Source organism: Miscanthus floridulus, chromosome 15 (genome assembly GCF_019320115.1).
Source record: "Miscanthus floridulus cultivar M001 chromosome 15, ASM1932011v1, whole genome shotgun sequence".
Classification (NCBI taxonomy): domain Eukaryota; kingdom Viridiplantae; phylum Streptophyta; class Magnoliopsida; order Poales; family Poaceae; genus Miscanthus; species Miscanthus floridulus.
The window spans coordinates 22,761,829-22,833,917 of NC_089594.1; the positions used below are offsets into that span (position 1 = coordinate 22,761,829).

At 45.3% G+C, this 72,089-nt stretch overlaps 1 protein-coding gene, 2 non-coding genes and 2 pseudogenes across 3 annotated transcripts; 1 reads left to right on the top strand and 4 right to left on the bottom strand.

The window, feature by feature from the left end:
- The first annotated feature begins 16,462 nt into the window (after window positions 1-16,462).
- On the top strand, window positions 16,463-19,970 carry LOC136507214 (putative disease resistance protein RGA1). Its single transcript, XM_066502008.1, has 2 exons — window positions 16,463-16,740; window positions 18,917-19,970. The coding sequence occupies exons 1-2, from the start codon at window positions 16,463-16,465 to the stop codon at window positions 19,968-19,970; spliced, it is 1,332 nt and encodes a 443-aa protein (XP_066358105.1).
- Window positions 19,971-26,279: 6,309 nt separating this feature from the next.
- Window positions 26,280-26,415, bottom strand: LOC136509757 (small nucleolar RNA snoR80). Its single transcript, XR_010772497.1, has one exon. It is a non-coding gene; the product is annotated as a small nucleolar RNA snoR80 (small nucleolar RNA).
- A 74-nt stretch (window positions 26,416-26,489) lies between these two features.
- Window positions 26,490-26,584, bottom strand: LOC136509747 (small nucleolar RNA Z157/R69/R10). Its single transcript, XR_010772489.1, has one exon. It is a non-coding gene; the product is annotated as a small nucleolar RNA Z157/R69/R10 (small nucleolar RNA).
- Window positions 26,585-27,334: 750 nt separating this feature from the next.
- LOC136509755 (small nucleolar RNA snoR97) lies at window positions 27,335-27,434 on the bottom strand (annotated as a pseudogene).
- Window positions 27,435-27,544: 110 nt separating this feature from the next.
- On the bottom strand, window positions 27,545-27,645 carry LOC136509724 (small nucleolar RNA Z278; annotated as a pseudogene).
- Window positions 27,646-72,089: the final 44,444 nt, after the last annotated feature.

Here is a 72,089-nt window from a genome sequence, read left to right on the forward strand (position 1 = left end):
GAGATCCCAGAGCTGGAGCTTCCTCGCGGTTCTGCCAAGTCCAAGGAAGTCAAGGAGGTCGGCCTCAGCCTCGACGACCCCTCCAATACTGTGAAGATCGGGGCTCACCTTGACCCCAAATAGGAAAGCGCGCTCATCTCCTTCCTACGTGCCAATGCCAACGTGTTTGCTTGGAAACCTGCTGACATGCCAGGGGTACCAAGGGAGAAGATCGAGCACTCCTTGAATGTCTCGCCGACCGCCAAACCGATCAAGCAGAAACTCCACCGATTCACACCAGACAAGAAGGAGGCTATTAGGGTAGAAATAAAATGGCTCTTAGCTACTGGATTTATAAAAGAAGTGTATCATCCAGATTGGTTAGCTAATCCTATTCTCATTCGAAAAAAGAATAAAGAATGGAGAATGTGTGTTGATTATACTGATCTTAACAAACACTGCCCTAAAGACCCCTTCGGCCTGCCTCGGATAGATGAGGTTGTAGACTCCACCGCCGGCTATGAACTGCTCTCCTTTCTTGACTATTACTCCAGCTATCATCAGATCTCCCTCAAGGAAGAAGACTAGGTCAAGACGTCGTTCGTCACACCTTTCGGTGCATACTGCTACACCACTATGTCCTTCGGACTCAAAAATGCTGGGGCGACCTATCAAAGGGCTATCTAGATGTGCCTCGACCAACAGATCGGCTGCAACGTCAAAGCCTACATCGACGATGTGGTCGCCAAGACTAATACCGCCGACAATATTATCGCCAACCTTGAAGAAACTTTCTCCAACTTGAACAAATACTGATGGAAGCTGAACCATTCAAAGTGCATCTTTGGAGTTCCATCCGGTATACTGTTGGGCTACATCATTAGTGCTCGAGGCATCGAACCAAACCCTAACAAGGTCTCCGCCATCACCAACATGAAGCGGCCGACATGCGTTAAGGATATACAGAAGCTTACAGGCTGCATGGCTACGTTAAGTCGCTTCATCTCGCACCTTGGCGAAAAAGGGCTACCTTTCTTCAAGCTCCTTAAAGCCTCCAAGCGTTTTTCCTGGTCGGAGGAGGCAGACACAGCTTTCGAGCAGCTCAAGTTGTTCTTAACAAAACCTCCGATCATGACAGCGCCACGGCCAGATGAAACTCTGTTGATCTACATCGCCGCCACTTCTCACGTCGTCAGCACGGCTATTGTCGTCGAATGCGAAGAGTTCGGGCACGCCTACAAGGTGCAATGTCCGGTATACTTCATCAGCGAGGTGCTTAATGAGCCCAAAACTCGTTATCCTCAGGTACAGAAGCTGTTATACACAATTCTGATTACATCGCGAAAGCTCCGACACTACTTCGAGTATTACAAGATTGCCGTGGTTACCGAGTTCCCTTTGGGGGACATTCTCTGCAACAAAGAGGCCAACGGCCACATCATTAAGTGGGCTGTTGAGCTCGGCACTTACTCCATTGAATTCAGAAGCAGACCTACCATTAAGTCACAGGCGCTTGCTGATTTTGTCGCTGAGTGGACCGAGATCCAAGAACCCATTGCCGCCACTTGCCCTAAGCACTAGGTGATGTATTTTGATGGTGCCCTTAACATCAACGGTGCCAGCGTAGGCATTCTGTTCATTACGCCGACCAAAGATAAGCTCCGCTATGTCCTCCGGATACACTTTTCGGCCTCCAACAACGCCGCGGAATACGAATCATGTCTCCATGGTCTACGAATAGCTGTCGAGCTCGGCGTCAAACAACTTATGGTGTACGGGGACTCCACGCTGGTTATCAACCAGCTCAACAAAGACTGGTTCTGTTCCAGCGAGAAGATGGACGCATACTATGCCAAAATCAGGAAGCTTAAAGGGAAGTTCTATGGTGTCGAGTACCACCACGTGGTACGAGATCAAAATCAACCAGCCGACCAGCTCTCAAAAATAGGTTCATCTCGCGCTGCGGTTCCGCCAGGGGTCTTCGTGCAAGATCTCCTGGTGCCATCCATTAAAGAAGAAAAGGAAGTTGAGGAGGTTCCCCCTGCCGAGCAGTTGGTACTTGCGGTGCCTTAGCCGGTCACCGATTGGAGGGAGCAGTTCATCAAGTACCTCACCAACTCTGAAGTACCCGCCGATAAGACCGACACCGAACGCCTAATCTACCGAAGTAAGCACTACATGTTGGTAGATGGTAACTTGATGAGGAGTGCCAAGGAAGGGGTATTGCAGAAGTGCGTCCCTCAAGATGAAGGAGTGAAGCTGCATCACGAAATTCATTCTGGTTCCTGTGGCAATCACGCGGCCTCAAGAAACCTAGTTGGCAAAGCTTTTCGAGCTAGCTTCTACTGGCCCACGGCCATCTCCGATGCAGAAGACCTCATCCGGCGCTATGAAGGATGTCAATTCTTCGCCAAGCAAAAACATGTACCAGCACAGGAACTGCAGACCATCCCAGCTTCTTGGCCTTTCACATGCTGGGGACTGGACATGATTGGGCCTTTCAAGCCAGCGCCATGAGGTTTCTGGTATGTATACGTCGCCATTGATAAGTTCTCCAAGTGGATCGAGTACAAACCATTCGTTTCAGCTACTGCAAAGAAAGTAGTCAACCTCTTTGAAGATATCATACACAAGTTTGATCTCCCAAACAGCATCATCACCGACCTCAAAACCACATTTACTGACCATCATTTTTGGGACTTCTGTGAAGACTGGTGCATCTCCATTAAATACGTTTCCGTTGCTCATCCTAGAGCTAGTGGCCAGGTTGAGTGGGCTAATGGTATGATTCTTGATGCCCTCAAAAAGAGGCTATATCAGAAAGAAGAAAAGCATCTGGACAGATGGCTCAAAGAGCTACCGGCTGTGGTCTGGGGACTACGAACTCAAGCTAGTCACAGTACCGGTGTGTCTCCATATTTTTTGATCTACGGCTCAGAGGCCATACTACCAGCAGATGTTGCCTTCCGAGCACCTAGGGCGGAAAATTATGTTGAAGAGCAAGCCACGGCTGTTCGGATAGAGGACGTTGACCGGGCTGAGGAAGAATGCCTGATCACTTGCGTCTGCATAGCCAAGTATCTAGAAGATCTGCGAAGGTACTATAATTGCAATGTAAAAGGTCGTTCATTCACCGTCGGCGACCTCGTTCTCCGCAGAAAACAAAAGACCAAAGGGTTGCACAAGCTTTCTTCCCCTTGGGAAGGGCCCTACATCATCAAAGAGGTCACCCGACCAGGATCTTATCGCTTATGTGACTTAGATGGGATTGATGTTCCAAACTCATCGCACATCGAGCACCTTATACGTTTCTACCCTTGAAACGCTCCAGATATGTACTCTCCATTTTATGATGAATAAAGTTTTGGTCTCCATAATTTGTCTCCATTTTTCCCCTTTAACTTTCGATCTCCACATACGGTCGCTGAGCATTACGATACTCCAAAACGATCTCCAAAATCGCCGAACAGTTTTCTCCAAAATCACCGAACGGTTTTCTCCAAAATCGCCGAACGATTTCTCCAAATCGCCGACCACGATTTCGCCGAATATAGTTCTCCAAATCTCCGAATGGTTCTCTCTAAAAAACACCGAACGTTTTCTCCAAAACGCCGACACATTTTCGCCAAAAAACGCCAAATAATTTTTCTCCAAACACGTCTCCTCCAAATCGCCAACGTGTCTCGCCACATGTTTTTCTCCAAACCGCCGAATAATTCGCTGTAAACCTTTAAAGATATTTCACCGATCAGCGAGCAGCCTACTTTCTTTTCTGTTCTCTTTGGAGAAGACCCAGCCTCCGATCTCTCCCTACACGTGCCACAGGCCCCGCGCTCTGTGTTATGGTTGGTCGGCTGTGGTTCCTTGGTCATGCCTATTTTTCCTTCATGTGCACGGGCTCTGCGCTCGACGTTATAGATTATGGGCTATCCGAGGCCGAGAGCTCAGAGCAAAATTTATTGCTCGGTCGCCGTTTATGCAATCTACAGTCATTTCGATAACTGCCGAGCAGCATACGTTTCGCTCTTTTCTCTATGGAGAAGACCCAGTTTCTGATCTCTCCCTACACGTGCTACGGGCTCCGCGCTCTGCGTTATGGGTGGTCGGCTGCGGTTCCTTGGTCACGCCTATTCCCCTACATGTGCTCGGGCTCCGCGCTCGACGTCATGGACTATGGGCTAGCTGAGGCCATGGGGGTTAGTAGCAAACTAACTGCTCGGACTCCACTTATACTCTGTATAAATATCTTATGGTAATAACTACGAAGATTTTTTTCACCAAAATACAATCTAACTGCATACACATGCACTTTATAACATTTATTGTATATATAAGTGTTCTTGCGCTTTTGCGCGTTCTAATTGCATTGCACAGAAATTACAGATGATACCAGCCAAGCAGATCATTGGGCTACGTCACTGCCATCCGTCTCACCAAATGGATCTATGTCGCCAGCCAGTTTCTTCACTACGTCCTCCACCTCATCCTCTAGCTTCTAGGTCTCCGCATCGCTCAGTCCTTCGGTGAAACCACCCCCTATCGACTGAACGTTGATGGTTGGGTAGTGGGACCGAACAACCGCAAGGACATGAGTAGCAACGGTCATAATGGCATCGCGGTTGAAGATTTTGAAATTCTCCCATGCAGCCTTGCACCTCTAGATGATGGTATCTGACCCTTGCCTCCTACCGTCAAGTTGGCGTTCCGTTTCTGGGTCGACGCAGTCAAGCACTGGTTTTATTGCGGTAACTACAGCATTGAAGTTGTCTTTTTGGACCTGGGCTTCCTGCACCAGCATATCAAATTGTGCCTTGGCTTTACGATGATAACCTGCAAACGTTACAATGTTCCGTCTTACCAGAAAAATACTTCAGCAGTAATTCCGACCAGGAGGTATTCACCTTCAGCTCCTCGGCCTGTTTGTTTGCTCGCTCCGACTCTTTTGCTTTCTCTTGTTGGATTTGCTCGACGGTCTTGCGAAGCTGGCCGAGCTCCGCATCTTGCTCTGTAAGCAAAATAGATATCACCTAAAAGATGGTTGTTCAAACAAATACAAAGTATATTTGCCGATAATCATACCTGTGTTCTGATCGGTTAAGCTTTTCAGCTGCTGGTTTTTCTTTTTCAACTGGTCGGAAGCATTTTTCAGTTGTTCTGACGCAACAGACAGCTGCTCGGTTTTCTTCTACAGCTGTTTGGATGCTGCTGCCAGCTGATCGGATTTCCTCTACAGCTGTCAACTGCTCGGATAGAACCCCCTTCTGCCAACTGCCCTCTGGATGTTCTTCTCATATAGGTTCATTGCCTCCCGGAGTTTCTTGTTCTCTTTGGCAAGGGGCTCCATCCTCTTTATCAGTTGATGCCGCTGCTCGGCTGTACGCGTTATACCCTGTGGATGTGCAATGCCAGTGATGAACTTCGATCTCCAACACCATTTATTAATATTATAGTTGCAGTACTAACCTTGATTTGAGTCATTACTCTAGCTACCGTGGATCTCAGCCTCTTCATCTCCTTGGTGGTGTTTTCTTCCTCGATAACTACCACTTCTTCCCCGCATTTTTGGATAATCCAGATGGACTGGGGTTCAGGTTCGGCTCGCTCGATCTCCTCAACCTCATCCTCTTCCACCGTCGCTCGAGGCACCACTGGGGGGCTCTATGGCCGGACAGCGCCTCCGACCATTCCTGGCGTCGCTACGGGCGGTACAATTTGCTCCTCGGCCATCGTTGGAGTTGCTTCCCTAGCCTCCGGCATGTCAATATCACTGCAGCTTCTGCTCCCAAAGTACCGACGGTTTTAGTCGTAGCCTTGGTCACTGTCGCCAATGCGCCTGTTGTTTGCGTTAATGGTTCGCCATTGCTGGGACCGCCGGCAGCGGCAGCTAGCCTCTCTTCTGGTTGCCGAGCACTCGGGGACTCCGGGACGGGAGCAGTCGGTGTTGTTTCTACCGCGGGTGCGGTCCTCGATGTTGCTCTGCATAATGTCGGCTTGTCGGTATTCAAAAGAGGTCAAGGAACAACATTACAACTACAAGACAAATATACTCATGGTTTGGTCTTCCGGTTCAACTTCTTGAACCGGTAATACCTGCCTGATCCTCCAGGTGCAGCTGCGTGGTCCGCCTCAGTGCTCTGCTGGGGAGGTTCCCGCTCTTCTACAGAAGACCGCCAATCCATTTGGTGTTCTAGAGCCCTCTCCACATGCTGCTCTAAGGTTACTCTCGTCTGTTGCTCGGGGACTCCGGTCGTTTGCACCGCCGGGACTTCCATCATCGGTTGTGCAGGAATCTCTTTCGCCCTCTAAATGGGGACTTCAGCGTGGTGCGATAGCTCCTTCGTGCTCGGCGGATGCGCTATCAGGTCTTCATCATCGTCAGACGACTCCAACACTGCAGTCCTTCGCGGTCGAGTAGCCTGGTCATCACCAAGTGAGATGCCACCCGGTTTGTAGGAAGCGGTGCACGCCGTCTTTCTCCTCTTCCGAGCTGGCTCGTCTACCGCTGGCCTTTTCCCACAGATTTTCTCCAATACTGGGGATGCACTATCCGACGAGGTGCTCAGCCCCTCCTCTTCGGGCTACGGCGGTCGTCTGCTATCTACTCCCGTCGGCCATTCACTCCTGGTACACCCGAGAAGTATACGGCTCTATCCTGCGAGTGGATCTTTTTACAGGTGAATGAGTCCAGATGTTTGGAAATGACGACAGATTAAAAGCATCAGGAACATAATGCTGAGATGTTTACCTGGGGTGGCTGGTTACTGCAGTTAAAGGGTTTTGAATACCCTGGCATGTTGAACGAGACATGTGAAGTGAATAGCTCTGTAGCTCGCTCTTCGATAACCTCCTTCAATAGCATATCCGGTTTCTCTCGGGTACCGTCAGTTTTCCTTTGAATTCAAAGGCAGGATGGGCTCTCTCCTTGCAAGGTTGAACGCGGCGCGATATAAAACTCACTGCTACCAATCCGCCATTGATATTCACACCCCGGATTAAGTCAAGAAGCTCTTTCACTTGGTCCATATCAGCGTTTCTTGGCATCTCCGACTAGCTCTTTTGGTTCTCCGGTATGTGATCAGGGTCGCAGCGGATGGCTGGGTCAGTCTGCCTTATGTAGAACCACCTTGTGTTCTAGTTTTTCAATGATGTGTTCAGTGGCACAGTAAGATATTCACCTGCCATTCCATCACGCAGTTGAAGGTATACTCCGCCGACCACCTTGGAACCACCACCGCCTCTCTTCTTCAGCCAGAATAGATAACAAAAAAGGTTGAAGTGGGGAAGGATACCAAGGAATGCCTCACAGAAGTGGATAAAGATAGAGATGTGAAGAATGGTATTTGGGTGGAGATTGCATAAACTGACTACCCATAGCTCCAACAAATCCCTAAGGAATGGATGAACAGGGAATCCCAACCCATGCCAAAAGTAATCTTCAAATACCACAACTTTGTCGGTATGAGGTGTTGGATAGGGCTCACCGAGGGCCGGCCGCCATCCGGTGGTCATGCGGTCAGGAAGAACGCCTGCCTCAACCAGTCTGTTCAGCTCCACCTCTCCAGTGCGCGACGGCACCCACTCTTAATCCCTCCGAGCCTCGGTTCCCGCTTTCTTCGGGCTCGTCTTCTTTGATTTCACGGCTCCCTTCTTCGGCACCATCCTTCAGATTCCGATTAGGGTTTGGCGGCGAAGGCAGATGTGCCTGTGAATCTAGAAATGCAGGAGTTTTGGAGAAACACGAAGTGGCAAGGGTGGGAGTGGGGACTATGGCGGCGCAGTTATAAAGCACTTTCCCCACCCTTTTTTGCATCTGAGGGTTTTCGGGAAACCGTTCCCGCGATCTGCGCTGCTCTGAATTCTCCAACGCGGTTTAATGGGCTGCAAACTAGGCTTTCACGCAACCATAGCCCACGTCATTCATTTATCGCTGCCATTTGTTGTTACTCGCCGAATAACCGCCGATTTCTCCACAATTTATCGAGGCTCAGTAACCGTTACTGTACAGCCGTTACTCCGATTTTTTCGCCACGGTTTGATTGCTCCGGTATATCCGCTTGCGGCTCGGGGACTGGCTGACTGTTCGGCTGGTCGTCTGTTATTTCTTCTACTTTAGACCCTGGCACCACGTGACTATGTCACCTACTGTCAGGCTCGGGGACTAAGTGGGCACAATTCACCTTGCGGTGAATGTGTTTCGTCTTGTTTCAGAGCTACGCTCGGGGACTGGCTGATTGCTCGGCTGGTCGTCTGTTATTTCTTCTACTTTGGACCCTGGCACCACGTGACTATGTCACCTACTATCAGGCTCAGGGACTAAGTGGGCACACTTCGCCTTGCGGTGAATGTGTTTCGTCTTGTTTTGGAGCTACGCCCGGGGACTGGCTGACTGCTCAGCTGGTCGTCTGTTATTTCTTCTACTTTGGACCCTGGTACCACATGACTATGCCATCTACTGTCAGGCTCGGGGACTAAGTGGGCACACTTCACCTTGCGGTGAATGTACTTGATTTTTTTGGAAGACTCCGTTACTCTGGAAACCGAAGAAGATTATCTCCTTTCCTCGTGGTCGGACTCTAAGTGGGCACACTTGGTCTACTAAGAGGAAATTTTCAATTCTAGACTTGAGCTCCTTACACCCTTATGGCAATCCGTGCTTGGGGCATGCTGCTCGGCGATGGTCCACGCTGCTCGGCTATGATGCACGCTGCTTGCCAACTGCTCACAGCTGCTCGGTGACTCATTACGGTGGTCGGACCATGAGTTGGACTGCTCGGCTTTGGTTCGCACATGCTCGGACAAGCTCAAGACGGCGTTGCACAACGGGTACAAGGTGCTCGGGGACTAGCTGTGGGGCGTATGACCCTGGATACCCATGGCAGACCACATGGGCTACGCCCCTAGGGGTGGCCCACCCCACAAGAAGAAGCCTTGCGAGGCACGACTCTGCTCAGCGTCTTCTGCAAGACATCGGAAAGATATCCTGAAGATACTACGAGATCTATTAGGATATGTATGATCCCAAGATTCTTGTAATCAGTTATTACTTTCCGGTTATCTCTCAGATCTAACCGACTTGTAACCCTGCCTCCCGGACTATATAAGGCGGGCAGGGACCACCTCTAAAATCACGGCATATCATACGATAGCTAATACAAACCAACAGACCACAGGAGTAGGGTATTACGTCATACTGACGGCCTGAACCTGTCTAACTCGTGTGTCTCTGTTGCTTTCTTGTTCTTGATCTCGCGCTCCTCTACTGATCAATCTACCTTCGTGGGATACCCCTCGGAGGACTGTCCAACGATATTCTGTCGACAGGCGTGCTCGTGGGCTTAGGCTGGTGTTGGCCCATTGTGGAGGAAGAGGGGAAAGGAGGGCCGCGGCGCAGGCCAGAAGGAGAGGAGGAGATTGTTTGAATCGGTTTTCAATTATTCCCATAAATAAACTAGGGTTTGTTTGAATCGGTTTTCAATTTGATTTTCAAGGGATTTGAAAGGTGAATGGTTTGGGATGATTCAAGGAATTTGTCAAGGGTAATTTTCAAGGGGATTTGGAAAGGATGTGTCAAGGAAAGAATATTTGGTGCCAAATAAATTATAGGGAAGCAAACCTACAATCATTCAAACGTTCCAAACATGAATGCATATTGGTGTATTTTGATGCAAGGGTTTTTGGAAAAGGGTTTTCAAAATGGTTTCATAGAAATTAACTACTTCATGTTTCAGTTTGTTGTAAAGTTTTAAAAAGTTCAATTTTTTAGGGGTTTTTATTATGATGCAAAACACAGGGTGTTACATGAAGGTTGAGAAGAAGGGGATCCAAATTGGTGGCAACATCGGATCGAAGGGGTCGGTGAAGGATCCTAAGGTGGCGGCGAAAGTGCTAACTGAGCAGGCGGTGGGATAAGACACGATGGAAGCGGACCTAGGCCGGATTTAGCATTAAAATTTGAAAACAAGCATCGATGTACAAAAACAATATGAAATAGCAGTAATTATACTACCATTTATTACCAAAATATAGTTAGAGAATGCCACAATAAAAACAAAAGATTGTTTTACATGGCAAAATGCAATCCTCAACCTCAAGGTCCCCACAGACCTAAAAAAAGAATAAACCATTTAATTTCAATAAAAGAATCTATAGAATAATTCACCGTTGATGAAAAAGAAAAAATAGATGTTTTACCCCTCAAATCTATGTCCTTTTCAAATTATTTCAAATTATGAAATATCATATAAATAATAATTATAAACTATCAACGACCTAACCTTAGAAGCTGGACAAGGACAAACAACCCAGAACCAAAAAACTGAAACCAAATTGGATGCTTAGATTAATGGAAATTGAAAGAGTTAAGAGAACCTTTGATTTTCTTACTACTTTGTCTTGTGATCGATGATGAGAAGGGTGGACGTTTGGGCAGAGTACACTCCGTGCTACTTGGATGCCTCGGCTCCTAAGGCCTTATGCTAAGTCCCTACTTTGTCTTGGACGCTTCAAACATAGGGGTATGAAGCCCTGGATAAGAAGGTATCAACCGACGGACTCCCAACCGATCCCACAGATCACCTGGGGGCTCGGAGGCTATACCCATCGGGTGCGCTCACGTGTATCCTCTGGAAGGAGTTAGGGAGAGCCCAAGCATGCTTGCGGCCACTCCTCAGGGCTCGAGGGCTCGCCAAGGCCCCGGACTGTCGAGCGACGATAGCTCGAGCCTGACTCTAACCCAACGCAAGCCCGAACTAGCATTCGAACTTCGAACCAACGCCCTAAGCCGTGGGCAACCAACCAGGCATTTGAGGCCTGGCGGTTACAGAGATTCCACGCTGTCTGCTTATTCAATGGGTGTGAGACTCTGTCGGCCACTCCTTCGATAGAGTCACACAACTGGCGTGACACAACAGGACAAGCGACTTCTCACCAACTCAGGGGCGGGGGCTCCAGGGACCACTAGTAGCAGCTATTAGTCGTTCTTAACGAGTGCGATAGTGTAATAACTTAAATTACCAGTGCATGCTGCTACTCAACAAGTGAAAATGGAACCAGATAATTCAAGCTACAAACGCAGCACATATCACATGACCTCGGCAAGCCGCGTAGTACAGGTTACTTCAGCCATCTCAAACTAGCAATGCCAATAATATGGAGATCGTATACGACTAATAAAGCATTTTTTAACTCCCATTGTGTAAGTGTATTCCCTCCTGCGACGAGATTTTGGTTCAGAGACGAACTCATCATCATCAGATTTATCCTCGTCCACAAAGTCAGGATGGCGCCAGTGTGGCATAGGCACAGGCCACCTGTAGTTGAATTGAATAAAATAGTTGATATTTCCAGAACTTAACCCCATCTTAATATTATTTTCAACATGCATGTGAATACCTACCTGTTTAACACAACTTTCTCATCTCCAACTACTTCCCAGAAAGGTGCACCAGAGGGATGCCTATAGCCAACCTCACCAGCAGGTTTACTGTTAGACATACCAATAAAAAGATTATACTTCACTCGACCTGCTTCAGCAAGTTTCTTTAAATGTGACAGAAAAACAACATATGTGATGTGCACTTGGATACCTTTTTGTATCAAACCAACTTAGAATAGTCGAAATGTCCTCCCATGCTAGATAAGGGGTTCCTATTCTCGTATCATAGAAGTTCATGCCAACAACATCCCCATCAAGATTAACAAGTGGGCCTCCAATCCCAGCCTAGCAAGGTGACATGGGCATGTTCTGATTTCTATTCCAAGGTATTGCTAGCAGCCAACTCATTCTAATAGAACTATATACTTTCTCTGTTCAGGCGTATTTTGACTGTTCAATTTCGAGCCTTGACCAATTTCATCAATCCAATAATATTTAGGTTTTCTAAAAAAAATGATACAGTTACATGCATATTCCTAGGTACTTTCTCATGACCATAATTTTGTAGCTGCAAACAAAATAATGTCCGGGAAATTTGTTCCATATTCAAAACAAAATATATAATTGCGAAAATATATTTTTTATGTTAAAAAATAATATACTTTTAGTTTTTGTAATTATGAAAACTTTAAACCATGCACAATATTTACTCCAAATCTAAAATAGACAAACTGAACTCTGCACTTTAATCATTTTTTTGTCAGGGGTCCTCCACTTATAACACTCTTAAGTGCCTAAACTAACGGAAAGGCCATATAGGTACCTGAATTTAGTTTTCGAGCCTTATAGGTAAGTTCAAATAAAAAAAGGCCATGAAAGGAAGACAGACTTTTTGGGGGGCCTCATAGGTAATTTTCTCAACAAAATAACCTGACGGAACGTCCGCCACTTGGGCCGGAGTGTCCATCAACTATCAGCAGAAGCAAAGTTTGTTTAGAAAGCTTACCTAAGAGACCAGCAAGACTAGACTAGGCCTAGCCGTAAGCGGTGCTATAATAGAGCCTCAGGTAGATGTATCTCCCGAGTTTCTAATCAAGTTCTCAATCCTTATCTCCTTATCGATCGTGTGGTTATCCCCAATCGTTGGATCCTTCTTTCAGGTTCGATTGTCGCGTGAGGAACCGTGTGAAGGTCGTTGTCGCTTTCCCTGATCTTCGGAACGACATAATCCAGTAGGCACCCCACTACTATGAACCCTATTTTGAATACTTATTGTGTTTCATTATGAGTTATGCATTTCATGTAGATTTGGTTAATCAATCCAATGATGCTTCACTACGTTAGAACTACTCATTAATTAATTAGAGCCTTCATTTAATCAATGGGAATCGTAACGCTTAATTGCTTACTTGCTTAGAAAACGGTAGAAGTCGAGTATGAGGAAGGGAACTCATACTTACGCATGTAGGTTGCTACACCGAGATAATTAATTATTAAAATGAATGAGGGTTACAACTTGTCTACTTCCCTAATATTGACTAAGGACCCAACCTAATCTTGATATACGAACATGATGATCAATTTGGTAACTCTTGCTCAAGCATATCATCACACTATAAAAGGGCGAATAATTTGTGGGGGGCTATCCCTCTTTCATAACCGTTTGATCTTGACATCGTTTCATGTGAGCCTTACGTCATCTGAGATCTTACTCTCCCTCATTGATAACCGTTCGATCTATACGCCATGTCATATGAGTCTTCCATTATCCGAGATCTTACAGCGACTCCCTCTCGGTCATGTATCAATAAACGTACAAGTACCGGCCATTGCGTTACAAATCCTATTCCGAGACCTGGTAGTAACGTGTATGCATGCAGGTGCTTCCTCTGCGTGGACTCTAGCACGTTGGCAACCAGCAGTCAATCAATTTTATTTCCTTCAAAGCTCAGACTCTAGCACATAGCTAGCCGCAACGTACAAGGCAAGCATGAAATCCCATCGGCATGCTTCAATATATACATCATCCTTTCCTTAATCTCCTAACGTGTCCAACATGGACAGAGCAACCACTACTTACCTTTGCCTCGTCCTCCTCCTATAGTGGTGGCTGACGAATTCGTCTCCAGCTGAGGCTTTTCGTCGGTTACCAGGAAGAAGAATTGATTACTCGCGTACCTGATTTTGCAGCGTAACCCTAATATTCTCCCGCCCCACCCTCGCCTTCCCTTTGTCCATGAAGAAAGCCAGCATCTGGTGGATGAGGCACGTGAGGCACCACAGACACTACACCGGCGTCAGGTCCTGCATGCACTGCCCGAGCATGTGCATGTTGGTTGCCTCCGACGAGAACCTGGCAATGGCCATGCCGTATCTGCTGGTCGCGTTGCTGGCCATGACGGCCACCGTGTTTACGAGCCCCCGAGTAGGCTAACGAACGCGTCGACATTCCTGCCGCTCATGCTGTTCATGTTCCATGCGACCACCAGGTCTGCAGAGTTGTCATAGCTAGAGAGGAAGTCGCGATCGGAGAACCAGAACAAGCACTGATCATAGTACACCGCCGCATCTCTAGATCCGACGCAGATGGCGGACAGCGCGAGGCTGAGCCCCAACGTGAGGTACGAACGCACTAGTCGCTGTTGACGGTAGTTAACAACCAATTTAAACCGTCAATTAAACATGTATAAGGGCATAAATATAATCACCAATGAAGGTTTAGGGGTTTAAACTAATAAATTCCACGAGTTTTGGTGAATCTATTATTCTAGTATAGTTTAATCAGAAAACCACCAAGGAGGACCTAATCGTCAAAGGAAAATATGAAGTTCCACCGTGGTACCTATGTGGGAAGACTCTAGAAGGGTCTAGAAGCCACGTCACCGAAGCAGAGGGCCACCCCTTGAAGGTGGGGCCGCTCGCCCCCCTGGGCCCATCTGTCAGCCAACTTCGTATGGCGGTCTCCCACCGCCTTTGAGGATGCATCTAGGCCGTTGCTTAAGTCGGTTTGATTCAAGGGCTCACGTTAGACCCTCAGGGCTATATAATTTAGCCCCTGCCTCCCCTCAGGAATCAGGAGTCATCAAGTCATTTGAGAAGACAGAGACCCTAATCTCCTCAGAGCTCCTCCTCCTCCGTAGCATAGCTAGTTAGGATAGATCTGGAGGGAGGCAAGCAGGACTTTGCTTGGATTCCCGATCTTGTCAAGAGCGTGGTTCGGTATAAACTTTGCACCCCTCTCTTTTTTGTTTCTCTATTATTTTTATATGCTAGTTACAATTGTTATGACAATCTCAGTGTTCATCTCATTCATGTTCTTCATTATGATGTTCAACATCTATTTTGATTATATACTTAGTATAGCTAGTTTATCATTGTGTTTATGCATAAGTTCGTATAGCGCTCACTCTGATGTACATGAGGTGGGTGGTCGATATTGTGTAAGCGTGGTGCTTATATGTTGTTTACCTATGGATACACCCTATATCATGGGTCATATGGTAGATCGCGGATGTGACACTCCCGCTGAGTCCTTTGTAGTCCACTTCCCGAATATAGGTGCACGTAGGGTCCGATTACGAAGGTAGAACGAGCTCTGCCCTCAATCTTCCTTAGTAATATCCCTTAGGTGTAGATATGATGATGATCTTAGCCATGATTACTAGGTGTAATTGCACTAATCAAATGTATGCTTTGACTTGTAATTAAGAATGACTTAGGAATTATTCTTCTAATATTCTACCTGACCATGCTAATGCTACAGAAAGGAGTGCTCTGAGTGATTTATTATTCTCATTACTTATTATATACATATCTTATCCTATGACTTACTCCTGTTGTGAGTAGAATATTAGCTATGGTTTATTTCTCCTTCAATAATATAAGTTATCAATACATATCCATGTTAGACCTTCCCAGTGGTAAAAATATAAATAATGATACCTGAAATACTCTCGGATAAAATGTTACAATGGTATATTATCTGTGTACATACGGATACTTTACATTCATAGACTTATATATATATTCTCTCTAGTCACATAATTAATAAAGATCTGCTTAGTGTTATTCTAGTAGTAATACTATATAGTACCAACACATATTTCTAGCATCATTACTAGGGATGACAACCTAGTAAAGTTAGGAGATATATGTTTATAATAGGTGGTTAAGTACTCAAACAAGTGACATGTTAATAAACACCAACAGTCGCCGAGGAAGTCCCCGCAGCAGTGCGCCGTGTACTGGGTGTCTCCGAACACCCGCAACGTGAAGCCCGACGCCTTCGCGTTCCCTGCAAGCTCTTAGGAGATAATGGCGAGGTTGGCCTAGAACGTGCTGTTGGACCGCGTCGAGTTACATTAGTCGTACGTGGAGTTGCAGATGTAGGAGAATGGTCCGCCAACCCCTGTCGCCTTGCCATCGCTCGGCTCCGTCACCAACATCGTCGAGGCAGCACCGACGAGTAGGAGGATCAAGCAAGGGAATAAGCATCGCGTGCATCTACCGGAAAGTTGGGGAGGCTGGTGGTGATCTGATGCAGACGCTGTTGTTAGCTACGCGCGTGTCGCACGTGCATATTTGCTAGTCACACTATAAAAGAGCGAATGAATTGAAAATAACCTCTCATCCTGATATTTCTACCCACCTTAATTTTTATCCCTTAGATCCACATTAAAATTAGATCCAACACATCTAAAATTTCTACCGTGATCTGACAAGTGGACCCAGCCGAAAAACTTGTAAACGTTTACGCGTGTTTCTCTTGCTTATCCTCGGAGAGCTGTTTTTTTCCCCACGGGAAAACTTATCCACCGCCTATACCCAGCGTCTCCAGGACAGTAGGCTCGATCACGTCGTTCTCCCACATGATAATATGATATATATATATATGTATACCCAGCGCCTATATATATATAGGTATTCACTTACGTTTGACTGGTGTCAGATTGCCTAGCGGCTTAACAAGCAGCCCTGTTTAGTAAGTATCCTAAAATCCGGATCCTGTGTTGCCCCGTATATTTTATTATAAAACCACGCCACGCATTTTCCTCTCCTCTCTCTCCAGATTTCTCTCCTGCCTATTTGTGGATCTCACGCATGGTGGCGATGGCGGCGCCCCGTCCCCTTGTGGATTCGACCACGACGCATCCTCTCCTTCCCATTCCGGTGGTGATGGTGGCGGTGGAACCCCTCGGCGTGGCCATCCCGGCGGCGGTGGCTCCCAGTGGCGGCGGCGCACTCTACGCGCACGGCATCCCCGACGGCGGCGCGTCCTGTGCCCAGCGGCGGGCAGCGGGCTCCTCGTGGCCGGCTGCAACCGCGGCGTCTCTCGTGCCCCTCCCGGCTACAACGACGGCACCCTCGCCGCTCTCGTCTATGGCATCGTCAGAACTGCATCGGCGAAGTCACCACCACCGACGGCGGCGTCCCCACCACCAACGGCACCACATGCGCTGCCCCTGTTGTTGGGTCGCAGTGTGGCTATTTTTTCTTTCTAAATTCCGATGCTTCGTCTTCGTCTCTCTATTTTCTCAGTGCATTTTGTGGTGAAAATCGTTCCCAAGAAATGCGTTGTTGCTCACGACTGGCACAGATGTGAATCTGTGCGTACAAATCCTAGGAACACGCGGCTACTAGATTTTTTTTGATCCATTTTGTTTGTATAAAGTACAAATGAGTTTGGTTGGTTTTGGTTCAAAAATTCACGTGTGATGTACATACTCATACTTCATTGTAAAAATTAATGTACCACTGAGTATATGAATACATACTCGTTGTTTTGTATATCACGTGAATGTATGCACATATACTCCGATCCTGTGGTTTAACTGTTTAAGTATGCACTTATACTACCTTAATCTTGGCGTATGTATGCATACTCCATTCCAAAAAGTATGTATAAATACTCTATTTCTAAAAAGTATGTACATATACTCCATTCCAACAAGTATGTATAAATACTCTATTTTAAAAAGTATGTATAAATACTCTATTCTAAAAAGTAATGTAATCTCATTACTCAGGCATCGATGTACGTATATATACGTACTCCCAAATAATTAAATAATTTACTCCGTACATACTCCCGAATAATTAAATAATTATTTTGTAACAAAATATACAAAGCTATCGGCGTTGATGTATGTATGTATACGTACTCCCAACTGTGTATGTATACATACTTCCAAATAATTAAATAACTTATCTTGCAACAGAACATACGGAGGCACAACAGATGCAACGAAGCACGTCGCACGTTACTTATCGGATCCTGCTACGCACAAACCCGATTAGCTCATATAGATAGAATGGAATGCCATATCATGGAGAGGAGTAACTGCTCTCGGAGTATAAAAAATGCCACACACACACGGAGAATCTGATCCTAGAGCGGATCCATATCGTGCACATGAACTGCCCGCGGTGCAGAGAGTTTGCCCTTCACTACGGGATACTGATTAATTACCGAGTGTGATAAACACTCGGCAAATATGGATAAACACTCGGTAAATTGTTTACCGAGTGCCACACTCGGTAAACATGACTCGGTAAACAACGACTCGGTAAAGTTAGTTTACCGAGTGTCAAATAACGGGACACTCGGAGAATAAATCTTACCGAGTGCTACGCCGGCACTCGGTAAACAACTACGACGTGACGGTCATCAGTCCCCAAGCTCGCCGTTAACGGCATAGTTTACCGAGTGTTATACATAGCACTCGGTAAACAGATAACCATTTTCATGATTAAAACAATTCCGCAAATATTTTTCCCTAATATAGTTTACCGAGTGTACCAGTAACACTCGGTAAACATGTAACTCGTTAACCGAGTGTTCCACTCGGTAAAAAATGGCACATATATCCGAGTGGGTCGTGGCACTCGGTAAAAAATGGCACCACTCGGCAAAATTAACAGAATCAGAACCAATTTGGTTCTGTTCTCTGTTTTACCGAGTGTAGCACTCGGTAAACATTACCTTTACCGAGTGTAACACTCGGTAAAACTTGTCCACAGTATTTTTTTTTGTTTGTTTCAGTGCATATCCAGCCACAATTAACAACAATTATAACAGAATATCACAGTTACCAACAGATAGACAATATATATCACATATATGTCCACAAATGTCACATCCACTCATTATAACCAACATATAGCTACAACAAATGTCACAAGCACAATGCAAAGTCCACAAACACCATCAACATGTCCAAAGTCCACAAAGTTCAACCCACTTCTAAGTTCAACATACAAACAAGTGAAACATGGTCCTGTCACATGGTCGGAGCCCTACCGAGAAACGGAGACAAGTCCAAGTCTTGATCGTTGTTCGATCCAGCTGTAGAAGGTCCCTGGAATGAGGGAGCAAAAGAAAATAAACATATTTGTCAATTAATCATAAGGTAGTATGCCAAATTCAAATATTCCTTCGAAAGACCAGTTAACAGTGACATCAATATATAGGCATATAATAGATAACACATATCAAGTTAGTTGCTGTTTAGGTCTCCTCTATGTGCAAGATATCGACAAACTTAAATCGCAAAAGTTTTTTAGATTATCTCTGGAAAGCAAAGGAACAGAACAACATGATTTGGAAAGCAAAGGAACAGAACTAGGGCCGCTCTCCCAGCTAACAGATCTTCATATCTGTTTCTTGGAGAATGTAGCTTCTTCCTCATCTGCTATACTGGCCAAACTTGGTGAAAAGTACCACCTAAGATATCTGTCACTGTGTTGTACCAGTAGACTTGGCGATGATGGTGTGTTGGTAAAAGAGGAAGAAGGGATCTCTGAGAAAGATAAGTGGCAAATCGAGGAGGTTTTTGATGAGCTCTGCCCTCCACTTGGCTTAGAAAACCTTAACGTTGAAGGGTATTTTGGTCAGCGGCTCCCAAGATGGATGATGCCGACAGCAGTCGCACCACTTCGGAGCTTGAGGATTCTAATGATGGATGACTTGGCCTGCTGCATAGAGCTTCCTAGTGGCTTGAGTCAGCTCCCCTGCTTGGAGCTTCTGCAGATTGTTCGTGCCCCAGCAATCAAGCGTGTTGGGCTTGAATTCCTACAACCAAGCAATCATGTAGGGGTTGCGTTTCCCAGATTACATGATTTGATTTTTGGTAGATTTGTCGAATGGGAGGAATGGGTGTGGGAGGAACAAGTGAAAGCCATGCCTATCTTGGAGAGGCTTAAACTCAACATGTGCAAGTTGAGCCACATGCCTCCTGGCCTTGCCTTCCACGCAAAGGCATTGAAGGAATTAGGCATCTATGGTGTCAAGAACCTAAGCTCTTTGGAGAACTTCACTTCTGTTGTCCACCTCGACGTGTTTAGGAACACTGACCTGGAGAGGATCAGTAATCTACCGAAACTGCAGAAGCTCGTCATCGTCATGTGCCCAGAGATGAAGGTATTGGAGGGCATGCCTGCACTACAGAGACTCAATTTGGAGGATTATGGCATGGAAACAGTCCCAAGGTATCTGCAGGATGTAAACCCAAGGCATTTGCTGCTAGATTGTTCCTTATCCCTGCTCACTTCCATAGCAGCAGGGAAATCTGGTCCTGAGTGGCACAAGTTCAGCCACATCCAGCAAGTCAAAGCCTAACATGATGCCTTTCAAGGTCTGAACAATGGAATTGGAGCACCTATGTACTCATGTAGAACCTAACATGATGCCTTTCAAGGTCTGAACAATATTACTAATAATCTAACTTATACATGTATGTATCCTACTCTCTTCTAGGTTCTAACATGATAGTGTTGACTGTAGCACAATCTGAACTGAAAAAGCCTTTCAAGATGAAGAGTGACTCACAGGAGTGCCGTCGCGCGGAGGTGGAGGCACCAACGGTATCATCGGCGGCGGCGGAGGCGGTGGAGGTTGGCCCATGCTCTGAGAAAAGCTGGCCATGTACTCGTACCAGGCCTTCTGCGACTGCTGGAAGGCCTCAAGCTGGGCCTGCACTCGCGCCCTCTCCTGTGCCAACTCGGCCTGGTGCGATAGCTGGAGGGCCTGAAACTGGCTCTGTGAGGCCTGCTGTGACTCCTGCAGGGCTTCAATCTGGGCCTACAATTATTTATCACATAGTTAGAATGCAAATAAAGAACGGGTAGAAAATGAATGGACAACGAATGCAACAGAACTAACCTGGAGTGCTACCACCTGGGGCTGTGAGCGTGGGCGTATGGCCGGGCTCGAACTCGTGCTCCGGGCTCTAATCTGGGCGAGTGTCTGAGTGTTGGCCGTGTCTATGGTGCTGTTGCCCATATAGTACCTCCCGTGTGGCTTACCTGGTCCCAACCTCATGACGATGTCACCCTCGAGGTCAGCGGTGCTCGGATCAAATTCTGGCCCATGGATCTCTCTCGCCATCGCCGTGTACTCGCTGAGGCGACTGTGCACGCTCAGGTTACTGTATGCCTCGGGCGGGTCCTCCGGGTTGTAGACGAGGTCGGGGTCCTTTGCCTTGCCCTTGTGTGCCAAGGCATATGCCTTGAACGAGGCGCACTCCTGACCGGGGTGGAACCGCGTCTGTAGGAAGAAGCACAACAATAAGATATTATGCATTCAGAAGTTAGCGTAGCAACAACGAAATGAAATCCGCGTACATATCTGGCTGCATATTCCTTGAGGGTAGTGGGCCCTTGTTTGTGCGAGGAACCCTGCATCATCGCACGGCAACGTGAGCGTACGGCGTGATATTGCTCGTACTCCTCACTCAACCACGTGTCCACAATGGCCTCCCAGCAGTTGTCCATCCCCGCACACCAAGCAGGAGGCACCTGCACGTACACGAGCACATGACAAATCATAAATCAATTTCAGTGCAATTAATCACAGACGATGTAATCTCATGTTTACCGTCAAGTATTGCTCCTTAGTTAGGGGCAGGTGCACTGCCTGCGCTCTGGTGACTCTGTTTCCTCTGCGGGCATGGTAAATTCTTCTGCACAGGAGCTTTGTCTCGTAGAAGAGGTCCTGCACTCGGTGAACACAGACTCTGTTCACCACGTCATCCGCGTCCTCCCTACGTACTCCCTCCGCCAAGGTGTAGTAATCCTACAAGCAAATACAGTCACTAATATACAATTAATATGATGTTATTATCAGCATAGTGCGATGAACACGTACCCACAGCTCTTTCATCACCCGGTCGGCCTTGCTGTTATAACACCTACCAGCTCGATCAGTCTGATCGCTGGCGGCGTGCCAGTGGGACCACTTCATGGCGGGCTGCACAACACCATCGATCCTCACCATCCCGGGGTAGTTTGCCCTGCACAGAAGACCCAGGATCCCGTTTACTCGGCGAGAGTGACTCCCTGGGATCACCATTTCCCAATCCCTGCACAAAGTTATTGAGATTGAATATTAGTTTCTGTTATAACTTAAAAACCTGTGAATTAGTGTTAACATTCAAAAATTACTTACTTAGTTCCGGATGGTCGAATCACTGGCCGTCTCTGTATGGGTAAGTCTGGGAGGCGCGACGACCCTCGCATCCAAACCGTAGGCACCCCATTTTCCTCTGCCACCAAGTCGGCATCCTCCTCGCGCTCAACCCGCTCGGAAGCATCCTCCCTCCGTGCCTCCTCCACCGCCTCCGCTATCTCCTCCCTGGTCTCCTCCTCCTCCTCATCCTCCTCCGTGGCCGCTACGAACTCGTGGTCGTCGTCCTGTGGAGGAGGTGTCGGCTCTCGACGCCCTCGTCGTCGCCGTCCTCCTCCTCCACCCTGGGCTCCTCCTCCATCCTGGGCTCCACCTCCCTGGGCACGCCCTCGTCGTCGTCCTCCTCCTCCTCCCTGGGCACGCCCTCCACCCTCAGTCTGTGCACGCCCTCCTCCTCCACCCTGGCTGGACCCCTCGCCACCAGCCAGTAAGGTCATAACCGACCTAAGCTTCCTGATTCCACCGCCCACCATCAATCACCTGCAACAAAAGGAATAAACTATCAGTACGCATATACAAAAGTAAATGTATCATACATGTATAAAAGAGATGCAAAATAAGTAAATGTATCATACATGTATAAAAGAGATGCAAAATAAGTAAATATATCATACATGTATAAAAGAGATGCAAAATAAGTAAATGTATCATACATGTATAAAATTGCCATAAGTACTACAGATCTTACATGTACTAGAAATAATCATCAAGATCATCGATAGGTGGGCCAAAAATCTCATCATCGCTATTGTCGACGTAATTATGATCGTCTCTCAAAGTCTCATCACTAGCGACACTGCCTGAATGGTGTTGCTCAAGTAATAACAAGTCCTTCGCGTTGTGAACCTCCTCTCCATCATCCCCGTCAACAATGATCGTATCATTGTCTACTTCCATTGCGAGATCTACATCTAAGACAATCTCAAAACTCCCTTCTAATCCTTCTTCTTGAAAGAACTCTCCGTCATATGTGTTTGCATCGATGTTATAATCATCATCGTTTGGGACGGGTACTTTACCATGCGGCGATACCTTGTACACAACATCATACGCCTTAAGACGGTCTTTGGTTTGGCACGGGTATGAGAGATAATAAACTTGCGTGGCCTGTTGGGCCACAATGTACACGTCGTCTCCTAACAAGACGGATGACTTTAGAACTTCGACTAACCCAAGCTCAGGGGTCTTTATCACTTCTTTGGGATCAAACCAATGGCATTTGAATATGACAGGATGAAGAGGTACACAACCAGGAAACTTGAGTTTGTATATTTCTTCAATTATTCCATAGTAGTCCAACCCATCTGTGCCTGGCGTGAAAACACCGGTATTTGTGGTTCTTCGATTCGGCCGACTCTGCTCATGCCGAATTGTGTGAAAGCGATATCCATTGACATCGTACACAGAGAATGACTTGACCCTAAATTCAAATCCATTGGCAACTTGCCTCAACTCGGCACTCATAGACATGTCAGTTTTGGCCTGCTAGTTCAAGTAGGATGATTCGTTATATATTTGTCAAGTTGAGAGTTAAGTACAAACAACAAATGAAATTGAACAGTACCTCCTCCTTGAACCAACAAATAAAAGTGGGATTTCGTTCTCCCGCGCCATGTCTTAGAAGGGTTTCAACTTCCGCTTCGGTGGGTTCCCTCCGTGATGGACGATGGTAGAGGAGAACAAATTTGCTGTAACGGACGTTAACAAGAGGGTTGGATGGGTGCATGCGAAATACTGACAAGAAAAGAAACAAGTTTGTGTAAAACTTACGCAATGTACGGGCCAACCTCTTCAAGGTTCCGCAACACATACAGCTGGATAGAGCGCCACTCTTCTAGGCTCAACATCTTCAAGGTAGGTTCACTTGCACTTCCGAGTTGCCCTCGGAAAAGGCTGAGGGTCGACTGATTGTCGGCAGCATTGTAACGAGGGGGTGGATTATGCACGTTAGGAAGGTTGTCGGCATAGTATCTTGTTGTGAAGTATGACACCTCCTCCACAATGGATGCCTCTGCACAGGAAGCTTCAATTTTGCATTTATTTTTGCATTTTGTTCTAAGAACCTTTAGGCATCGCTCAATTGGATAGCACCAACGGGCATGCACAGGGCCCCCCATTTTTGCCTCATATGGTAGGTGCAAGAGCAAATGTTGCATCGGATTGAAGAAGCCGGGGGGAAAGATCTTCTCCAACTTGCAGAGCAACACCGGGGCCATTCTTTCCATTTCTTCAATCTCGGTCCGAGATATCTCCTTAGCACATAGCTTGCGGAAGAACATGCTCAACTCAGCCATCACTCGCCAGATGTGATCAGGGAAATAGCCACGAACCATCACCGGAAGAAGGCGCTCAATCCATATGTGGTAATCATGACTCTTCAGCCCTGTGATTCTCATGGTACTTAAGTTCACACCCCTCCTCCAATTCGCTGCATACCCGTCAGGGAACATCAACGATTGGAACCATTGAAGAACTTCTTTCTTTGGGCCCTCGTTAGGACGAAGTCGGCCTTAGGCTTCTTCCATGACTTTCCCGCGAAAGGGAGGCAACATGTTTAGCTTTGGTCTATCGCACAGCGTTGCTTGATCCAATCTAGCCTTGACATTGTCCTTTGACTTTTCCCAGTCCATGATTGTGTGAAGGACCGCCTCGGCGAAATTCTTTTCAGTGTGCATTACATCAATGTTATGTGGAAGAAGGAGGTCCTTAAAGTAAGGAAGCTTCCACAAGCACGACTTGTGTGTCCAGGCATGCTCTTTTCCGTATCCCACGAAGCACCCCTTTTTATTGTCGACCACAAGACCATCTAACATCTCAAGAACCTGGGCACCTGTCATCATTTCCGGTGCAGAGTCTTCCACTGTGACACCTTTTCGAAAGTTCTTCTTGTCTCTCCTGAATGGGTGGTCAAGAGGGAGGAATTGTCGATGTTTGTCAAACGAAGAAAACTTGCCCCCCTTCTCCAACCGAAAGAACTCCACAGCTGACTTGCATATCGGGGCATGGCATCTTCGTGTGAACACACCAGCCACAAAATAACCCATAAGCCAGGAAGTCATGCATGGAATAATGGTACCAAATATGCATTCTGAAGTTTGTCTTTGTGAATCGGTCGTATGTCACTACCCCTTCGTCCCATGCACGGACCAAATCGTCTATCAAAGGCTCCATGTACACACTCATATTAGCCCCCGGGTGTCCTGGAATTATAAGTGACAAGAAAATATTTTGCCGTTGAAAGGCGACGCCAGGTGGGAGGTTGAGAGGGATGACAAATACGGGCCAACATGTGTATGGTGAAGAACCCATACCATAAGGATTGAACCCATCAGTTGCCAGTGCAATGCGTACATTACGAGCCTCGTCAGCTTTGTCGGTATGCTTCCGATCGAAGCTTTTCCATGATTCACCATCGGACGGATGTATCATCTTGTCAGTGTATCGGTGTCCAGTTTTGTGCCACGTCATCTGTTTTGCGGATTCCTCGCTCATGAAAAGTCCGTGGATCCTCGGTATGAAAGGAAGGTACCTCAGGATCTTTGCGCCGACTTTTGTTTGCGTCTTCCGACCATCACCAGATTCTAACTCAATGTACCTAGATGCCTTACACTTTCGGACAGTACTTATCGTCAGCATGTTCTCCCCTGAATAAGATGCATCCGTTCGGACAAGCATGTATCTGCTCGTACGACATCTTGAGTGCACGAAGGATTTTATTTGACTCATACGTGTTCTTTGGCAGAACGTGATCATCCGGAAGTAGGGTGCCAACTACTGTCAACAGTTGATCGAAGGATTCTCTACTCCAGCTAAACTGGGGACTTCACAGCCATTAGACGTGCAATGGCATCCAGTTTAGAAACATTGGTGCGCCCGTGAAGGGGTTGTTGTGCCGCATCCAACATGGCGTAAAACGCCTTTGCAGTTTGCTCTGGCTCCTGCTCTGCACTTCCTTCATCGAAAGCCCATGTCATGGTCATTTAACATTTCTGCCAACCACCGGCTTCAGAATCAAACTCCTCGATCCGTTGTCTCACGACCTCTTCTCTCGCACGATGGCGTTCACCATGCATGGTCCACCGGGTATAGTTCTCTACAAATCCATTGTTGACAAGATCTTTACTCATCTCCTCATATGTTTTCATTGCCTTGTTCTTACACTTCCTACAGGGACACCAGGCAATGTCGTCTGTCCGTTTGCAAATGCCTTCGTCATGAAATCATTGGCCTTCTCAATCCATTCATTTGTGTATTGACCCCTCTTCTGATAGCCCGTGTACATCCACTGACGTCATCCATCCTAACATATAGACGATATTGCAGTTTAGAGCAATAAAACTGGAAATAAGATCAATGGGACCTAAATGATCATAGTCACCCTCTCAGTGTAGTCAATGTACCTATACTTAATAAATTTGGATACCAAAAACACATGGAAAATTTATCAGCTTTGCATGTGATGTGGAATATATGTGCCTTTCCAGGATTGGATTGACATAAAGAACGCCACCAATCAGGATATAACCACAAACTATCTAGAATAGCATGTCGCGTCCGAGCCATTATACAAAGAGGAACAGAGACATCCTCCAGAATTGGTAATGGACGCATCTAATGGAAAAAAAAGGAAAAAAATATCTACATCTAAAATGACAAAGATATTGCTCACTTGTTAGATGAGTTCAGACAGCCAAGGGTTTGGTCTTCAACTACCACAAGTAGCTATCAGAAACTCTAGTCCAAACACAATGGCTCATCACCACTCAAAATCTAACTTCTCAGAGCAGGAAGTAAAGAAAAATGTATATAAACTAATAATAAAAAGGTTTGAGAACTGGTACTTAGGGAGCTCAGGACAGCCAAGGGTTTGATTGTCAAATACTACCATGATATATCTGAAACTCTAGTCCCCAAAAGTGCTCTTCATTCCACCACTCTCATCGTCCAAAATGAACCATTGTAACCACACAGAAAAGAAGACACGAATCCAGTCTATGATGCTGCCTGGAACAAAGAGAAAATAGCATCTACTTAGGATAATTATCTAAAGTAGTTGGTGGCTGTGTCAGCCCTTATCTTTATCCCTAGCATCTACTTTAGCATCTCTAGAATATGCTGTAGCTTTCTTAAGGCTCAAGCAAGCTTCTTAAGGCTCAAGCAAGCTATCCTATATGTATCCCAACCCTTCCATAGTTGTGGCATGGCTAATGAAATCTGAAATTTAGCCCCAAACCTGTGTTTTGGTTCTAACAGTAGCCACTAACCAGGCCAACCTAGCAAATAATTCCAATGATTTCTATACAAGCTCAAATCAATTTGGTCAGTCCTGTTATAAATACAACTAGTCAATAGAGGGCGTGAGCTACATGCAAAGGCAGCCAAAACTACAGAGGTTGTACATCAGACAGATGAATTAGTCTGACATATAAGTAGCTAACTTCCTTGTTCTGAAGGCTGAAAAAATAATTATGTTTGCAACGAAAAGGCAAAATATGTTGGCTTAAACCCACAGAAGTAAACAATCTTGTGCTGTATTAACTCCCAGCTCACAGTACAGAGCCGAAGCTGATGACAACACACACTCTTCGAGTTTTTCAGCCTCAACACAAATCAGAAAGCACTAGTGCAAGGATAGTTAAACTCGGTTCCGATTTACCCAGTATAATTATTTGAGAGAAATAACTACAACTAACAATATCTATTACTAAACTGCAAATATGCATTTGGACACCGCCCAGTCTGTCATGCGGGTGCAGCAGCTCCAAGTAGGAGCTACGCAGGAACTTGAGCCGATTGCAGACTCCAAACACTGGACGACTTCATGAGTGGCCAATGGGATGCAAGGTTTGCACCAAGAAAAATTCTCAAGTTGGACTTTGAGAAAGACTGACAAACAGAATTGAGACTTCCTTTTTGAATGTCTCAAGCAAAGAGGTTTTGGTGTTAAATGGTGTGACTCGATTAAGTTAGTAATGAGCTCTGGCACTGTTAGTGTCAAGGTGAATAATTCTAATGGAAGTTATTTTAAATCTGGTAGAGGGGTTAGACAAGGGGATCCCCTGCTGTCTCCCTTCCTTTTCAACATAGCTGCTGATACTTTGGCTAAAATGATTTCTCTTGCTCAAAGTAATAATCTGATTAAGGGGTTGGTTCCTGAATATATTGAAAATGGGGTAGCAGTTCTTCGGTATGATGATGACATGATTCTGTGCGTCCAAGATGATAAAGAGCAAGCTGCTCATCTCAAACTTCTTCTTTACCTTTATGAGAAGATGTCTGGTCTGAAAATTAACTTCTCTAAGAGTGAGGTCATTAGATAAGTCAAGATGACACTAAAAGCCTGGAATTTTCCAATATGTTCAACTGTGCAATTGGTAAATGGCCCATTAAGTACTTAGGAGTTCCTATGGCTAGCTGTAGACTCAAATCAGGCCTTAGTGGTGAACATATATCAGTTGTGTCATGTAGTTGTAAACAAAGGTTCCTTACATTCAGGTTGAACAAATCATGACCTACTTAGAAAAAAAGGACACTCAATCAAATGAAAAGCATCACGGCGCCATGATGTTTGCAGCCATCTACTAATACTAGTTGCATCACGGCGCCACCAGACGGAGGGGAGAGGTGGGCAACAGGGCAGGTACCTGGCGTCGACGGGAGCAGACAGGGGTCCCTTGTCGCCACCGGTGCGGCGGGAGCACGTACGGAAGGGGAGGCCGCGGTCAGGGGAGGGGAGAGAGTGCTCGCCGTCGCCGCTGCTGCTGGGGCCCACCCCACCCCACCTCGCGGGAACGGGAGCGAAGGAGGGAGCACGGGGCGGCGTCGGCGGAGGGGATCGTCGTCCGGTGCGCCGGTGCCGCTGTCTCTCTCTCCGTCTCTCCGGTGGCGGCGGCTGTGGGGGACCGCCCGGTGGCGGCGGTGGTGGAGGGGAGGAGGCGGCCGCGGCGGTGGGGATCAGGCGTGTGCGGTGTGTGTGTGAAAGTAGGAAACGATTTGAGGGAGAAACGGCTTGTTGAATGCTTCTGTTTACCGAGTGCCTAGATGTACGACACTCGGTAAACTCAAGCACCGCAGCCCTGGTACATGTTTACCGAGTGCCCCGATCTACGGCACTCGGTAAACATAAGCATGGCAGGCAGGTGGGCCGTGGCTAATCTTTACCGAGTGTTTTAGGTCACACTCGGTAAAAGTCTCGGTTTATAAAGGCAGCGGAAACTGAGTTCGGTGTCTATGACTATAGAAAGGCTATGGCAGAGTTACTGGAACTGAAGAAGAAGACTACTGTGAAGGATTACTTTTAAGCTTTTGAAGACTCACGCTGATAACAACAGAACAGATGGTGAATTTCATGCTAAAGGTCGGGTTTCCCTCTCCATTATTTCATGCAAAACAAAAATGAAAAAATGCCAATTATTTCATGCCCCGAAATTGCTTGTTTGAGGCCCTAAATGAATTCAAATCAAAAAGTGGTCAACTACAAAGTTTCATAACTTTTTGAGATCTACAATTTTTATTTAGTAAGTTTTTCCATCCGAGGTCGTTTGAAAAATTTGAATTTTAAATTTGAGAGATTCAAACGTAGTTTTGCATGATAAGATGATTTCAAATCAAAAAGTTGTCAACTACATAGTTTCAGAGTTACATAAAACTATGTAGTTGACTACTTTCAGAGTTACATGAAACTATGTAGTTGACAACTTTTTGATTTGAAATCATCTTATCATGCAAAACTACGTTTGAATCTCTCAAATTTAAAATTCAAATTTTTCAAACGGCCTCGGATGGAAAAACTTACTAAATGAAAATTGTAGATCTCAAAAAGTTATGAAACTTTGTAGTTGACCACTTTTTGATTTGAATTCATTTAGGGCCTTAAACAAGCAATTTCGTTTTTTCAATGGTACAATGGTACACAGGTCATTTTGAACTTTTATAATGGCACACAGGTAAAAAAGGTAATTTTTACTCTGGTTCGTAGCCACCTCCGTTAGAATTGAATGGCAAGCTGACGGAAGTGGTATACAGAGCAAAAGAAATTTCAAAGAGGGTATTGGAGAACCTTTTCAAATTTCAATGGTACACAGGTCATTTCAATATTTTATAATGGCACACAGGTAAAAAACTCAATATCATATGTGGATAGAGGGAAAAGAATGAAGGGAACAAACAAGAAATTTGGTTGAATTTTACCGAGTGTTGCTCCAGTACACTCGGTAAAAGATAGTGTTTACCGAGTGTTGTGAACTTACACTCGGTAAAAGATAGTGTTTACCGAGTGTTGTGAACTTACACTCGGTAAAACTTTAATATTACCGAGTGCAAATACTTCTACACTCGGCAAACATGTCATGCCGTGACGCCGTTTGGCGCACGGTTGGTACACTAGGAGACGTGGCAGCTCAATACCGAGTGTCTCTTTTTACCGAGTGCGCCCCTTCGGTAAAATTGTAGTTCTACCGAGTGTTTGAGGTTACCGAGTGTTCGGACTCGGTAAAGAGGTCTACTACCGGGTGTTTATGTTTTCCGAGTGTTGGCACTCGGTAATAAATGTTTTCCGAGTGTCCCGACTTTTGACACTCGGTAAATATATGGGCACTCGGTAAATGCACAGTCTCCGGTAGTGCTTGCGAAGGGACGCATAGACGACGGGGCGGGATTTCGTGACCATTAATTGTCCCCCACCATCTGTGCTATTGCAAATAAAAGTCGCTAATCATATCCCCTCTACCTGTAGCCTTGGTGCACTAGATCTAACGTGTCGTAAATTTCGAAGATGTTGCTCTGCCTCTCGTGAACTTCCGGTCAAGAGTACAGGAAATCGCTAATTTATGTTTCAATCCTAGTTGATAATTAATTTATTCATGCATGTGTGGTAACTGCAGTATAGTCTCATACGAGGGAAATCACTGCTATGGTGGCATGATGGAGTAGCAGATTAATGCACTATCTGGTACATATGCAGAATGGGGGTGGATGGTTTGTTAGGTCTCTCAGATTCCGTAATTTTGTCTTCAGCTGTAATCTTTTCTTTTTTTTTGTGGAGATGATTTATTATTATTAAATGGCTATGATAGAGTAGCAGATTAGTGTACAAGCTTGTGATTATACATGATTGTTACTTACAAATATTTTTCTAACTTGTACAGGCCAAGGCAAATCTTCTGAACTGTTGCTCTGTGATACAGAGACACGAGGTACGAGCTCTGAGGTAACTGAAAAACAATGTTTAAGAATTTATAGTCTATGGTGGTCTGGCTATGTATACCATTTGAATGTTTTGATGCGCTGATGCCGTCCATTGCAGATATCCGAAGAAAAGACAATTAGTTATGTTTTTCTGACCTGAGTAATAACCAAGGTGAACATTGCTTGTGTTCTTCTGATCGTCCAAAAAAATTATCATGATTTTTGCTACCATGTAGGAATTTGTGTCACTATGGGACAACCTGGAACTCTTTTTTTATCTGTATTTTATTTTAGTATTATATGCTAAATTACTGACTAACCATTGTAATATTTTTTATTTAGACTATTATAATGATGAAATATCTTGATTAAAAAATCAGCTGGATATTTTATCACATTATGCCCTCACATATGGAGAACATGACAGTATGAGTGTGTAGTTCCTTAAACCACCTTACAATGTTAATACATGTCCTTGTTCTATATATGGTAAGTATGGCACCGACTGAAGAAATTGTTTCTGTTCTTGTACTATGTAAAGAGGAATAGTACTGAAGGAAGAAAAAATTGACGTGATTGGTAGTGATATAGTCTAGCACAATGGCCTTTGACGTGATTGGTTTCAGTGGCACTATGTGTTTTACGATTTCCGGTCTGATTTAGAACTTGAAGAAAGATCACCGCCCTCGCTCCCCAGTACGTGATGCTGGTGCGCTCATAGGCCGAGGCATACGGGGGACCCTCGACCATGGCCGATAGAATTCCTGTTGCGATCCCATCGTTTTGGTGGGTTTTCTAGCTCCATGGTGGATCTTGAAGATGTGAATTTCATCAATTCATGTCAAGGACTGGCCTCGCCGACGACACTCAGAAAACTTCAAGAACCAGGGGTGCTACAACATGCTCTGACCATTGAAGGTATCTTTTTAGAAATATAAATATAACTGTTTTGTACTTGTTACTTTGGTTTTCTTGTGGATCTGCATGCTAGACTATTTTAATACTTTTTTGAGAGAATGAATTTTTATCATATAACACTGGATGTGCATTGCCCAAGAAACATAGACATGAGACCTCAAGCATGAGCTTTTCAAATAGACAATTTCATATTCTATTCTACCAAGTAAACTAATAGTAACATGATATATATTATGCCTATCAAAAGAATTTTTCATAATAGAGCAATATCAAGAAAATCTCAATTTAAATTAAAGCACTGATAGGACATGCCAACAAAGAAACCTGGATTTATAAAAAGTCAAAAACTATATGCATTCCTCATACCAAAGAAATATTAAGAGAATACAGGAACAAGGCACTGCCTACCAAAAAATATTTTTACTATAAAGAGACTTCTACCACGTGACTTCATGGTGGCGCCCAGAGGAGATGGGACGGAGGTCAGAGAAGGGAGAGGCCATCCAAAACAAACTTTACAAATTACAATCGATGAAATGTATTTTTTACCCTATAAATATTTTCATTGCATGTATCACGAAGGGATTCTAATCAAAAAATTTCAAATAAATTTTTGTAGCTTTTATAAATATATATGCAACTATTTTCTCATTGCAGTTTCTGAAGAATGAGCCTTTATTAGCACTTAGCAAGCCTAATATGCAGCTTACTACTGGAAAACAATTGCTGGTAGTAGTGTTATTAAGTCGTTCAATTAATCGCAATTAATCCCTCGGCACTGATTATGCCCACCGATTGACTAGAACGACTAGAAACCAAGTTTATTGATTAGTGGTTGACTAATCACGACTAATTGGATTTAGGCATGGACGACTAGCAGGCGGATTTCATTTTCATCATGGGCTGAAATATGGCCTCTATTATAAAGACTAACGCCTTATTTTTCAACACTATTTTAGCAGTACTTTTCGGCTCTAGTTTAGTTTTGGTGAATTGATGAAACCCTAAGTGCTAACCTAGTTTATCAAAAGTGATTATGAGATAGGTAGCACTAGTCCAAGTGGTGGAGCAAATGAAGATCATGACATGATGATAGTGATGCCATGGTAATGATCAAGTGCTTGGACTTGAAAAGAAGAAAGAGAAAAACAAAAGGCTCAAGGCAAAGGTATAAATGGTAGGAGTCATTTTGTTTCGGTGATCAAGACACTTAGTGAGTGTGATCACATTTAGGTTCGATAGCCGTACTATTAAGAGGGGTGAAACTCGTATCAAAATGCGGTTATCAAAGTGCCACTAGATGCTCTAATTCATTGCATATGCATTTAGGATCTAGTGGAGTGCTAACGCCCTTGGAAATGTTTGTGAAAATATGATAACACACATGTGCACAAGATGATACACTTGGTGGTTGGCACAGTTGAGCAAGGGTTAGAAACTTCACCGGCGGAGTGTTCGCCCGTAGAGTGTGGACAGTCTGACGGTGCCACCAGCGCCCTATATAGAAAAGACGGAGATCACTATAAGTGACCGGACGCTGGTCTCAGTTGGACCGGCGCGTCCGGTCAGTGGCAGCAGAGGGCGCGCTGTTTTAGTCTCATGATCGGACGCTGGCGCGAAAACTGATCGGACGCTCAGGGCCTGAGTCCGGTCAATCTGACGTATGATGACGTTGAGTGACCGGACGCTGGGTGTGTCTGGTCGAGCTCATGATTTCTCGCTTTTGGATGCTTACTGGAAACGACCAGACGCTAAGGTCCAGCGTCCGGTCACTTCACAGCAGCGCGTCCGGTCATTACTTAACCGTTGGGATCGGGCGCTCAGTATTTAAAGAGAAGGGACATGTGGCATGCATCGCACGACCGGACGCTGGGGTCCTGCGTCCGGTCGATATGACCGGAGCATCCGGTCGCCCCGTGTTCAGTGCAGTGAGTAGCGTAACGGCTCTATTTCGTGGGGACTTCTATTTAAGCCCCATGGCCGGCTCAAGCTCACTCTCTTGGCCATTTGCATTGACATAGCAACCTTGTGAGCTTAGCCAAAGCCCTTCCACTCATCTCCATCATTGATTCATCATCTTTGTGAGATTGGGAGAGAATCCAAGTGCATTGCTTGAGTGATTGCATCTAGAGGCACTTGGTGTTCATGTTTTTGCTGCGGGATTCGCTTGTTGCTCTTGGTGGTTGCCACCACCTAGACGGCTTGGAGCAGTGGAGGAGGATTGGCACGAGTTGGTGATTGTTCGTGGCCATCTCCGGTGATTGTGAGGGGATTTGTACCTTCCCCGGCGGAGCGCCAAAAGGTAACTCTAGTGGATTGCTCGTGCCATTGAGTTACCTCACTTGTGGGTAGGTTCTTACGGTGTCCAATTGTGTGGACGAGGTTCGTGCAACACCTCTTATCCGCTGAACCACCAAGTGTTGGTCGACACAACGAGGACGTAGCGTGTTGGCAAGCACGTGAACCTCGGGAGAAAATTGGTTGCCTCTTGCCCTTTGGTATTCTCCCGATGATTGATAAAGTATTTATCTCGTGATTGGTTCACTCCTCTACGTGGCATTGATTTGTAGATTTTAAATAGGCTATTCACCCTCCTTTAGCCATATTAGGACCTTTCAACCTAGGAACTGACGAATCTGGTGCACAGACTTAGGAGACTTCTAATTCAACACATCTTGCACCTTACTGGGATCCACTAAAACGCCGTCAGGTGTCAACACATGCCCCAAAATCTGCACTCGATCTAACCAAAATTCGCACTTTCTGAATTTAGCATACAACTTATGCTCCCTTAGTCGAGCCAGTACTATCTGAAGGTGTTGGGCATGCTCTTCATCATTCTTGGAATAGATCAGGATGCCATCAATGAAAACTACCACAAACTTATCTAGCTCCGACATGAAAACTGAATTCATCAGGTACATGAAGAAGGCAGGAGCATTGGTAAGACCAAAAGACATCACTAGGTACTCATACAACCCATACCTAGTAGAGAAAGCTGTCTTTGGTATATTATGTGGCCTGATCTTGATCTAATGGTAGCTTGATCAGAGATCAATCTTCAAGAACACCTTGACACCAGCTAATTGGTCGAACAAAGTATCTATGCGGGGCAAAGGATACTTGTTCTTAACTGTTACCGCATTAAGAGGGCAGTAATCCACACACATCCGCAGAGTACCATCCTTCTTTTTCATGAAAATAGTCGAGCAACCCCACGGTGAAGAACTAGGATGGATGAAACCTTTTTCCATCAACTCTTCCAGTTGCTTCTTCATTTCTGCTAGTTCCCTTGGAGTCATGCAGTATGGGCGTCTGGAGATAGGGGTAGTTTTAGGCTCTAGCTCAATGGAGAATTCTACCTGTTTGTCCGATGGCAACCCAGGAAGATCTTCAGGGAAAACATCCGGGAACTCACATACTATCGGAATGGAGGTAAGATCAGGAGAGGCTTCAGCATGGGCAGCAACAGGTATGACTAGATCTAAGGGTACAATAAGAGATATCCAATCCTCAGAAGAAGGAAGTCGTAACTCCACACTTCTCTTCATATCCAAGACTACCCCATACACCCGCAACCAGTTCATTCCAAGAATAGCATCAATGCCTTGCCTAGGTATTACCATGAACTGTAGGCGGTAAGTGTAGATGGCTAATACCAAACTTACTATATCCGTTTGGGTATTGATGAACATTTGCGAACCCGCAGTACGGATCTTATAGGCATACGGTATAGCCATAAGTGGTAAGTTGTGCCGCTCTATAAACCCCATGCTCATAAAGGAATGTGATGCACCAGAATCAAACAACACATAAGCTGGATGGGAGTCGATGGTAAACATACCAGCCATCACCGGCTCCTGCTGCAAAATCTACTTAGCATCTGTGAAATGCACCTGGCCGGATCAGCTGGGCACTTTCTTCTTGATTATGGTTCTCCTGACAAGCCTGGAGTTCATCGATGATTGAGCAGACTGAGCTGGCTGGTTCTGGGGACACTCCCGGGCATAGTGGCCATCTTTGCCACACTTGAAGCAAGCACCGGGCTTATTCCCAAATCCCTGACGAGGTGGGACCTGTTGTCCCTAAGGTTGCTAGGGCCGCACCTACTGTGGGGGTGCACAGTATTGTGTGGAGGAAGTCTAAGAAGTCTATTGGGGCTGCTGAAATGAAGGCCCGCCTGATGATTGATAGGGCCCCCACTGGACAACCTATACCTTCTGAGTGTGAGGGTGGTTGGAAGACCCCGCAGCCACTTGTTTCCTCTTCCACTCTGCCTAGGACTCTCGCTGAAAGCCCTCCATGGCAATGGTAGCGTTCATCAGTGCCCTAAAGGTCTGATAGTTCGCCATGTACAGCTTCTCCTGAAGGATGGAAGAGAGACCATGAAAGAAGCGATCCTTCTTCGTGTCGTCAGTGTCCACATGAATGCCAGTATACAGGGCCAAGTGATTGAACTTATTCACATAGTCCATCACTATCATACTCCCATGTTGCAGCTCCAAGAACTCAGTCAGTTTTCGGTTGATGACACCAGCAGGAATATAGAACTCTCTAAATGCAGTGGTGAACTCCTACCAGGTTGTTGGATGATCTGGCAGCTGCATGGCATGGAAGGTATCCCACCACGCACTCACGGACCCTAAAAGTTGTTGTGCTACAAAGCACACCTTCTGCTCATCAGCCACGTTGAGCAGCAGAAACTTCTGCTCCAGAATGCGAAGCCAGTGCTCCGCATCCAGGGGCTCATCTGACGGTGTGAAAGTGGGTGGGTGAGTCTTGAAGAAGTCCTGGTAAGAGGAGGGTCCCTTAGGACGACGGGCACCACCCTCGTTCCCACCGTTGCCCCCGTGGCCACCGCGGGCGAAGCCAACAACAGCTTGTGCCATTATCTCCATGGCACGGGCTGACTCTCGGTGAGAAGCCAACAGCTCTACCATCATCTCAGCATGAGTCATTGGCAGTGGCATTGGCAGTAGCAGAAAAAAATGAGGAGCCAGAGGTGGAACCTCCTGACCCCCCCCCCTCCCCCCGCTGCCGTGCTCAATGGCCCAGTCACTCTCGCCTTGGCCCTCGCCAAGACCGTGAGCTGCCTTGGAACTGGTGCTCCCGCGTCCGGACCTTAGATTCATCTGTAAGAGATATGAACTATCCATTAGAACACCTTCCCGGTCATAATCAAGGGATTAGAGAAATGACAGCACATTTATTAAAGCATTCCTTTAGTTAGTCCTATCAATTTACTAACTCAATTATACATGAAGGGGACTTTCAGTTTGAGTAAGATGCTATTATTATGATGCATGCTTCGGCCTATACGTTCACTCAAGCCGGAATATAGTGGCATTCGTAAAATTTCCGGCACATCGCACACTCACTTTCCATATACTAGCGATTTCTTACGCAACGTAAGTCAGTGTACCTATAGAAAACTGATTAGATAAAACCAGTGCCGCTATCCTAGATAGACCATATTGCTAGGGCTTATACTTATTTATCTAATATAATCGCATCCTACTTTTCACAAAATTTTTGTTGATCAAATTTTTAAGTTTTGAGAAAGAGTAAGGAAACTCGTAACCATTATTGACTCTGGTACCAACTATGGCAGAATCGCCCGAAATAACACACTTACGGAGGTGCTCATCTTCCACCAGACACTAAGCACCCCGAAAGCAAGCTACCGTAGGCGGTATCCGTCGGGCACACCCCAAGGGAGAACCCAAAAGATCCATTTTTTCCAAGGATCCAATAATAAGAACGAGTTACAATACTTGTTCATTTCATACATCAAAGTTTCTTAAAATTACATTATTACAATACCAAATGTCAGAGTGCGGAATGATAAATAGCGGAATTTAAAATAAACATCTAGCACTAGGAACGAGGATCCGTTTGAGCCCACCAGAAGAATCCTCCACACAAAGGTACTTCTCATGCATCACTTACAACAAGGGTAAATAAACCCTGAGTACACAATGTACTCGCAAGACTTATCCGACTAGTGGGAATAATTTTCCGACTCCAAGGAATATGAGAAGCTTTATGGTTTGCTGGTTTATTTTGGCAGAAAGCAATACTAATAGTGAGTCCTTATTTATGTTATTATTATCAGCCGTATTAAGTTATCATCTAGCCAGTCTATATAAGCACATGTTCTACTTTCAAGCAATAGTTGAGCAATCAGTTCTATTTCTTCTCCTTTCAACTTTCAGTTCTTACTACGGTGCTAAACCGTAGACAAGCCGTACTGAATTTTTCGGCAATTTACGAATCAATGTGCCCAGCTGGGTGCCCCAAAGACACACGCCCCGCTTGTACCCTAGGTACAAATAGAACTAACCCATCACTCTCCTGTCCTGGGTGTCCAGGTCCCCGTCCAAACTTGGACTCCAAGCCCCCACTCCTAAGTACCGGACTCAGTGCGGTGCAAGGACCTCCACCATCTCCGCCTCTAATCAAACGGTCCGGAAAGAGCCGGATCCACAACAAGAGAGCAACAAGCCTTCCCTACGCCCATACCCAAGTATGTGCTCAGAACAATAGATCTGTGACTTGCCTAGAGCCATGTGCAACGACCGGTCCTTAATCGACACAGACAAAGAAAATGTATAACCGAGCTATGCCCTGTTGGCCACAGAACACAACCCTTTACACCCACCAATACCCAAACTATATCCCTGCTCGGTCACCATTTACCTTTACACAGTTTATCATGAGTGATCATATTTATCACCTACTTGTGAGTAACGACGGGTTACTCACGCTACCGATATCCTGACCATAGCAGCTACTCAACCTGTACTAGTAGGACTCATAGGTAGATATATTTATGCATGTAGTTTCCATAAAATTCCTATAACTCATAGGTAGATATATTCAATGATCATAAAATAGGGGTTATGCATCGGGGCTTGCCTTGGGTAGGCGACGGGTCAGTAAGATCAGCACCAACAAGCTCTAGGGCTCCCTCCTACATAAGGATCTCCTCCTCATACTCCTCGATCACCTCCTCATACTCCTGGTCATCGACGGGTACAAACTCTACTAACTCGTGATCTACATGCATGAAATGATGATGCAACACTTAGTAACATAGCAACAGCAACTCTTAAAATGAAAGTACATCTGTCCAACTACTAAGCTAGTGCTACCGACCACGATAATAAGTTATCTATTGCTACTATTAACAAGTATGAAGTACGACATTCATTATTATAGCAACTATAGATATTCTTACTCCTAATGTTGATTTACACTACATACGATAAAGCAAGGATAATAGCTACTCTACTTATTAACCTACTCTAGGGCTACCAAATTTACAGCAAGTACATAATAATCTAGTGAGCCTACTATAAAATTTCCATAGCTATATCTATCACCAAATTATCACAAAAATTTCTACAATTACTAAGCTACAAAATACTAAGCTCTCTAGTTTGAAGTTATGACCCCATCATCGTCGCAGCTAACTCTCATCTAACTGTACTAACAAGTAGATGGTATTTTTGCAAACCTAACAAAATTGGTCTCACTATTTTTAGGCATCTACACAATTTAGTATAATTTATTAAAGTTCAGCTCAAACTATTATTGAATAAACATTCACGAGTTTACTGGAAATTGAAAACTAATTCCTATCCAGCGGCCCAACTCGCGTGGCTCGGCCCAACCAGGCGCAATGCGCGCGTGGCATGGCCCACGCAGGGGCGCACGGCCCAGCCGGACGACGGCCCATGGCGGGGAGGACCCGCACGCGGTTGGCTATTTTGTGAAAGAGCCCCCGTTCTTAATTCTATTCGTGAAACTATCCTGAGCACTATTACACTGAGTCATAGATTTTTCATTTACCACCCTCCTCTTTCCCTTCTTCATCACGGCGACGTCCCTCGGCACCCGTGCACGCACAAGCACGACGATGCGGGCAACGGGCGGCTACGCCAGCCCCACCCGACCCTCTAGTTCCTACCTAAGGGGTCGATGATCACCTTGACTTCAATGCGCAGCGGTTGGAGGCAATACGACGAATGGGGACGCTGTCCCGAGCTCCCTCCCCGATGATGGACCTTTCCCTGTGACGGTGGATGTGTTCTCGTGAGCGCGCAGCCGTGGCAGGTCAGCAGAAACAGTGCCGCATGTGGCGATGGACGGCGCGCAGCGCGTGCGGGGTGCCGTGCGACGCGACGGTGAGGCAGAGCTGCCAGGGCGACTGGCGCAGTGCGCGCGCGTGCGTGGTGTGCGGGGCAGACACGACCGACTAAGCTGCAATGCGGGACCCAGCGGCACGTCCGGCAAGTGCATGGGCAGGGCACGGGCGGTGTCCCAAACGCGGCACGCCAGCAACGGCGGTGCGAGCTGCGTGCCAGCGCGTGGTGGCAGGCGGTCGTGGCCAGCAGCGCAAGGGCCACGCGCGCGGGCGTGCTTGCACATGCACGGTAGTGAGGATGTGGCTGGTGCGGCAGCGCGCGCTGGGCGGGCCAGCAGTGGTGCCAGGCCAAGCAGAGGTGGTGACCGCGGCCAGCGCTGGCTCTATTCAAACTAGGTGACAAGCACGCATTTTAAAACCGTTCAAAAACTCAAACCCGACGATTCAAAGGTCAAACCAATCAACCTACCCTCAAGAGGGTACCTATGGCTGTCGAATTAGGCCAAAACATCATGCCTCCTCTTAACCCGATCGCTCTCCAAAAATCGTCGAACATGGCTTCGTCGACCCATTTACATATTTACGCGAAACGACTAAACCTCTAACGGTTTCGCGTCGAATTTCATTTTCGAGCTATTTGATATACTAACTAGCGAACCTTGTTCTCGACTACTCGTATTTCATCATTGCCTACAAAGTTTGGGCTACCAGCTTACTACGTTCCGACGATACGTTCCGCAACATTTCCATTCGATAAAAATTTACTTAGAACCCTAAACGATACAAAGAGACATGAAATGTAACATTTGTTTATCTTGTTTCATATGAACGTTTCAAGTACCGTACATTGATTCATACTCTATATTACTCACATGTACAAACAAGTATGATGATCATGCAGTGTTTTAGTAAAAACTGTACAATATAACACCGAGAGTGTTACAGTGGAGCTCCATCGAGACCGTACCATGCCCACGGCGGCCTCCTTCCCCTCCCCCTCCCCGCCGACGTCAAGGCCATCCTCACCCCCGCCCCAACTTGGTTTGGCCACCTCCACCACCGTCAGGACCCTGAGGCCGCCCTACCAGATTGCCTCCCCAAAATCTCTTCTAAGCCCTACCGGAGTTGAAAATCTTACCTTGCTGGAACCCTAACGGCGACGAACTCCTCGTCTACGATGCCAACGAGCTCCTTGTCAGAACCCTAGCAGCCATCTTCTTCTTCTTCAACTCCAGTGGTTGCGCGGGCGCGGTAGGGGCGCGTGGGAGTGGGTCACCTGGAGTATATAGGAAACGTGTTAATTCTACAGCCCTTATTCTGCGCAAACTTTAATAACATGGAGAGAAGAAAAGGATAATTACGCGCCCATACCTGTTCCTCTTGGACCACAAGCTCGAGGTAGACAGAGCTGGTTGGTGGGCCCTGTCCATTGCAGCCTCGTTCGTTGACGCCAAGGACACGCATGGGCCCCGCGGCCGTGCTCGCAGGGCCCACCAAACGCAAGCGTGCGCGGCCGCACACACACAACACACGCAACGCAAGCGTATCCGTGAATCAGTAAATAGGTTGTTGACAAATTCCTTGTATACCATTGAACTGACCCATATTTTTTTCTTTTGCTCATGAGACCAAAATATATATATAATAACAGAAATGTAAGAACCTAAATTTTGAAGGGTACAGACAGAATTCATAGACGAAGAGCGGAACGGCCCCATCTCAGAACCGAAGCAAAAATTATAATGATTTAATTTTTGTGAGACCTAGTTACACTCACATACACGACGCACACTCACTCCTATGAACATATGCATGTATACTTTACTCTTAAGATGAGCACCTCCAAAGAATTGAGCTGGACCGGCAAATCTCGAGACTGATGGAGTCAGTTACAGACGCTCATATACACGAGCGCGCACTCACACCCCTATGAACGCACGCACGTATGCCCTACCCCTATCTTGAGCACCTCCGAAGAACTGAACTGAACTGAAAAATCTTGAGATTGATGAAGTCACCATAGACGCCTCGCTGTCGAGGGGCACATCGCCTACCACTGAAAGAATAGCGCCATTAAATTCTAGAATAAATCTAGAAAAATGCGACCATACGTATCATCTCAATGACTTAAATCCGAGTGGACAGGTTCTACCATAAAAAACTTAACCGTCTGAGCTAAGCTCAGTTCACATAAGGATTTAATTTTAACCCTTAGGCTATCTTCAACAACAACACTCAAAATACAAGACATATTCATCCTTTGGATAGCGCTACAGGCAAAAGGTTCAATACATATTCGGTATCTTCTCCAACAACAAGACCCAAAAGAGAATTCTTTCTACAAATGGGTTTCCAGAAGAGAGGATGTCCATATTTGAGTTGTGTCTCTCAGGCAACCCAAAATATGTCTCCCATAGGTACTCCGTTGAAGGTTGATTTTGGATCTCTTTCTATTTATTTTGGGTTTAAGTGTCTGATGAAGACATGACACCCATGCATATGACCATGTTTGGCGCATGGGATGGCGGGAAAGGAGGCCAGCAAGGGTGTCCAAGTCAAGAAGGAGGTCCGAGGCTAATTCGGTTCGAGTCTCCGAGATGGAGGCCCAAAGCAACTAAAGTTCGAGCTCGTCTCGGAGTCCAGGAGCGGTACATACTAAAAACGATGCCCAGGTCGCATATAATGTCCGTTTTGGATAGCTACTTTTGGAAGATTGGACATCGTGCTACCTTTGATCCTTAGGATTTGAGTCTTGCGTCTCATTAGTTTGTATACTGCAAGATAAATTTGAAGCTTGTACCTTACAGCACTCCTAGTAAAAGAGAATAAAGAAAGAAATAAAAAAAGCAAAAGCCAATACGTGTAAGAAAAAAAAAGCCACACAAAAAAAGGGAAAGAGGTGAAAAAAGAGCCGCACCTGATAAAAAAAAGAAGAGAAAAAGGAAGGTGAAAAAAAATTCAGAAGTGCTTGCATCCTGTCTAGTCCTTGTGCTGAGATATTGTTCCTTGTTGAACTACCACTTAATGGGAACGGGGATCCCGATCTTCCATCAGGTGATGGTAACTATCGTTGTGGCGGAGAATGACACACCGAATCGGCTTCAGATCGAAAAATCGAACCCTGCAATCTTAGCACCACAGCTCCTCTGGTTATCAACCAAGTCACGGACCAGGTTGACCTCGCCAAGAAGGCTAATCCTTGCCTGTGCAACGAAGAACACAAGCAAGAATAAGAAAGAACACAATCAAATTGCAGATGAAAGATTATCTCACGAAGTTGGAGTCTCACAAACCGATGAACGACGAAACTGTTCTTGACAGAATAATCTAAGCAAAACCCAAAACCTAATGACGACGGCGGCGTATGATTATAAAGGTCTTAGAGTCGTCGCCTACCCTGGACGCGCCCCCTAATGGGCCCAAACACGATACACGGTCCAACGGACCAAAAGACGGTGTCATAGCACCCTGACAGATTCTGGACGCTGACTTGTTTCGACGATTCCCGTTGATTCCGAAGAGCTTTCGACATGAAACTACTTGGATTGGCTTCCTTATCAAATTAGCTTTCTATCTATATGTGGATCGTCAAAAACGGAGTCTAGATGCGTCCTGGATGACCAGTTTAAGACAGACTGATCCTGAAGACCGAGGCAGACTCGAAATCATGTTGGACCGGACCTCCGATTTCTATTGGACGTCCTTGCTGGTCATCATCGCCTCCACCTCTTCCTCTAAGTCCCTCATGACACTCTCCAATGTTCCTAATTAATATAACATCATTAGGTAGCAATCTATTCTCAAAAATATGAAATGGATCACTTAAGAACGAGCTCACCTCTAAATTAAGTTATCGTCGACGGTGGAGCAGCACCCGAACAAATTCTGGACGTCCACTTATTTCTACGATTTCCATTGACTCCGATCGAATTTTAAGGTGGGATTGGTTCCATTGGAAGCTCCATGAAATTATCTTTCTATCCATATAAAGAACGCCCAAAACGAACACTATATGCGACCTGGGCATCGTTTTTAGTACGTGCTGCTCCTGGACTCCGAAACGGGCTCGAACTTTGCTTTGGGCCTCCACCTCGGAGACTCGAACCGAATTAGCCTCGGGTCTCCTTCTTGACTTAGACACCCTTGCTAGCCGCTTTTCCCTCTATCCCATGCGTCAAACATGGTCATATGCATGGGTGTCATGTCCTCGTCAGTGTCCATATGGGTTTGTTGTTGCAGACAGTCTTCAGCTTGTTCGTTTGGTCGTATTTAGCTTATAAGTCAACAAATAATATTTTCTCTCATACCAAATCAGTCAACAGTAGTTTTAGTCATGGCTTATAAACCAAACCAGCCTAAACAAACGAGCGTTTATATGTGCAAACTGTTAATAACGTGGAGAGAGAAGAAAATTACGCGCCGATACGGCGATACCTGATCCTCTCGAGTCCCAAGTTGGAGCGAGACAGAGCTGGTTGATGGGCCCTGTCCTGTCCATTGCAGCCTCGTTGACGCCATGCGTCCCCGGCCGTGCTCGCTGGGCCCACCAGACGCAAGCGCGCGCGGCAACGCAAGCGTATCGTGCATCCGTGCATCGCGATCGATGCCTGCGGCCGCGACTTGCCATCTAACGCTCGGGCTCGATCAGCCAATGCAACCGAGTCCGCGTGGCCGCCGCGCACCTCAAATCCCCTCTGCGGTGCCTGCCCCGACCCATTCCTGCCTAAAACCGGGAGCAGCAGGCAGTAGGCAGCAGGAGCATGTTGCTCGTGGTCCATAGTACCGTCGACGACGGTCGGGGAGGCGAACTTGGAGCTGGAGCGTCGATCCTGTAGAGATCTCTGGGCACGGGCAGTCTTTGCGCCATTGTTTTTGTTCGCCCTAGCCTTGGGTTTGTTCGTCGATCCCGTAATTATCTGCTGCAGGACGAACACCGCCCTCGGCTACGCCGCCCCGCTCGCGACGTGCAGCCCCACTCGACCGCCTTCCCTTGCCCCTGCCTCTGTCGATGTCCGTGCCATAGATGAGCTCCACACTGACGATCTCCGCGTCGTTCTGCGGCATTGAGCTCTGCGTCGATGAGCCTCCATTCATTCAAGCAGCAAGCAGATGATATGTTGAAGGCGCTTGTTGCAATAATATGTTTCAAGTGTTTTAGAGGTATGTTGCAAGTGTTGTATATCGATGTTGCACATGTTGTAATGGCTATACACGTTTGTTTCAAGTGTACGTTGCAAATGTTTCATCTACTCTAGACGAATGTTACAACTGTTTTATCTGTATGTTGTAAAAGTAGATCTGGACGTTGCATATACATGCATTTTACAAGCATATGCGTCAAGTGTTTTCAGGTATTTCATATGTATGTTCGCGAGTGTTTCATCAGGATATTGCATATGTTTACAATGATTTTTAAATGTTTTTCAGACGTTTTTGTAAGTGTTTTAGACGCTTGTTTTAAGTATTTTATTTGTCTTATTTTGCATGTTGCAACTGTTGTATCTGGATATTTCAAAAGTAGATCGAGTGTTGCACATGTGATGCACATGGGAAATGGTCGGTGGCGCGGACAATGTTCGGGACGGCGTGGGCGACTTTCGGGGCAGCACGGGCCCACCGCCGGTGATTGGTTGATTAGATTCTGAAGTGACACGTGGCGAGATCATGTGACGCGGATTGCTGTGATTGGTTGATAGATTATTATATATCTATTTATTTATTACTACTATTTCCTGATTGCCGTGATATAACCATAACAGGTAATCATGGCAAGCAAGGATCAACGTGGCGTGCAATGCAAGGAAGGATGGAATTTCCGTGCATGCAACCAGCAGTAAGCTATTCGGCTGGCTAAAAAAATAAGTTCAAAAATTGTTTTAGCTGGATTGTTGTGAGAGGAAAATACTGTTTTGATAAGAAGACAGTGTTTATGTGAATAGTGCCCGCGTAAGTGGACTGGCCAGCATCAGCCCAGCCAGCGGGCCGAACAGCGGCAGGATCCGTACACACTTTTTTTATGTCGGATCCGTACATACTAGCATATGCATGTAAAAGGAAGTCGATCGATGATGCCATATACGTGCATGCACCTATTTGAATCCAAATAATATACGTACAGCTATATACAACCATATATGTACATACATGTACGAACCCTCCGATTGATTGATTTGCATACATGGCTGTGCTCGTCAACATCGTCATGACGTCGTCGACGACGGTCGGGGAGGCGAACTCGGAGGTGTCGGCACGGGCAGTCTTTGCGCCATTGCTTTTGTTCGCTGCAGCCTTGGGTTTGTTCATCCATCCCGTAATTGTCTGCTGCAGGATGGACCCGTCCTCAGCTGCGCCACACGCAGCCCCGCCCGACTGCGCTCTATCCGCCTGCCCCTGTCCCAGTCCCTACCTCTGCTAAGGTCCGTGCCACTGATGAGCTCCACACCGGTGACCTCCACGCCGCTCCGCGGCATCGAGCTCCACATCGATGAGTCTCCATTCATCAAGCAACAAGCAGATGCTACGCTGAAAACGCATGTTGCAATAGTATGTTTTAAATATTTCAGAGGATGTTGTAAGTGTTGTATATCGATGTTGCAAAAGTAGATCGGGATGTTGCGCATGTTATAATTGCTATACATGTATGTGTCAAGTGTATGTTCCAAATGTTTCATCTGTTCGACGAATGTTGCAAGTGTTTTATCTGGATGTTGCAAAAGTAGATATGGATGTTGCATATACATGCATTTTGCAAGCATATGTTTCAAGTGTTTTCAGGGTTTTATACGTATGTTCGCGAGTGTTTCAACTGAATGTTGCATATGTTTGCAATGATTTTTAAATGTTTTTTAGATGTTTTCGCAAGTGTTTTAGATGCTTCTTTTAAGTGTTTCATTTGTCTTCTTTTGTATGTTTACAACTGTTGCATCTAAATGTTTCAAAAGTAGATCGGTTATTGCACATATGATGCACATGGAAATCGTCCTATGACGCGTACGATGTTCGGGGCAGCGTGGGCGACGTCTGGGGCAGCGTAGGCCCACTACTGGTGTGCTCCCTTGCGATCCCAACGCGCTATGCGGTTGCTCCCTCTGCGCAGCAGCGTGAACGCTAGAGCAAGTCCGTTTCCTTATTGGCGTGATATAACCAGAATGGATGGTAATGTAGGAAATTGAATCATGGCAAGCAAGGATCAACGTGGCATGCAATGCAAGGAAGAGATAGAATTTCCGTGCATGCAAGCAGGACCCGTACGTAGCATGCATGTAAAAGGAAGTCGATCGATCGATGCCATATATACTTGCATGTACCTGTTTGAATCGAAATAATATACAGTTATAAGACCATATATATGTGTACGAATCCTCCCGTTGATTTGCATTGCGAAGGACACAAAATCGACTGCAAATGAACATCACGCTGATGGGTGTGCGCATCAACATCATGATGCCGTCGACGACAGTCGGGGAGGCGAACGCGGAGCTGGAGCGACGATCGCGTAGAGATCTCTGGGCACGGGCAGTCTTCATGCCATTGCTTTTGTTCGCTGGACCCGTAGTTTTGGCCTACGCCACACTACTACAAAAAGCATTTTTAGGGGCGGCTGGTAATCCTTTATAGGGGCGGTTTGGCCAGCCGCCCCTACCGAACCGTCTCTACAAATCATGTATTTGTAGGGGCGGTTCCCAGGCCGCCCCTACAAATAGATTTGTAGGGGCGGTTGGTTATTGAGCCGCCCCTAAAAATAGATTTGTAGGGGCGGCTGGTATTACGAACCGCCCCTACAAATCTATTTGTAGGGGCGGCTGTAGTGCCAGCCGCCTCTATAATACCTGTTTGTAGGGGCGGTTCAATCTAGAACCGCCCCTACAGTACATTTTCCCGCCAAAAAAAATTTAAATTTACAATTCAAATTCGACCAGAACTGTTTGTTTCTGCGTATTCCATCCAGCATCCGCATTGCCGAACGGCCTGCGACCAACGTTCCAAACCGCGTTCGCGTTGCCGAACGCCACGCGACCAACGTTCCGAACGCGACTATATAAAGTACAATTACAAGTCCAATTCGTAATGATATATATATACAATCCATCATTAAATATACAAATTTCATACACATTGTTATCAACGTCCTAGAGCTAGCCTTTCAGTCTCACGAAGGTGTTGGTACTGAGGATTTGTACCTAAGTCAGACTCTCGATCATGGTAGGCGCCTCTGACGTGTACAATCTGGTCCAATATGAAGTTGCAAAGGTCGTCGACGAGCTCTAAGAGTTGGTCATCCTTGTATGGGTCTCTTTTCATTCCTTTCTCTTCTCTCCACTACAAGAAAACAAGTTTCAGTTTAGTATTTCATACCATTTATAAAGTTTTTATACTACGGGTGAAGAGGTTCAAACTTACCCTTAAGGGGTGTCTTCTGTAGGCACCGGTGTTACTCATCATAGAACATATATAGTATCCACAATGTACACTCCCAGGCCTCTGCTTGGGGCACTGTGTGTTTTGCATATGAAAATATTAGGTAATGCTTTTGACAGCCATGTAACGGAGTACTGAAGAAGTAAGTTACACTTACCGCACATAGTGTTTTTATAGCCAGCTTTTTCTTCCTCGCTAGATCATGCCTTCCGTGATGATGCGAGACATAGAACCTAAATGCCCTATTCGAATTATTTTAGCAAATACAACTTGTTAGTATGCATAAGTGAACGTTACAAGTATGTATACAGACATATAAGCTAATGAGGATTGTCGATATGTATACGTCTTGAGAATCGATATGAAGTCTTTGTATGTCGCCGGGTCCTTATCTATTGAATCAAAGACCCATGCCATGCTCTTCCCGACATCGACGGCTATACAAATCCAGTGGTTGCTGCATGGATTTAATCATAGAACTAGATAAGCTCTTTTACATCGAATAAAATATATCGAACATAGCTTTAAGTTATAGTTGAACTTACTCGAAGTTGTATGGTAGCCATATAGTAGAGTGTTGTTGGAGATTTTTGAAAGCCAGAGCAATGTATGCCGCAACCTTAAGGGACTCTTCCCTTAGCTTCGCACTACGGATGCGCTCTTTCTCCCGAAGAGTCTTTGCAGCTGCTAGCTCTTTGGCATCCAGTGTCCACCGTTTAGGGTAATTAAAATTTGTTTGGGCTATAGCTTGAGGGTCTATATACCCGGCTTTCACACTTGGCATTTGTTTGACAATGTGCACTTGCATTCTACAAATCACGGCGTGGGTTAGTTACAACAAAATTCAAAGATTACATTCATATCATATCGGAAGGACAAGGACTTACAGGCACCACGTGCGAATTAGATTCATCTCCATTTTTCCCAGGTGAAAGCATGTGTGCATGTCATTGAAGTCAAAGACAATTTTCTCGGCTGGGCTTCCAAATATGCCGGTGGGAAAGCATGCTTGTATGATATCTATGCTCGTTGGGAGAACACGTAAGTACCAATCATGAAACCTTCTCATTCCAAGTGGTAGGCGCTGGATGTCCCGGTTTGGTAGGAAGGGCTTGCCTCTTTCATATTTTTTCGGGCAATCCTTTGACCATTCGATGGCATCAACATTTGGATACTGCTTTGCAATTTGGTGAAGTTTGCTACTGACGGCCTCCTCAGAACCCCATGATGGGACATTTTTAACTTGGTTTTCAGGCTTGAACTGATCATGGGAATACCACTTGGACACCGACGAGACGTCTTTGATCGGAACATAAACTGGCCTTATGTGGATTGGAATCTTCTTTCGGAGTTCCCATTCAGGCATGTCCTCATCTTCTTGTGCATCACCTTCTTCAGGAGGCACTCGTTGTTCATGTATCGGTTGTGCTTGTTGACAAGATTGTGGCATCTCATGATGCACTTGCCCGGTACGAGCTGGAGAAGGTTGTGGCATCTCATCAGGCACATGCTCGATAGGAGGCGGGGAAGAATGTGGCATCTCAGGAATGTGGGGGTCACGAGACGGTGAAAATATCTCCCCGGCCTCAACAACTCGCTCCAAATTTGGGAGAGGGGGAGGCGGCGAAGAAGCAGTCAATATAATGTCCCGTTTGTGCCAGAGGATGAACTGCCCCATAACGTCTCCGAGTAACACCAGCCCCTCGGGAGTTGCGTAGTCTATCCTCCACTGCATGAACTCGGGCTTCACTGTATGCACCTCGACCCTAGTGTAGTCCGGCGGTATGTTATTATTGTGGTGTAAGCCACTGGGAGGATGTGCAACACCCGTTGCCACCTCCATCATAGTGTTCTCCCGGCCGCTGAGAAACACCAAGGTGCAACTAGTAGGTTCCCGTATGAGATCGACTGAGGTTGTGGCTGCAGTGGAACCTTGGCTGCTAGGAACTTTCGGAGGGCTGCCAACTAATGCTAGTTCTCCCGGTGGCGTCACTAATATACGTGGCTCCATAGACATTCCTTGCTCCTCCAGTGCCTTCGCAACTAGAGCCTTCACTTGGAGCTCAAGACTAGTCTCCCGATCTTGGCCATGTTTCTTGTACATGTGCTTGTCCTCTTCGAATCCTTGCTTCCAAGTCATCCTTTTCCCTAGCCCCCTGGTGCGGCCTGTGTGCTCCTTGTTTCCCAAGCCAAGGCTAAGCTCATCCCTCTCTCTGGAAGGATTGAATGAGCCCTTCTCTTTGTCTTCAGCATATTTCAGTATCCTTGATACCGCCTCTTGGGTCTCCGGCTTATCAAACTTAAGATTACTGCCGGATGGTTCTGTACTCCTCGCATATATCCAGTTCCTTGAGCGTACCTTCAACTTCGTCACATCGATATTCCCAGCAGCTGCGGCCTCTTCATCCATCTTTCTAAACTGCTCTTCCTTGGCATAGTAGCCACCGGGGCCTAGATGATGGTGGTGTTTGTTCCTCTTCGCTAGCTCGGTGTTACGAGCACTGAGCTCCAATGCCTCCGCTGAAGTCTTCTGAGCCACGAGCTCCTCCCATTGACTAGGAGTTATTTTGCCGAACTCGTTGAAGGGAGTTAACCCCTTTTGGATATACTTCGTGTTAAGCTCCGACCTCCAACGTCGCAATGACTCTCCCATCATCCTGATAGCATTTTTTTTACCAATTCGTGCTTACCCTCTGGAAATCTAAAATTGACCTTCAGCTGCCTATCCCATAGTGCATTCTTTATGTTCTCTGGTACCTCTTTCCAGTTAGGGATTGCTGGGTTCAATTTATCTCTTACTAGGGCCCCGATCGCATTACGGAATCGTCCTCTTAATTCCTTCGGCTCAAGGATCTCCCCTGCTGGCCCAACCTCCGTTATCACATAGCAAGCCTTATCTGGATATAGATTTCCTTTTCTATCCCCTCGTTTCCTCTTAGGCTTGGTAGTCGTGGTTGTGTCTTGAGTTTGTGGAGCAGAGGCATCGTGATCCGTCTCTGTGGTTGTTGCCTCTGCTCTCCTTTCCTCTACTCCGTCTTGTCCAGCGAGATGTCGCGGACGTCGACGTCGTCTTTTCTGAGTTTCAGGAGGGATCTGTATATAGGACAGGTCAAAGTGTTAGCAGAGGTAACACAGCCAAAGCTTTAGCAAAATTTACAAGCTAAGGCTTCTTCCCTACCTCCTTGTTCGGGTCAAAATCCTTGTCCAAATCTTCCTCCGTTGGCCTCCTTCTTGCTTCAGGTGGGAAAGGATCCTCGGGACTTTCATATCCCTCTTCTGACTCATCATCCTCTTCTTCTTCGCCTTCAGCAGCCTCTCCTTCAGGGCCTTCCTCCTCGTCACACTCCTCCTGAGTAAGCATCACTTCTAGATCTTTTTCTACCTCGTTATCGAACTGTTCCTGAGTAAGCAGGTCCTCTAGTGCTTGCTCCTCAAGGGTTGGCTGCTCATCATGCTCAGGGCATCGAGCTGCACGGTCTGTTGTCCGCGACATTATTTCGCGCTTTGTTCTAAAAGATGCAAAAAAGTGTGCTTTAGGTACGTGAGAAGGTATAAGAAATCAAAAAGGTCTATAAACCAAAGTAGTCCTATAAAACAACAATATAAAAAAAACGAGAAGTAGCAGTGGTAGAGGCCTCAGAAATATGTCAATCATCATCTGATCTTGAACTTGGAGCATCAAGGCATCATAACAGAGAAGAGAGGAGAAGGTAATGTAGGGGCGGCTGCTAATGATGCCAAGTTCCTCACAAGTTCTTGATCATCAGCTCATATTCTATATAATGTATGGACTTGGACAATTTCATCATCGGCAAAACAAAGAAGAGGAGAGGAGAGGGGAGATTTGGCAAAAAAAAAGCAACTGCTGCTTAACAAACATAGAGAGGAAAAGGTATAAAAAAAGCAGCTGCTGCTTCCCAAACATAGAGGATAGGAAAGGTGGCAAAAATAGAGGAGAGGGGAGATTTGGCAAAAAAAAAGTAGGTGCTGCTTCCCAAAAAAAGCAACAACTGCCAGACAGAAGTAGAAGTAGTAAACAGTAGTAGTAGGGAAGTCGTAGAGTAGTAGTAGAAGTAGCAAAAGCTGCTTAGGAGAGAAGAGTAGAGTGGAGTAGAGGAGAGGAGAGGAGTAGAGTGCAGTAGAGGAGAGTAGTAGTAGAAGAGGAGTGGTAGAGTAGTAGGAGAAGAGCAGGAGTAGTAGTAGGAGTAGCAAGTAGTAGTAATAGGAGTTGTAGGAGACCAACCAGCAGCCACTAGTAGTAAGAGTTGATAGAAGACAGAAGATAATAAGTAGCAATAGTAGTAAGTAGAGAGAGGAGTAGTAGGAGTAGCAAGTAGTAGTAGGAGCAGCTGGCCAGCAGCCACCAAGTAGTAGTAATAAGAGTTGTAGGAGACCAACCAGCAGCCAGCAGCCAGCAGCCACTGGTACATGGGCAAATCAATGATTTCGCTCATGCTAACCACATTTCTAATACTCAAAATCACCAAACAGGAAACCAAGACATCATGATAAAACAAAGAAAACGTAATACTACGTTTTTGCTGAAATTGATGCCACTTGCACCTAATAATAGTAGACAAATAGGATGCAAGCTGCAGACAAATAGATTGCAGGTCGGATGAAGAATAGGATGTAGTAGCTGCAACATCCAAATATTATATGAAATAGAGATAACTGGTAAGTGCATAGGCAAAAAAGTCATGAAATATAAATAACTGGTAATATTATATGAAATAAAAAGTTTCTAGCAGATCCTAAACAAGGTCACAATAGAAATTAGCATTTTAGTTTTCACCCATATAGAGCTACAGTTAGTTTTCACCCATATAAAATTAGAGTAGAGTGGAGTAGAGGAGAGGAGAGGAGTAGAGTGCAGTAGAGGAGAGTAGTAGTAGAAGAGGAGTGGTAGAGTAGTAGGAGAAGAGCAGGAGTAGTAGTAGGAGTAGCAAGTAGTAGTAATAGGAGTTGTAGGAGACCAACCAGCAGCCACTAGTAGTAAGAGTTGATAGAAGACAGAAGATAATAAGTAGCAATAGTAGTAAGTAGAGAGAGGAGTAGTAGGAGTAGCAAGTAGTAGTAGGAGCAGCTGGCCAGCAGCCACCAAGTAGTAGTAATAAGAGTTGTAGGAGACCAACCAGCAGCCAGCAGCCAGCAGCCACTGGTACATGGGCAAATCAATGATTTCGCTCATGCTAACCACATTTCTAATACTCAAAATCACCAAACAGGAAACCAAGACATCATGATAAAACAAAGAAAACGTAATACTACGTTTTTGCTGAAATTGATGCCACTTGCACCTAATAATAGTAGACAAATAGGATGCAAGCTGCAGACAAATAGATTGCAGGTCGGATGAAGAATAGGATGTAGTAGCTGCAACATCCAAATATTATATGAAATAGAGATAACTGGTAAGTGCATAGGCAAAAAAGTCATGAAATATAAATAACAGGGAATATTATATGAAATAAAAAGTTTCTAGCAGATCCTAAACAAGGTCACAACAGAAATTAGCATTTTAGTTTTCACCCATATAGAGCTACAGTTAGTTTTCACCCATATAAAATTAGAGTAGAGTGGAGTAGAGGAGAGGAGAGGAGTAGAGTGCAGTACAGGAGAGTAGTAGTAGAAGAGGAGTGGTAGAGTAGTAGGAGAAGAGCAGGAGTAGTAGTAGGAGTAGCAAGTAGTAGTAATAGGAGTTGTAGGAGACCAACCAGCAGCCACTAGATGTCTGATTGGGTACAAATAGCTTTGATGAATGAACAAAAGCTAACAAACACCTGCTGTTATTGCTGTGCTGAAGTAACAAACTTGCTGAAGTAACAACCACATAATTGTTGCCTTCAACTTTTATGAAATGATTTTTTTTGTTTTCCTTCAACCACATAATAATTGCACTAGGGTACTAGATGTCTGATGCCCTTTTCATTTTCAGGACAAAAAATGGTTGTACAAACAAGAAAAAATAATTATGGCTTCCTCACTGAGTATGAGAAGCAAAGGTTGCTGGCATTGCAAGGAATAAAAGGGTTCTGGAATCCTATGATGGCCTTGACATGAGCAGCAGCAACACCCATCTAAGAGGAAAAAAAGGTGATTTGTCTTATAAATGTGCACAACTACTAATATTCTAAATTGTTCTAATACACAAACAGAGCTAGCAGGAAAGCCTTTTCTAGCAGCTAGTGAACACAAGCAGTAGAGACGAATCCCAAAAATACCAAAATGATGTCAATATTTTCTAGTTCACTCTAAGTGTGTGTTCTAATAGCAAACCCGAATAACTTCTTAAATAGTTAAATTATGATAATAGAAACCATTGACAAAACAAACAGATAAGCAATACTACATTTAGCTCGATTCTATGTGGCAGCAATCCTTACGCCTAAAAGTAGAAAAAGGATGCCACTTGCTATTTTGATGAAAGGAAGAGTATTCCAACACCTAAACTGAGCACCTCCACCCTAAACTGAGTATTCCATCCTTGCAGCCAAATCAAATTGTTGTGAAACAAATTGAGAGCAAAGCACATGAGATAAGGTACCACCGATCAGTTCCTGCTAAAACAATTCGTATTCTAAACACATTTCTAACCCAATCACCACTATAGCAAGAGGATGCCACTTGCTATTTCACAGAAAGGAAGCGTGTTCTAACAGCTAAAATGAGAACCTCCCAATCTCAGCTCTCATATTCAAAATCATGAAATCGACTTCTAAAATTGGTTGAATCTGTTGGAATACTTTGATTTCCTACTGTTTCAAGGGAGTGATTAAATATCTAGGCTGCAGTCAGCCCCATGGGGGCAAACAGTCAAACCACACTGGAAACATATAACTTTCAGAAATAAAGCATGAAAATTGATAAATTTTGATTCCAAGTAGATATAGTTTCAGAGAGTTTACTATAGAAAAAAACATATTTCAGTTCAATTGGTTGCCTGGGTAAAAACAAAAGTAGGTGTGAAGAAAAAACAAAAGTGGTGTGAAGAAAATTGTATGTGCACCTAGAAGTAAATCAGCCAAGTCATATAAAAAGTCTATCTATCTATATGAATGGTAAAGTACCTATATGAGCGTCGGTGGCTCATTTGCACGCGGACGCGTGGTCTATGACTTTTTGCATAATCAAAATCAGCAGAGCTCTCGATCAACGACCAACAGCAAGATAAATAAAACCCTAGATAGAACCAACACACAATTTGTCTAAATGCATCTCCCAGCAAAGGATTCAAGCTATTCGTCTAAATGCATTTTAGTTTCTAGCAGATCCTAAAGAAGGAGCGTACCGGCACAGGTGTTCAGAAGACGACGGTGAGCCGGAGTGGCGGGTGATGAGGTCGTCGAAGGGGTCCTGACGGCCGGTGGCCTGGCGAGTTGAAGCGGTCGAAGGTCCAGAAGCCGTAGGGGCGCGGCCGCGCTCACCCACCGCCGAGGAGCTCGCCCGTCGTCGGCGTGCGGGGGCAGGACGTCGGGGGCCGAGCGCGGGGCGCCGGGAGCCTGCGTCGTCGGCGCGCGGGGGCGGGCTCCAGGGGCCGGGGGCGGGACGCCGAGCGCCGAGGGCTGGTGTGGGCGGGCGCGGGACCGGCGGCGGGGCCGGCAGCATGGGCAGCGGTGGGAACCCTAGCAGCCTGACGGCGTCGGAGGGAGAAGACAGTGCCCAGACGATGACTCTCGTGCGCTACCCTCCAATTTATACTAGGTATCATTTGTAGGGGCGGTTCCTGATCCAGCCGCCCCTACAAATCTATTTTTAGGGGCGGTTCCTGATCCAACCGCCCCTACAAATATTTTTTTAAATTATAAATTCTATATTTTTATATCATAAAAACATAATTATAAATTCTATATTTTGTTCAAACTTTCTCAAATGAAAAAATGGACTATATAAGGATTGTAGATCTTGATGAGATGAACAACCTTGTTATTCAGAGTTTTTCCATCTGAGGTCATTTAGTGTCTCATTTGAGCAAGTTTGACCAAGTCAAATTTGGTCAAATGAAAAAACAACACTTTGACTCTAGTATTATGAACTCTAAATAACTTCAAATTGAAAAGTTTTGAATACCAAGTTTGATCATCTCAGCAATATCTACAATTGTTGTTTTGGTCAACTTTCCATTTGAGAAAGTTTGGACGGTTCAAATTTGTGATTTTTAAATTTCAACGCCTACAAACTAATTTTCGGAACCCTAGGTTATCTCAAATTGAAAAGTTTTGAATACCAAGTTTGTTCATCTCATCAAGATATACAATCCTTATATAGTACATTTTTTCATTTGAGAAAGTTTGAACAAAATGTAGATCAAATTTAACAAGTGTGTGACATAGTTTCAGACAGTCTATATGAGATTCAAGAATTTGTGACTAGTGTTTGTTCAAACTTTCTCAAATGAAAAAATGAACTATATAAGGATTGTAGATCTCGATGAGATGAACAACCTTGTTATTCAGAGTTTTTCCATCTGAGGTCATTTAGTGTCTCATTTGAGCAAGTTTGACCAAGTCAAATTTGGTCAAATGAAAAAACAACACTTTGACTCTAGTATTATGAACTCTAAATAACTTCAAATTGAAAAGTTTTGAATACCAAGTTTGATCATCTCAGCAATATATACAATTGTTGTTTTGGTCAACTTTCCATTTGAGAAAGTTTGGACGGTTCAAATTTGTGATTTTTAAATTTCGACGCCTACAAACTAGTTTTCGGAACCCTAGGTTATCTCAAATTGAAAAGTTTTGAATACCAAGTTTGTTCATCTCATCAAGATATACAATCCTTATATAGTACATTTTTTCATTTGAGAAAGTTTAAACAAAATGTAGATCAAATTTGACAAGTGTGTGACATAGTTTCAGACAGTCTATATGAGATTCAAGAATTTGTGACTAGTGTTTGATAAAACTTTCTCAAATGGGAAAATAAGCTATGTAAGGATTGTAGATCTCGATGAGATGAACAACCTTGTTATTCAGAGTTTTTCCATCTGAGGTCATTTATTGTCTCATTTGAGCAAGTTTGACCAAGTCAAATTTGGTCAAATGAAAAATAACACTTTGACTCTAGTATTATGAACTCTAAATAACTTCAAATTGAAAAGTTTTAAATACCAAGTTTGATCATCTCAGCAAGATCTACAATTGTTGTTTTGGTCAACTTTCCATTTGAGAAAGTTTGGATGGTTCAAATTTGTGATTTTTAAATTTCGATGCCTACAAACTAGTTTTCGGAACCCTAGGTTATCTCAAATTGAAAAGTTTTGAATACCAAGTTTGTTCATCTCATCAAGATATACAATCCTTATATAGTACATTTTTTCATTTGAGAAAGTTTGAACAAAATGTAGATCAAATTTGACAAGTGTGTGACATAGTTTCAGACAGTCTATATGAGATTCAAGAATTTGTGACTAGTGTTTGATAAAACTTTCTCAAATGAAAAAATGGACTATATAAGGATTGTAGATCTTGATGAGATGAACAACCTTGTTATTCAGAGTTTTTCCATCTGAGGTCATTTAGTGTCTCATTTGAGCAAGTTTGACCAAGTCAAATTTGGTCAAATGAAAAAACAACACTTTGACTCTAGTATTATGAACTCTAAATAACTTCAAATTGAAAAGTTTTGAATACCAAGTTTGATCATCTCAGCAATATCTACAATTGTTGTTTTGGTCAACTTTCCATTTGAGAAAGTTTGGACGGTTCAAATTTGTGATTTTTAAATTTCGACGCCTACAAACTAGTTTTCGGAACCCTAGGTTATCTCAAATTGAAAAGTTTTGAATACCAAGTTTGTTCATCTCATCAAGATATACAATCCTTATATAGTACATTTTTTCATTTGAGAAAGTTTGAACAAAATGTAGATCAAATTTGACAAGTGTGTGACATAGTTTTAGACAGTCTATATGAGATTCAAGAATTTGTGACTAGTGTTTGATAAAACTTTCTCAAATGGGAAAATAAGCTATGTAAGGATTGTATATCTCGATGAGATGAACAACCTTGTTATTCAGAGTTTTTCCATCTGAGGTCATTTAGTGTCTCATTTGAGCAAGTTTGACCAAGTCAAATTTGGTCAAATGAAAAAACAACACTTTGACTCTAGTATTATGAACTCTAAATAACTTCAAATTGAAAAGTTTTGAATACCAAGTTTGATCATCTCAGCAAGATCTACAATTGTTGTTTTGGTCAACTTTCCATTTGAGAAAGTTTGGACGGTTCAAATTTGTGATTTTTAAATTTCGACGCCTACAAACTAGTTTTCGGAACCCTAGGTTATCTCAAATTGAAAAGTTTTGAATACCAAGTTTGTTCATCTCATCAAGATATACAATCCTTATATAGTACATTTTTCATTTGAGAAAGTTTGAACAAAATGTAGATCAAATTTGACAAGTGTGACATAGTTTCAGATTCAAGAATTTGTGACTAGTGTTTGATAAAACTTTCTCAAATGGGAAAATAAGCTATGTAAGGATTGTAGATCTCGATGAGATGAACAACCTTGTTATTCAGAGTTTTTCCATCTGAGGTCATTTAGTGTCTCATTTGAGCAAGTATGACCAAGTCAAATTTGGTCAAATGAAAAAACAACACTTTGACTCTAGTATTATGAACTCTAAATAACTTCAAATTGAAAAGTTTTGAATACCAAGTTTGATCATCTCAGCAAGATCTACAATTGTTGTTTTGGTCAACTTTCCATTTGAGAAAGTTTGGACGGTTCAAATTTGTGATTTTTAAATTTCGACGCCTATAAACTAGTTTTCGGAACCCTAGGTTATCTCAAATTGAAAAGTTTTGAATACCAAGTTTGTTCATCTCATCAAGATATACAATCCTTATATAGTACATTTTTTCATTTGAGAAAGTTTGAACAAACTGTAGATCAAATTTGACAAGTGTGTGACATAGTTTCAGATAAATATATAGTCTCACACGCATGCATAAATGAAGCCTTACAAACACACACAACTAGCTAGCCCGCTGTAATGACTTTCCCATTGGCACCTTTTCGTTCCCATGGCATTATATCTTTAGGGATGTTCTTTTCCACAACACTGATCTTCTTAGGAAAGTCTGTGAATAACGGCATCTCATCATAGTTATTGTAAGCTTCAACATCGTCCACGCCATCAACTCCAATAATGTGTTGTTTCCTGGAGGCAATCACGTGCTTTGTCTTCTTCTTCGGGGGGAGGTTACTTTGTGGGTCAGACATATAGAAAACTTGTGCGACACGTGAAGCGAGCACCCAAGGGTCATCTTGGTAGCCTAGATTCTCGAGGTCCAGGACTCTCAATCCGATCTCGTTCAGTTGGTGTTGTTTGATCCAGCGGCATCGAAACAGGGCCACCGTTATATCCCTTCCATAGTCAAGTTCCCATATCTCTTCAATGATGCCAAAGTATTGGATCTTTCGCCCTAATCCATCGAGAGCCTCTATTCGAACGCCACTGTTTTGGTTCACATATTTACTATCCTTTGCGTGGGTATAGTACGTGTACCCATTGATATCATAAGTATTCCAAGATGTAACTTGTCTCGATGGCCCCTCCGCCAACCTACTGATGGTAATAGAGTCTATGGTTTCTCCAGGCGGTATGTTTTGGTCCTTCAACCATATAGTTAGTCGTTGCTTGTGCTGTTTCATGACCCAATCATCCGAACGGCCATTTCTCTCTGCCATAATGATAGCCAAGTGTTCATCAATATACGGTTGCATCAGTTGTGTACTCTGCAAGACACTGTAATGCGCCCGACTCACCTCTTTGTAATCATGGTCGATGAACACTTTTCTACCACTAGTGCCCTTCCCAGCCAGCCTACCCTTGTGATGAGAATCGGGTTTACCAATCCCTTTCTGTACTTTTAGGTACTCTTGACAGCACTCGACGACTTCTTCAGTACTGTAACCCTCTATCATGGAGCCCTCTGGGTATGCTCGATTATGCACGTATCGACTTAAAACGGACATGAACCGCTCATAGGACCATATTTCATGCAAGTAGCAAGGGCCAAGCGCCTGTATCTGATGAACCATGTGAATCATGAGATGTGGCATTATATCAAAAAAAGCAGGAGGTAAACACATCTCCAGTTAGTTTTGTGTCTCCACCACAAATTCATGTAGGTCACTCAGCTCTTCCTTGCCAATCGTCTTCTATGAGATCTTCGAAAAGAAGTAGCACATGCGGGTGATGGCCATTTTCAAGAACTCTAGCTTTATAGCCCTGATTGCAATAGGTAGAAACACTGTCAGCATCACATGGCAATCGTGAGCCTTGCAGTGTGTTATTGACAAGTCCTTCATCGACACTAGCTTCTTCACATTTGCTGAAAACCCAGTCGGGACTTTGATCCCCCTCAGGAAAGTGCATATAGCTCTCTTCTCGTCTGGTGTTAGGTTGAAGCACGCCGCGGGCAAAGTGTATTTTCCATTAGCCTCAGGTACCGGGTGAAGCTGTGGCATCATGTTTAGCTGCACCATGTCTTTCCGTGCTTTCAGACCATCCTTTGACTTGCCTGTGTCCATCAAGGTAGCAATGAGACTCCCAAAGACATTCTTCTGTACGTGCATAGCATCAATGGCATGGGGGACCTCCAAGTCTGGCCAATAAGGCAGATACTGAAAGAAGATCGATTGTTTCTTGAAAGGTACGCCTTCGATAGGAGGTGTGCTTCTATCTCTGTTCGTCCCATCTGGATTCTTCTTTCCATAGACGACGCGTATATTTTTCACCATTCTGTACACATGTTCTCCGTTATGACGTCTCTCCGAAGGGGGTTCAATCTCCAGGGCGTTGTCATAAAATCTAAAGAACAATTTGCTGCGGTACTTGTGACTTGTCTTTAAGAAGCGTCGGTTCCTTAGGTAAACTATCTTCTTGGATGCATCCAGGTACACCCATGTAGTACCATCCAAGCAAACCAAGCATCCCGTCTTCCCTTTGATCTGTCCAGACAAAGCAAACAACGCGGGGTAATCATTGGTAGTAACAAATATTATTGCTCTACATATGAAGTCCTCCTTTCGGAATGCATCGTACATCTGCTCCCCATGCCTCCATAGTCTCTCCATTTCTTGCATCAAGGGCTCGAGGAACACGTCTATATCAATGCCTGGTTGTTTAGGGCCAGAAATAAGAATAGTGAGGAGAAGGTACTTTCTCTTCTGACACAACCATGTTGGGATGTTGTACATGGTCAAGATCACTGGCCATGTGCTGTGGTTGCTCATCCTCTCATTGAAGGGATTCATTCCATCGGTGCTCAGGCCAAACCGTACATTCCTTGGGTCATCGCTGAATTCTTTGTGCTTCTCATCAAACCTTTGCCACTGACTACAATCAGCCGGGTGTGCAATCTTATCATCATCTACCTTGCGCTCATCATCCCACCATGTCATGAGTGCGGCTTCTTAAGGGTTTAGGAACATACGTCTCAAGCGGTCGGTCACTGGCAGGTACCACATTACCAGGGCAGGAATTCTTCTCTGCTTTGCATCGTTGCCTAATGGAGTGTCCTCTGGGGGCTGAGATTCTTGTACCACCTTTTTTGTACCCTTCTTATTCCTCTTTTTCCCCGTGGATGGTTCGTCCCCACCGTAAAGGTCATTGTTCTTGTACCGGCTGGCCCCACACCGGGGACATTTATCCAATGACTTGAACGTTTCACCACGAAAAAGTATACAGTGGTTGGGGCATGCATGTATTTTTTCAACCCCCATTGTCAATGGACTTATGATCTTCTTCGCTTGGTATGTGTTGGCGGGAACTGAGTTTGGTTGTGGCAGCACCCATGACAGGAGATGCAATAGATCATTGAAACTACAGTCTGACCAGCCGTACTTAGCCTTCAGGATGAGCAGCTCAAGCACGAAACGTAGCAATGTACAATGTGTCGGACAACCCTTTTCAACACCATACACAGTCTCCTTCGATGCTTTTGTCACTCTTTCCAAATTTTCTAGACCTTTTGGGCTATTTAGTAAAATCTCTGGTCCAAGGATTCGAATCATGTCATCTAAATCATCTTCAACTCCGACACGTGCTCCACCATCATTATTGGCACCACCTTCGTTGTTACCATCCCAACCACCAGCATCACCACCTTGTTCATTGCCAAACTCGAAATCCATTTGTGCATCAAGCTCGGCTGAATATTGAGACAGGGATTCTATGGTTTCATCGTCGTATTCCTCCTCATCCTCGTCGTTAACAATAACCATTTCACCATGATGAATCCACACTGTGTAGTCCTCAACAAATCCTCGTATAATCAAATGTGATCTGATGATAGTCACATCTGTCCATGCCATACGGTTCTTGCAATCTTTACAGGGGCAAATAATTGTATCCTTATTCTCTTTCAATGTCGTTGCATGCTTCGTTGCGGCTTCAATAAATTTATCCACCTCTTCACGGAAACCTGCCTTGAACCTTAACGAACCATACATCCAAGAGTTCCTGTACTCCATCTTTTACAACAACAATAAAATAAACATTAAAGGACTACTTATTCAGATATATATAAAAATTAATCAAAGTAATAATTATTTGAGAATAATTGTATATACCTCAGATATATATGAATATAAATCTAATATAATTACATGAAGCATACAAACACACCATGGTAGAGGAAAATTAATTAATGGCCCATTTATCCATAAATAATTAAAATACATATTTATTGATTACAATAAACAATTTCAAAGACAACAATTAGCAATAATTATACTTTACACAATATCTTTCATATAAACCTTAGTCCAATTTTATCAAACATAAATTTACAAAAACAAAATTAATAAAAAAACCAAACCCTAGATCTAGATCACATGCACATGAAACATCCATAAAACTAACTAATGGTTCACTAAAATCAAGAAACATGGACCAAATAAGGGTATGATCTTGTTCCCCTCCCTAATTTACCCTAGTACATTTAAAAGTTGGGTCTAATTTGCTCATAAATAGCTCAAGCACCATAGAAGAGAGAGAAAAATAAAACTCTAATTATTCACTAATCAACCATTAAAACTTCAAAAAAAAGTGTGGAATAGCATTTTCTTACCTTCTACAACCTCTCCACCAAAGGATTTGAGACCAAAACCTTCCCCCCTTAGTAAAGCAATTTTTGGGAGGTGCCCAAGCCCTCCCCAACTTTCTTTCACGGGTTGGAGTGAATGACCCGAGGAGGAAGAAGATGCTGCTTCACTTTTATATGGGGTCATTTGTAGGGGCGGCTGGTGATTGAGCCGCCCCTACAAATAGAAGCTATAAATACGGGCTATTTTTAGGGGCGGCTCAATCACCAGCCGCCCCTACAAATACCATTTCTAGAGACGGCTGGTGATTGAGCCGCCCCTAAAAATCATACTCCATTTGTAGGGGTGGCTCATATCACCAGCCGCCCCTGCTGTTCCATTTGTAGGGGCGGCTGGTGTCTGGGCACCTGAGCACGCCACTGTAGGGGCGGCTCCATCTCAAGCCGCCCCTACAAAAAAAAATGAACCGTTGCTAAAAATCGTTTTCTACGTAGTGGCCACCTACAGATCAATCAACACCGTCCGGACAGGCAGCGGGCCCTGGCGGCTGCTGATCATCGTGTCGTGGTGGCCCTACGCGACGCTGGCTGATGTGATCCTAAGCTACATGAGTCTGTCCCTGCCGCTTCCGCCCGTCGCGCCGCGCTCAATGCTCTTCTCGTCGTCTACGTCGCCGGACTTGTTCTTTTCATGGCGATAAGTGCCGCAACCCAAGGTTTTTTTTATCGGCCGATATTCACGGAAATTTCTAAAATTTCCTTTCTATCCACGGGGTCCGATAAAATTTAATATCGGCTAAATTATTTTTTTCTTTCCTGCTTCCACACAGACAACTCAAATCCAGCCGTGCGACAATCCCACACTATAATGTTTTATTCTTGTTTTTATCTGTGAACAAGTGATGTTTAATAGCTTAGGAATAGTTTCAAGTCAAATTTTATGGAATTTTTTCAAAACAATTTGATTTTTTTTAATTTGGTCCAATATTTTCGATATATCTTGCTTATCCTATTTATCCATGACCTTCGATAAATTTTTATTTCCGATAATGAAAACCTTGCCGCTATCTTCGTCTATGGTCAAGCTTCGGCGATTATTGCCTTGGCCTTCTCTCTCGCCGCCGCCCTCGCTGGGCTCCTGGCCTTCTGGCTTTGGCTTGATCATACGTACCATACTGTTGACTTGTTGGGAGAAAGCACCCTGGCAATGCTCCTCCCCTAACCCGCGACCCGCAGCTAACCAGGCTAGCTTGCCTCGTCGCGGGCACCAACCCTCGTCGCGAGGGCTTCCCGTTCATGGTGTTTTTCTCTTGCTGATCAGGTGGCGCGCTCGGAGGTCGGATAAAGCAGGAGAGAGCCCGGCGGAGAGCCGGTGAGATCAGCGGTGGGGGGTGGACCCTCGCCAGGAGTGCGCGAAGGTCGCTGCCTGCCACGGGAGGGAGCCATCTCGGGCCGTTGGTGGTCCCACCACGGCGATGGAGGACCAAAAGATGACAATCAAAGGGGGAAGATTACCGCCATGCTCCCAACTCGGGCGCAGCGTCTAGCCCCCGATGTGAAACCCTGATGTAATTCCACCTCGCTCCCGGGTATGACCTATAAATATCTAGAACGCTCATGTAAGAGGGGAGAGTTTTTTGGATTCTTTTCTGGACAGATTATTTAGCATTTAATCCGCATTATTACATCATCTCATTCCCGACTACCCTCTCACTCTCGGGACCGTCGCCCATTCGTTTCCACGGCACGTCTCGTCTGACTACCTGTGGGAAACCCTCGGTCCCTCCCTCTGCGACCCCGATGGATGTGAGAGACCAAGAGTGACCCCACAGTTGGTGCCATCTGTGGTGGCCCCATCGCATTCACAAATTTCTCAACCAATGGCCACCAGCACCAGAAGGACCGCCAACAACAACATGGATCCTCCACCCCCGCATGGGGGCGAAGCGGTCGCAGGAACCTCCATGGAAGGAACGAGAGGCACCGTCCTGCCCTGGCCTATCGTGTGGCCGTCAGAGGTCACGAACGACCTAGAGGGACCCACTCCTGCCGAGACCGAAGCCAACCCACAACCCAGCCCAGTCATAGTGGAGGAGGTTGAAGATGATGAAGGCGCAGAAGCAAGAGACCTCGAGGCCCTGAACCAAATGCATGAAGAGCTCCAAGAAAAAAAGACGTTGGGTCGAGGCCCACCAAAGGCAGGCACGCCTACAGGTCATAAGGCAAAAGGCAGACGAGGCCAGAGAACAGCTCAGGCAAATGGATGAATACGTGGCCGCCATCCAAGCCGACGCAAAATTACCTACCCTAGCAGTATGACTTACCACCACCGCTCCACCCTAACCCACCACATCCGCTCCACCCCAACCCACCACCTCCGCCACCACCACCTTGTTTTCATCAGCTCTACCCAGAATACATTCCCCCGGCCATACAACAACACTATAGAAACCAACCTCCCCCAATGCCATATGATCCAAAATCCCCATTAACCCAAATACTGCAAACCAAAAGCTGGCCACTTGAATACAAACCACAGAACCTACCAAGGTATGATGGAAGCGTGGACCCTCGCCAATTTGTGATGAGCTACGAGGCCACAGTAGCAACAGCCAGAGGGGATGAGTACACAATGGCGAAGTCCTTCGTAATCATAGCAAGGGACATCGCTCAAAGCTGGTACAGCAACATCCCACTAGGCTCGATAGATTCTTTGGGGAACCTCCGCGAAAAGCTATGCAATAACTTCAAGGGCATCAGCCCCTCAACAAACAACAACACTATAGAAACCAACCTCCCATGATCCAAAATCCCCATTAACCCAAATACTGCAAACCAAAAGCTGGCCACTTGAATACAAACCACAGAACCTACCAAGGTATGATGGAAGCGTGGACCCTCGCCAATTTGTGATGAGCTACGAGGCCACAGTAGCAACAGCCAGAGGGGATGAGTACACAATGGCGAAGTCCTTCGTAATCATAGCAAGGGACATCGCTCAAAGCTGGTACAGCAACATCCCACCAGGCTCGATAGATTCTTTGGGGAACCTCCGCGAAAAGCTATGCAATAACTTCAAGGGCATCAGCCCCTCAACAAACAACCCCATGGAACTATTCTCATGTAGCCCTCCACAACTTCTAGCGAAGGTTCATCCAGCTCAGAGCAAGGACACCAGACTTAACAAATGACTCAGTGATCTTAGAAGCAATCAATGGAGTAAGACCGGGGCCATGTTCCTCGAGGCTCGCAAGAAAGCCACCAAAAACAATAGCAGAGCTACACGAGGTTATGGAAAAGTACATCAGATCAGACATTGTCTTCCGTTCAAAGACTGAAGCTTTGAAACCTCAAATGCGCCCGCCTCTGGTGAAAGGTCCTAATGGTTAGAGGGGGGTGAATAACCTATTAAAATTTCTATAACAACACTAAGCAAACCGGTTAGATAATTATGAGGCAAAGCAAGTGTTGCGCTAGCCTACTAAAAATGCAAGCCACCTACCACAATTCTAGTTTCTATAGTTTCTAACCACATAATGGCTATGTCACTATACTAAGTTAGTGTGCTCTCAAAGGCTAACTAAAGAGCCACACTAACCAAACTAACAAGCTCTCACAACTAGTTGCACTAAAGAGCTTGATAACTAGTTTGCGGTAATGAAAAGAGAGTGAGCAAGATGGTTATACCGCTGAGTCGAGGAGTGAACCAATCAATCACAAGAATAAATACCAATGAAGACCAATCACCTCGGAATCAAATAATGACACAATGATTTTTTACCGAGGTTCACTTGCTTGCTGGCAAGCTAGTCCTCGTTGTGGCGATTCACTCACTTGGAGGTTCACGTGCTAATTGGCATCACACGCCAAACCCTCAATAGGGTGCCACACAACCAACACAAGATGAGGATCATACAAGCCACGAGCAATCCCCTAGAGTATATTTTGGCTTTCCATCGGAGAAAGGTCAAGAACCCCTCACAAGCATCACGATCGGAGCCGGAGACAATCACCAACCTCCGCTCAACGATCCTCGCTGCTCCAAGCCGTCTAGGTGGTGACAACCACCAAGAGTAACAAGCGAATCCCTCAGCAAAACACGAACACCAAGTGCCTCTAGATGCAAACACTCAAGCAATGTACTTGGATTCACTCCCAATCTCACAAAGTTGATGAATCTATGATGGAGATTAGTGGGAGGGCTTTGGCTAAGCTCACAAGGTTGCTATATCAATGCAAATGGCTAAGAGGGTGAGCTTGAGCCGGCCATGGGGCTTAAATAGAAGCCCCCACAAAAAAGAGTCATTGTACCCTTTCACTGGACACTGCTCGAGGCGACCGGATGCTCCGGTCAAGTCGATCGGACGTAGGACCCCAGTGTCCAGTTGCCCGATGCTTGCCACGTGTCATCGGCTTCAAACGCTGATCGCCTGATCTCAACGGTCATCAGTACATTTAAGTAGTGACCAGACACGCTGCTCAAAGTGACTGGATGCACCAACACCAGCGTTCGGTCATTTCCAGTAAGGTACCAGAAGCGAAAAATCACGACCGGACACGTCCGGTCATGCCCGACCGGACTCACCCAGCGTTCGGTCACTCAACGTCTCCTCTGTGCGCTACCACATCAGCGGGACCAGACGCACTCAGCCAGCGTCTGATCAAAGACCGACACCAACGTCTTCACTGCTTCTACTGACCGAACGCGCTGGTCCAGTTGAGGCCAGCGTCCGGTCCACTCTATGAGACCCAGTCTTTTCTTTATAGGGCGCCGGTGGCACCGTTGGACTATCCGCACTCTGTGGGCCGACACTCCACCGGTGAAGTTTAGAACCCTTGCTCAAATGTACCAACCACCAAGTGTATCACCTTATGCACATGTGTTAGCATATTTTCACAAATATTCTCAAGGGTGTTAGCACTCCACTAGATCCTAAATGCATATGCAATAAGTTAGAGCATCTAGTGGCACTTTGACAATCGCATTTCGATACGAGTTTCACCCCTCTTCATAGTACAGCTATCAATCCTAAATGTGATCACACTCGCTAAGTGTCTTGATCACCGAAACAAAATAGCTTCTACCACTTATACCTTTGCCTTGAGCCTTTTGTTTTTCTCTTTCTTCTTTTCAAGTCCAAGCACTTGATCATCACCATGGCATCACCATCATCATGTCATGATCTTCATTTGCTTCACCACTTGGAATATGCTACCTATCTTATGATCACTTGATAAACTAGGTTAGCACTTAGGGTTTCATCAATTCACCAAAACCAAACTAGAGCTTTTATCTAGGACCACCACAGCGCAACCAGTACCCTCGCAATGAGTCAATCAATATGAATATCATAGAGGCCACACCTCTGCAATGCTAAAGACAACAACCAAGTTTAAGATCTCAACAAACCCCCGCCAATAGCCAAAACGACAGCAGAGAACATACCCAAACCAGACCCAACCCAAGAGATCCAGCGAAGCTATACGGCCATTTCTGCGGACTAGGAAAAGGCCACACAATAAAACAATGCGCGTGCTTCGTGAAGGGAAAAGAATATCAAGAGGCACAACAAGCCACAGCTTCAGGCCCACCCAAACCTATTAACTACACAAGGAGACAACCCACCCCTATAACCACCCCATACCAATACACTCCAGTAAACTACAGTATCCCCTCGCAACACCAACACCCACAGTATCAAACCTTCGCAACCTACAACCCATCCTACCACCACTACAACAACTACGACAACCCTCAGTCATCATTCAACTACAACAATCGTCCCAATAACCAACCATACATGGTCACCCATCCCCTCACCCCACCCCAAATGCAAAACCAGCATCCAGCCTTACCACCGCCGCCGCCGCCAGCAAACCAACATCAACAACAAGTAAAACCAGAGCCCACAAGCCAACTCAACCAAACAACAATCAACAACCCAACTAGAACCTTCGGTGTGATACTTGCAATCACTAGAGGATCCAATGAGGATCATGGCAACAAGAGGCAGCGCAAGGAGCACATGAGGCAGGTGCACCACCTCGTTACCGAGGGGCCCCATAAGAACTTGTAGTGGTCCCACACCCTAGTAACCTTCGACAGCACGGATCTCAAACTGAAAGACTACCCTCACACCGACACGATGGTCATCGAGATAAACCGGGCCGGTTGGGTAGTAACAAGGATCCTGGTCGACACTGGAAGCTCCATAGACATCCTATTCGTGTCAACCTTCGACAACATAAAACTCGATAGAAAACTTCTCCAACCAGCTGGACAACCGCTATATGGCTTCGGAGGCAAGCAAGTAAAGGCAATAGGAAAGATAACACTTCTAGTAACCTTCGACGACCAAAACAACAGCAGAACATAGCACATAACCTTCGACATGGTGGACATGTTGTACAACTACAATGCAATCTTTGGCCAAGGGGTTACAAACATCTTCAGCGTAGCCTCCACCTAGGCTATCTCTATATGAAGCTGCCCTCCGCTAAAGGCGTGATTGCCGTATACGATGACCAAGACCTCGCTAGAATAGCAGAAGAAACAGCTACCCCAGGTTAGAAAAATGTACACAACCTCAACAAAGAAAAGCCAAAAGCTAAGGATCCTTCGCACAATGAACCAGAACAGCAAACCCAGGCGAAGCCAGCAAAAGAAACTAAGAAAGCACCACTATTCGATGGCAACAATAACAAGCAAGTCATCATCTCCACTATGTTGGATGATAAAACCGAGGGCAAGTGTGGGGGGTACGACCCCGGATACCCACGACAAACTACATGGGCTGCGTTGCTAGGGGCGGTCCAGCTGAAAGCTCTAGTTTGGTTTTGGTGAATTGATGAAACCCTAAGTGCTAACCTAGTTTATCAAACTGATCATGAGATAGGTAGCACTACTCCAAGTGATGAAGCAATGGCGAAGATCATGATGATGGTGATGACATGGTGATGATCAAATGCTTGAACTTGAAAAGAAGAAAGAGAAAAACAAAAGGCTCAAGGCAAATGTATAAATAGTAGGAGCCATTTTATTTTAGTGATCAAGACACTTAGCGAGTGTGATTACATTTAGGTTAGATAGCCGTACTATTAAGAGGGGTAAAACTCATATTGAAATACAGTTATCAAAGTGCCACTAGATGCTCTAATTCATTGCATATGCATTTAGGATCTAGTGGAGTGCTAACACCCTTGAAAATGTTTGTGAAAATATGCTAACACATGTGCACAAGATGATACACTTGGTGGTTGGCATATTTGAGCAAGGGTTAAGAACTTCACCGATGGAGTGTCCGCCCACAGAGTGCGGACAGTCCAACGGTGCCATCGGCACCCTAAACTCAGGTGAACGTGGTCACTCTAAGTGACCGGACGCTGGTCTCTAAAGGACCGGCGCATTCGGTCAGTAGCAGCAGAAGAAGCGCAGTGTTGGTCATCGACCAGACGCTGGCGCTGAAACGACTGGACGCTGGGTGGCTGCGTCCGGTCACACTGACATGGTCATGTACAGGGGAAACGCCATATGACTGGACGCTGGGTGAGTCCGGTCGAGCATGACCAGACGCGTCTGGTCGTGAAAAATTGTTTCTGGATGCTTACTGGAAATGACCGGACGCTGAGGTCCAGCATCCGGTCACTTTGAGCTACTGTGTTCGGTCGTCACTTGACCGTTGAGATCGAGCGATCAACATTTGAAGAGAGGGGACACGTGGCACACATCATGTGACCGAACGCTGAGGTCCAGCGTTCGGTCACCCGTGTTGTGCCCAGTGAAGGGGTACAATGGCTCTATTTTGTGGGGCCTTCTATTTAAGCCCCATGGCCGGCTCAAGCTCACTCTCTTGGCCATTTGCATTGACATAGCAACCTTGTGAGCTGAGCCAAAGCTCTCTCACTCATCTCCATCATTGATTCATTATCTTTGTGAGATTGGGAGAGAATCCAAGTGCATTGCATGAGTGTTTGCATCTAGAGGCACTTGGTGTTTATGTTTCGCTACGAGATTCACTTGTTACTCTTGGTGGTTGCCGCCACCTAGATGGCTTGGAGTAGCGAGGATCATCGAGTGGAGGTTGGTGTTTGTCTCTGGCTCCGATCGTGGTGATTATGAGGGGTTCTTGACCTTTCCCTGATGGAGAGCCAAAATGTACTCTAGTGGATTGCTCGTGGCTTGTGTGATCCTCATCTTATGTTGATTGTGCGGCACCCTATTGAGGGTTTGGCGTGTGATGCCAATTAGCGTGTGAACCTCCAAGTGAGTGAATCGCCACAACGAGGAGTAGCTTGTCGTCAAGCAAGTGAACATCGGTAAAAAAATCATTGTGTTCATCATTTGATTCCGAGGTGATTGGTCTTCATTGTTATTCATTCTAGTGATTGATTGGCTTCTTCCTTGACACAGCGGTATAACATTCTTGCTCACTCTCTTTACATTATCGCAAACTAATTGTCAAGCTCTTTAGTGTAGCTAGTTGTGAGAGCTTGTTAGTTTGGTTAGTGTGGCTCTTTAGTGAGCTTTTGAGAGCACGCTAA

Bases quoted from the DNA above. Each gene is read 5' to 3' on its own strand.
- LOC136507214 (XM_066502008.1), top strand. From the start codon at position 16,463: ATGGCGGCGCCCCGTCCCCTTGTGGATTCGACCACGACGCATCCTCTC. The intron at 16,741-18,916 runs GTCAGAACTGCA...AAAGTTTTTTAG, and splicing joins CCGCTCTCGTCTATGGCATC to ATTATCTCTGGAAAGCAAAG.